We start from the raw sequence: 72,089 nt of genomic DNA, 5'->3' as shown, positions 1-72,089 counted from the left end.
TAATAATGAGAGTGCTAACATTTCAGGCATGTCATTTATTGCAATAAATGCGAGCTTACAAGCCTTAAGGACAATCTTATCTGTGATGAGGTGTTTCCTGATATGTTTAGTATCGTGGTATTACTTTACATCCTGAGTTATTGCGATACAGGGCAGTGTTTTCTAGTGGTGACTTGTTGGAACCATTTTCAATAGTCAAACGACTGCAGCAAGGAGCGATTAGAGGACCTGCTAGACAGCTGCGTTATGTGGGTTGCATGGGTATCAGGTGAAATGCAATCCAGGTCGTTCGGATACTTTTGAGCATGAGTGTACTTCGTTAACAATCCTATTAGGTGCTGGGTTCGCATCCCTGTCACAAGCTTTATATGAATGCATTTTAATTTTAAATATGAGCATACCTTGTTCCTTGTGAATGACACCATATTAAACGTCGTTGGGGTTAGTTTCCAGGACGGTAACTGTTATGACAGGATTCCCAGTTCAGTACAAACATTTTCGTCATTTATTTTCAGGATCCGAATTGATAACTGATACTGGTGCAAACTTCTATACTTCATGTCTCTTTATGCCTAGTGATCCGGTCTCAATAAGGCTCAAACAAAGCTTAGCTTAGTTAGCAATGGTTATAGGTGCTGGGTTTGAATCCAGGTCCAGAACGACGACGTTGGTCATGTCATTTAAAGTTCAAATTTGTGTACACGTAGCTGTTGACGTGTTACGAGAACAATGATATTACTGGTGATTCGCTGTTAATGCTGAGATTTCCTTAGAGTGCTAGTTGCTGTTAATTGCGTTTTTCTACTGGTTCGTCCAATATCCAGTTTCCAGAGCCACCTTCAGCACGTGGATGGAAAACCTTTTAGAGAGCGAAAAACTTTTTTCCAATTGCCGTACAGCTTTGTAGCTCCATATATTGTCTCAAGTATTTAATTTTGACTAAGGATTACTGTACGATATATGTAAAATAATCCGTTTTCTCAGAACTTTTTGAATGTCACTTGTTGTAATTAAGGTTTGTTTATGAGTGTTATGGGGTGTCTCATCGCTAAGAACGTGTTTTCTAATATGTTTTGTATGACAATATTAGTTGACGCTTAGACTGACTGCCATAAAGACCTTTGGTCTCTTAGTAGTCTCTTGCGGTACCCATTGTGTGTAGTCAAACGACTGTATCCCACGGGGTTTTGGTGTTTAGAGGACCTGCAACACAGCTACTTATGTTGGTTGTATTCGGCAGTGACCCACTTTTTTTGCTGTCAAGTGTACATATTTACATATATATTTGCCGATAGGGGTCGTTGCTCTTTATTTGTCGACCTCTCTTTTATTTAATGGAATGGATATGCCGGCTTATCCTATGTATGTTAAAGTTCTACAAGAAATTAAAAGATTATATACATAATATGATAGTTCATTAAATATTTGAATTTAGCATGCTGATAACAATGTTCAGTTTGCTTCGGCCTCGCTGCCGGGTTTCGCGCCTGCGCACTAGTGGTTCAAAATCCGAGGCTGTGGCAGAAGATCTCTATTTTTACGGACCGGGTGTCATTATTACCCGTCGTACTCGCATTTTTAGCGGAGAGAACCCTGGCCAACATCATCCGTCGACGAGGTAAGTACTAGCTCGAACAACTATGGATGACTTATTAACTTATCAAGCGTTGTGAACCACGATACTCAGAATTATTTCATTGGACGTGTATGTTAATGTCACCACACTTGACCGTCCACTTGTTGAAAGACACATATAGCCGACCAAACCATTGTATAAAATTGCTTGTCTTTGTTCTTCACATGGAGTTTGGTTTCCAATGAAAATTCATACAAGTAATGAGTTACAACAATATATACAACATGACAGCTTATACTTATAACTGACATTCCATCCATTGCTTACATTATGAACATAACTTTCTTAAATTTTAAAACGTCATATATTCTTCAAATACCTGGGTTCTGTTACTAAAGTTTGTTTGCTAGTTTTTAACTTATCTTCGTTTATATCACATATACAAATTAATTACATAGCACATTATTATGATACAATACAAGCATATGATACATTTATACTTCATTTTATACAAAGGTTTTTATCACTTATGGGAGCTCATTTCTTCCTTATGTAGAGGAGGAAGAAAAACATCTGAAATAGGACTAAAACATTACGCACTGCTGACCTAACTACGCTTGGCGCCGCCTCCTTTGTTTGGAGTGAGGAAAGGAAATACTCATCTACTGATTCAAGGATTTATGAAGAAATGTTACTCTTACATTCATGGACTAGCTGCTAAGGAACTCTTGCGTCATGGAAATAATGTGTACTGACTAATCATTCACGTAGTATCATGTTTCTTCATGCGCTAGTGCTGTTTGCTTCAATTCATGTGTAGCTTAGTGTGAAATATGAAGAAGTTTTAACCATCGTAAACTTATCTTTCTCGAACACCTGGAAATGTCACCATTTATGCTTTCATGTGCACGAAAAAAATTAATTGGTTTTTGTGAAATCACGTTCTTAAATTTTTATGTGTACTCCGCAACGAATAGGTACTGATAAACGTCACGGAGATATACTGCGTCGATGCATATTGCCATTTCTCATTTGCCTTATGACCTTTGTATAAACATCCTTATAACTACATTGTTTACTCGAGGTGCAGCCCCGTTTCTTCATTTGGTACGTGCTACTCTCAATGTGAATCTTCTTTGGCACCATGACGATGCACTGGTCGCTGAAAGAAATAAAAAAAGCTTAAAACTAACTTAAAACTAAATGCATTATGCAGCTCGGGGGCCACTGATATATTTGGCCATTACATCCATCCGCAGATATTTCCATACTTTGTTTAAGTTCGTAGACATTCATTTATTCTGTTACCCTGTATGATCATCTACTCTGCAAAGAAAATTATTTGATATTTTTTACGGTGTTTTATCGTTTCTTCTTAGTCTACAAGTCTCGTATATGCAGGGTGGTCCATTGATAGTGACCGGGCCAAATATCTCACGAAATAAGCATCAAACGAAAAAAACTACAAAGAACGAAACTCGTCTAGCTTGAAGGGGGAAACCAGATGGCGCTATGGTTGGCCCGCTAGATGGTGCTGCCATAGGTCAAACGGATATCAACTGCGTTTTTTTAAAACAGGAACCCCCATTTTTTATTACATATTCGTGTAGTACGTAAAGAAATATGAATGTTTTAGTTGGACCACTTTTTTCGCTTTGTGATAGATGACGATGTAATAGTCACAAACGTATAAGTACGTGGTATCACGTAACATTACGCCAGTGCGGACGATAATTGGGTCGTGACACATCCCCGCGTTAAAATGGACCGTTTCAAATGACTCTTAGCACTATGGGACTTAACATCTAAGGCCATCAGTTCCCTAGAACTTAGAACTACTTAAACCTAACTAACCTAAGGACATCACATACGTCCATGCCCGAGGCAGGATTAAAACCTGCGACCGTAGCGGCCGCGCGGTTCCAGACTGAAGCGCCTAGAACCGCTCGGCCACATCGGCCGGCAAAATGGACCGTTTACCAATTGCGGAAAAGGTCGATATCGTGTCGATGTATGGCTATTGTGATCAAAATGCCCAACGGGCGTGTGCTATGTATGCTGCTCGGTATCCTGGACGACATGATCCAAGTGTCCGGACCGTTCGCCGGATAGTTACGTTATTTAAGGAAACAGGAAGTGTTCAGACACATGTGAAACGTCAACCACGAACTGCAACAAAGATGACGCCCAAGTAGGTGTTTTAGCTGCTGTCGCGGCTAATCCACACATCAGTAGCAGACAAACTGCGCGGGAATCGGGAATCTCAAAAATGTCGGTGTTGAGAATGCTACATCAACTCGTACCATATTTCTATGCACCAGGAATTGCATGGCGACGACTCTGAATGTTGTGTACAGTTCTGCCACTGGACACAAGAGAAATTACGGGACGATGACAGATTTTTTGTACGCGTTCTATTTAGCGACGAAACGTCATTCACCAACAGCGGTAACGTAAAGCTGTATAATATGCACTATTGGGCAACTGAAAGTCCATGATAGCTGCGACAATTGGAACATCAGCGACCTTGGCGGGTTAATGTATGGTGTGGCATTATGGGAGGAAGGATAATTGGCCCCCATTTTGTCGATGGCAATCTAAATGGTGCAATGTATGCTGATTTCCTACGTAATGTTCTACCGATGTTACTACAAGATGTTTCACTGCATGACAGAATGGCGATGTACTTCCAACGTGATGAATGTCCGGCTCATAGCTGGCTTGCGGTATTGAGTAGCATATTTCACGACAGGTGGATTGGTCATCGAAGCAGCACACCATGGCCCGCACGTTCACCAGATCTGACGTCCCCGGATTTCTTTCTGTGGGGAAAGTTGAAGGATATTTACTATCGTAATCCACCGACAACGCCTGACAACATGCGTCAGCGCATTGTCAATGCATGTGCGAACATTACGGAAGGCAAACTACTCGCTGTTGAAAGGAATGTCGTTACACGTATTGCCAAATGCATTGAGGTTGACGGACATCATTTTGAGCATTTATTGCATTAATGTGGTATTTACAGGTAATCACGCTTTATCAGCATGCGTTCTCAGAAATGATAAGTTCACGAAGGTACATGTATCACATTGGAATAACCGAAATAAAATGTTCAAACGTACCTACGTTCTGTATTTTAATTTAAAAATCCTGCCCGTTACCAACTGTTCGTCTAAAATTGTGAGCCATATGTTTGTGACTATTACAGCGCCATCTATCACAAAGCGAAAAAAGTGGTCCAACTAAAACATTCATATTTCTTTACGTACTACACGAATATGTAATAAAAAATGGGGGTTTCTATTTAAAAAAAAACGAAGTTGATATCCGTTTGACCTATGGCAGCGCCATCTAGCGGGCCAACCATAGCGCCATCTGGTTTCCTCCTTCAAGCTAGACAGGTTTCATTCTTTGTAGTATTTTCGTGTGATGCTTATTTCGTGATATAATTGGCCCGGTCACGATCAGTGGACCACTCTCTCTCTCTCTCTCTCTCTCTCTCTCTCTCTCTCTCTCTCCCTATACATATACACATATATATATATATATATATATATATATATATATATATATATATATGCTAGTGTCATGTTTGATTTTTATAGATTTTAAAGCTAATGAATTGTCTTTCACTTTTAATTCACAAATCGAGTAAATCGTAAGTCAGTGGTGGAGTGAATTTACATCGATTCGTGCATTCTCTATTCTGTTGAGATTTGCGCTATTTGGTTACATGCTTCTCCTACCAAAATTATTTCTCATTTTTGACCATGAATAAAATACTGATTTTTATTGGACATCCTCTTCAGATGCAGGCAGCTACAGTGACACGACATTAGCATAATGCGCAGAAGAAAAGAAAACTTTCGTGGTTTATCACTAAAAAGAACTCTCACACTTCATACTTTCATAAAAATTATTATTCAGGTACCACAATGCCTACTACACACTCCTCACAAGAATATGTCTTCTCCATACGAGAACTGGGAACAGAATCCATCTAAAAAATTGAATGGAGTTGCCATCATTTGTCATTCACCTTCTGACGTAGCAAAATACATACAGGGTGTTTCAAAAAGACCGGTATATTTGAAACGGCAATAAAAACTAAACGAGCAGCGATAGAAATACACCGTTTGTTGCAATATGCTTGGGACAACAGTACATTTTCAGGCAGACAAACTTTCGAAATTACAGTAGTTACAATTTTCAACAACAGATGGCGCTGCGGTCTGGGAAACTCTATAGTACGATATTTTCCACATATCCACCATGCGTAGCAATAATATGGCGTAGTCTCTGAATGAAATTACCCGAAACCTTTGACAACGTGTCTGGCGGAATGGCTTCACATGCAGATGAGATGTACTGCTACAGCTGTTCAATTGTTTCTGGATTCTGGCGGTGCACCTGGTCTTTCAAGTGTCCCCACAGAAAGAAGTCACAGGGGTTCATGTCTGGCGAATAGGGAGGCCAATCCACGCCGCCTCCTGTATGTTTCGGATAGCCCAAAGCAATCACACGATTATCGAAATATTCATTCAGGAAATTAAAGACATCGGCCGTGCGATGTGGCCGGGCACCATCTTGCATAAACCACGAGGTGTTCGCAGTGTCGTCTAAAGCAGTTTGTACCGCCACAAATTCACGAAGAATGTCCAGATAGCGTGATGCAGTAATCGTTTCGGATCTGAAAAATGGGCCAATGATTCCTTTGGAAGAAATGGCGGCCCAGACCAGTACTTTTTGAGGATGCAGGGACGATGGGACTGCAACATGGGGCTTTTTCGGTTCTCCATATGCGCCAGTTCTGTTTATTGACGAAGCCGTCCAGGTAAAAATAAGCTTCGTCAGTAAACCAAATGCTGCCCACATGCATATCGCCGTCATCAATCCTGTGCACTATATCGTTAGCGAATGTCTCTCGTGCAGCAATGGTAGCGGCGCTGAGGGGTTGCCGCGTTTGAATTTTGTACGGATAGAGGTGTAAACTCTGGCGCATGAGACGATACGTGGACGTTGGCGTCATTTGGACCGCAGCTGCAACACGGCGAACGGAAACCCGAGGACGCTGTTGGATCACCTGCTGCACTAGCTGCGCGTTGCCCTCTGTGGTTGCCGTATGCGGTCGCCCTACCTTTCCAGCACGTTCATCCGTCACGTTCCCAGTCTGTTGAAATTTTTCAAACAGATCCTTTATTGTATCGCTTTTCGGTCCTTTGGTTACATTAAACCTCCGTTGAAAACTTCGTCTTGTTGCAACAACACTGTGTTCTAGGCGGTGGAATTCCAACACCAGAAAAATCCTCTGTTCTAAGGAATAAACCATGTTGTCTACAGCACACTTGCTTGTTGTGAACAGCACACGCTTACAGCAGAAAGACGACGTACAGAATGGCGGACCCACAGACTGCGTTGTCTTCTATATCTTTCACATCACTTGCAGCGCCATCTGTTGTTGAAAATTGTAACTACTGTAATTTCGAAAGTTTGTCCGCCTGAAAATGTACTGTTGTCACAAGCATATTGCAACAAACGGTGTATTTCTATCGCTGCTCGTTTAGTTTTTATTGCCGTTTCAAATATACCGGTCATTTTTGAAACACCCTGTATTTGCCAACACTTACAGTGGCTGCACTAGTGTTTATTGTCATTGCTAATAACTTTTATCGTATCGTATCAGGGCTTTTCCTTATGTATAAAGTTTCATTGTATTCACCATATCCCACAAACTATCAGTCGCAAGAGAGGGTCCTTCTGTTGTTGTTTGATACATTTTCTTGTGCTGTAACACGTCCAAGCAATGCATGACTACAGCTTTGTACAACGCCATACATTTTGTATCTTCCACCTCGACTTCGAGATCTGTGTTAGATGTTAAACTGACATAAACACATCTTGGTCCACCGGGTCTTGCTGAAAGCTGGACATCCCATGGTGTAAGTTCTGTTGCTGCTGCTCTCTCACCACACAGGATGGTTGAAATAAAAGACAGAGGCGGTGTTTCTTATTCACAAAAATATGCAGAAGATATCACAATATTTGGAACCTGGAAGAATTTTGTGGCATTGTGGAGCATTTCCAAACAGCTATCTGAAGATGACTCGTGACCTTTACATGTAAACCCATCTTCCACAGTGATGTGGCAGCAGATGTCTTCGTGTTCTGACTGATTCCTCATATTACAGTCATGTACATGATCACTGTCGCAGTGTTAGCTAGCCATCCCTGGACACTATTGCTCCCACCAAGACTCTCTCTCCATCTCAAACAAGTGATGTCAGTCGTTCACTACTGGTAATCAACAGCATATCGGTGGAAGAAGGGGATGGAAAAGACACCATTGATGTACCGCAATAAGAACCACAGTTGATAGAGCTATCGATTTTAGCAGTTTTACCAGCCTCTCCGTAATATATATATATTTCCCAGTTTGGGTTTTAGTTATTTGGTTGATGTGTGGCCTACAGCCAGTATCAATATCTCTTAAATTAATGTTCTTATTTTGCCCTTAAGGCATGAGATTGTTATTCTTTTATATGGGGCCTTCAGTCGAATTTTACATGAGATGTTTTAAGATAAGGCCTTCTGCCTTTTAAACTGAAACTCTTCTTCTAGGCCTTAAGCCGTTAAACATATTTTATTGATATGTGGCCTTCAGCCAAGTATTAATATCTCTTAAATTGATGTTCTTGTCTTGCCATTAAGGCATGAAATTGTTATTCTTTATAGGAGCCTTCAGCCGAATTTTATATGAAATGTTTTCAGATATGGTCTTCTGCCTTTTAAAATTGAAACTCTTCTTTCTAGGGATTAAGCCGTTAAATTATTTGATGAAGTGCGGCCTTCAGCCGAGTTTTAATATCTCTTAAATTAATGTTCTTGTCTTGTCCTTAAAGCATAAGATTGTTATGCTCCTGTATGGGGCCGTCAGCCGAATTTTGCATGAAATGTTTTAAGATAAGGTCTTCTGCCTTTTGAGTGAAACTCTTCTTATTGCTTAATATGCGGCCTCCAGCCAAGTTCCATTAAAATTAAATTGCTAAGGCCTTCAGCCTGTTAAGATTGAAGACTTAGAAAATATTTTCGGGTGAAACCTCCGGAAGAACTTTATATGTCAATTTCTTGCTTAGGCCTTGTGTCTTGGATTTTGAGTGTGGCCTACCGCCGATCTAAAGTTAATCAAAGGAGGTAGATTAAAGTTTTGAGTGTTTTGCATCCTTGTTGTAATATTGTGTGTTGATAAATAAAGTTTTTATGTTGAATGCAACTGACAGCAACTCGTTTTGGCCCATTCCACAACCTAATCCGCTCTGTCCTGCTAGCCCGTGCATTTCACATACATGTTTGGCAGAGCTACGACAATATGTTTCCACTTCTACCATGTGGTCAGAAAGCTGTTCTGTCGCGTTAAATCAGCTCACCTTGTTTCTCCACAGGTTCCATTCAGTTCTGACTTGACATGGAACAGTCACATGGACAAAACTGCAGGTAGGGAGGGTAGAGACTGAGGAGTAGTCACAAAATGCAGAGGGACTGACTGAAACCGCATTGGAGCTTTGCTGTAAGGGGTCCTTAGCAGACAGGTTCAAAAACGGTGACACGATCGGAGACATAAGGGTGGCTGTAATAATTGAAAGATGTCTCCATAAGATTCAATGCAAGCATGTGGTTGAATGGACAGATTTGATTCCAAATCACAGACAGTGTTTCTACCAGAGAGTGTAACACTATCAGTGACTCTTGTGTGTGCCTGTAGAAAAATGTATGTTGCCTGTGGTAGAATCCTTCTTTGGTCAGCTTTAAATGTCGGTTCTCAATAGGGTTCCTTGAAAAGAACATCGTCTTCCCTCTGGGGATTCCGTTTGAGCTACCTGGTGAGTGTAATCCAACTGCTGAAAAAAAATTACTCGCATAGCAAAGTGACTCATGTTCAATTTAAGTAATTAGCCTATCAATTTGATATCAACAACGTGCCCTCTGGCAGGTGGAAGCGATGGCTAAGGCGCCACCAATATGATTCTTGACCTGGAGTGGTAATCAGGCGCTTTTTTCCCGTTGCGGTGGTATCTTTCAAAGAAATTTCAATCTCCCACACACACAGGGAGAGACGACCATCGTAGTGAAAAGCGATGTGTAGTATAAACCTGATTTTTACAGCTTCTCTGTGCTGTTACCTTACGAGACTTCATAAGTGGCGAGCACTTGGGCACTTTAAGTGGGATTCGAAACTAAAGAGGCATCCGATGACAGAGGTAGATCTTAGTACGCATTCACGAGCAAAAAATCAGTTTAATACTCTAGACCTGTGATGCATGATGTAACAGATATTAAGCTGATTAGAACAGATTTTTTCTTTTTTTTTCTTTTTCTTTTTGCCTGATGCGAGAATACTTAGAGGAAATGTAGCCTATACCATACTGTTATAGATTTGCTTAACAAGCAACGACACCTAAGCGATATGAAAAAGCGAGTATGCCCCAATATCTTTTGTCTTCGAAAGTAACTTTTATAAGAGGGAGAGATCTACATTTCGTGTGAGAAATTCGAGGTGCGTGATTTACAACAACGTTGACTCTGATTGGGTTCAAAATGTTCAAATGGGTGTGAAATCTTATGGGACTTAATTGCTAAGGTCATCAGTCCCTTAGCTTACACACTACTTAACCTAAATTATCCTAAGGACAAACACACACACCCATGCCCGAGGGAGGACTCGAACCTCCGCCGGGACCAGCCGCACAATCCATGACTGCAGCGGCTCGACCGCTCGGCTAATCCCGCGAGGCTCTGATTGGGTAAAGTGGATTTTTTAAACTGGGCGAGAGGGAAGGGGTCTTTATCAGAGTGTAATTGGTTGGAACTATTATACAAATGAAAGCTGTAGCTGCTTGTATCACAGTGCACTGCGGCAGGCTGCAGCAGTGGTCGCGCGGAGTTGGCAATTGGAAGTAACGGATTAGCTCAGCTGGCCGACAGGTGGTTAGGTACAAAGAATGGGGTGACCTCTCTGATCTTGTCCATGGTAACGAGGGCGTATGGAGTGACCAGTGTGCTGGGTGAATGGCAGCAGTAGCGGACATATTGGTAAAATCCGATTTCCTACCGCAAAATTCATCCCCAGATGCCCTTTGTGGCTACGTCGGTGGTTGGAGCCTGTAGTGTGCGTGTGGACCTCAGGGCATGAGCGCGTGGGATGTGCAAATATTTCAGCAATCTCCGACATGTATCCATGATAACTACTGCTACGGGCTGGACCATGGTTTAGTGCTTCTTAATACATCGCAGAGGTATTTGTTGTTTTCTGTACCTTATCACTCAGCCGGGTCAACGGCCTTGCCGCAGTGGATACACCGCTTCCCGTGAGATCACCGAAGTTAAGCGCTGTCGGGCGTGGTCGGCACTTTGATGGGTGACCATCCAGGCCGCCATGCGCTGTTGTCATTTTTAGGGGTGCACTCAGCCTCGTGATGCCAATTGGGGAGCTACTCGACCGATCAGTAGCGGCTTCGGTCAAGAATACCATTATAACGACCGGGAGAGCGGTGTGCTGACCCCACGCCCCTCCTATCCGCATCCTCCACTGAGGATGACACGGCTGTCGGGTGGTCCCGGTAGGCCACTCGTGGCCTGAAGACGGAGTGCTTTTTCTTTTATCACCCAATGGACCTTTTGTCCTTCCTTCTTCGTCGTGGTGTAACTGAGAGAACCAGTCAGCTTAGGAATTTTGTAGTATCTTTAAAACTGAAGTACAATTAGTTGACCTGTAATGGTCGGATAATCCATGGCGTCCAGTCATGACGTCAGATAATAAAATGCTTGGATTATTTAACGAAATCTGTCATCAAAAACATAACACTCTTCTTTAAGCACTCAAACTACTGTGCAGTGTCGATCTCTTTTTATTTCAAGTAGTTTTAAACGGTGTGTGCTTGTTTGAAAGAAATTGTTTAAACGCTTTTATTAACGATTTAATTAGTATTTCCTGTAGTACATCTTCTGAAGCAACAGTTATGACATCTTCAAGATATATGTGTGTTTGACAATATCCAGCGTATTGCCTAACACCAGATTTAAAAACTCCTGAAGCAGTTCATGAAGTGTACCACAAGAGAGAACGCCAGGAAGGCTGGGGCAGATTAGAGTCCACGGCAGAACGAAGAACTGCAATTGTTAAATATTCAATTTTAGTTCCTAAGGCATTTGCAAAGCAAACTACAGCTCTCTTTCTCTTTGTATGCAAAGATCTTCTTTTTACGTGTGTTTCGAGTCAGCCCGCTACTAGCTGTGACGTGGACAATTTGTATGCGTATGAAATAGCTATCGTGTTCGCGTTATATTCCCTACGTCACGGTCATGTGACCAGAAATTAACTGTTTATAAACTTCAACAGTATTTCTGGAGCGATTCCGTGTCAGGCATTTGCTTTGAAAGGATGGCGTCTCTCGTGTGCGCTGGTATCTGACAGGTCGGTTCATGTATACAGGCCACTTGAGATGGCGGGGGGACTCCGGCAGGAAGCGTGCTTTTGTTCCCGGGTATTGCTACCGGCAGCAGCGGGCACAGGTTCCGGCGGTTACAAGTCCCCCGCAGCACAAGCCCCTAGTGAGATGCTGTTTCCACGGGCCTGCACGGTAAAGCAGCTGACAGCTGTTGCTGGCCCTGGGCTGCGCGAGCAGTGCAGCGTGTAAGGGTGGCGAGACGCGAGAAAGATTTTCAGGTATGTTTAAGCGTTTGGGAGAGTGTAATTATGTGTTTCCTAACGTGACTGGAATGAAAAAAAGTGCCGGAATTGTTTTACTATTCCACACACTGCAATCGATTTCATTAAAAATTCTTTAAATAAACTGTATTCCATACATAGCCTTGTATCTCGTAATGGCCGTATATTCAACTAAATACCTAGGAATTGCAATTACGAACAACTTAAATTGGAGGGAAAGCATAGAAAATGTTCTGGGGAAGGCTAACCAAAGACTGCGTTTTATTGGCAGGACATAGATCTACTAAGGAGACTGCCTACACTAAGCTCTTCCGTCCTCTTTTAGAGTACTGCTGCGCGGTGTGGGATTTTTACCAAATAGAACTGACGACGTACATGGCAAAAGTTCAAAGAAGGGCAGCACGTTTTGTATTATCGCGAAATAGGGGAAAGAGTGTCACTGAAATGATACAGGATTTGGGCTGGACATCATTAAAACAAAGGCGATTTTCGTTGCGGCTGAATCTTCTCACGAAATTGAAATCACCAACTTTCTCCTCCGAATGCGAAAATATTTCGTTGACACCAACCTACTCAGGGAGAAACGATCACCTTGATAAAATAAGGGAACTCAGAGCTCGTACGGAAAGATATAAGTGTTCGTTCTTTACGCGCGCTCTACGAGATTGGAATAATAGAGAACTGTGTAGGTGGTTCGAAGAACCCTCTGCCAGGCATTGAAATGTGATTTGCAGAGTATCGATGCAGATGTAGATGTAGGACATTCGCCATCGAGGACAACATATTGGGTTCTATTCGTTACGCCCCAGGACAGTACCCAAAGCGGATGTTAAATATTCGCTCAAATTTTACCACGGCAGCTACCGGAAGCCGAACCGCCTGTGTCAATGAGCAGCTAGAGGGAAATGCTGAGCGTGTTATGGTAAAGTCGGAAGCTACGGCAGCACACAGGAACGACCTAGCGCCAAAGTCCGCAAGTGAAACATAATGACATCATGGAAGCCAAGAGATATAGTCGTATTAGTGACAAAGCAAAGTATTTTAAGGAAGGCTAGGTACAACGCAAAAATAAGTATTCAGATGCCGAACCAGCAGAAAAGAGCCCCTGAAAGGTGAAGTGGGCAGAGTCTGAAGTCAGTAGGAGAACTGACAGCCAGAGAAAACTAGGACACATAATGTCATAGCCGTATCCACAGCTGCAGAGCGCACTGGAAGCATCAAATTAATATCCCGCCCTTCTTGATAGACGGTCTTCCGCTGCTGACGAGCCCGCTACTCTGTCAGCCCGGATGTGACGCGACGCTTTGGAAGACAGTCCTGTATAACTGCTAATAAATGTTTCGCTGTCAATGGTGTTTTTTTTTTTTTTGGCGCTCCTGAGCGTGGATAACATCGCGCCCGGCTCTCTCCTGACGACTGTGGGAGTCTGGGAACAGACTCCTACATCTCCTCCACACCCCATCAGCGTTGCCTCGGAAGCTGGCAGTGCATCTGGCGGCAGCAGCGTCTTCCAGCCAGACTCGTGGTTCCACAGACAAGCGAAGGCAATAGGCGCCTCGAAGGTCGACCTCCTTAACCTTCCATCTCGCTGGATAGCAGCAACTAACTCAAGGGCTGAGACTACGCACTGGGCAGTCGGCAATCGGCAGTTAGTAATCAGCCATTTATTAAGAAGAGTGGGATATTTATGTTGGCGCTTCCAGTGTGCTCTGTAGCGGTGGTGATGGCTATGGCTCCATGTGTCCTAGTTTTGACTCGCTCTCAGCTCTCCTAGAGACATAATACTTTGGTAACTTCTTCTTTCAGAGGCTACTTTTTCCTGGTTCGGCACCTGAACACTTATTGTTTTCTTGTACTTAGCCTTCCTTACGACATTCTGTTTTATCGCTAATATGACGATATCTTTCGGCTTCCATGATGTCATTATACCTCGCTCGCAGACTTGGGTGCTCGGTCGTTCCATTGTACTCTGATAGCCTCCATGTTTATCGTAATTTGCTCAGCTCTTCCCTCTGTCTACTGGACGTTAACAGAGGCAGTTCGGCTTCCGGTAGCTGCCGAAGTAGATCTTAGAAGCTGGGGCGTAACATATTGCGTAACAAGTCTTCAGGCCACTTACGTACCTTTGAACCTGTTCTATATGCCCTTACCTTCGTTAACACTTTGCAATGAGGCATTGTGCCAAATGCTTTCCGAGAATCTAGAAAGATAGAGTCTGTCTGCTGAACTTCATCCTTAGTTGGCATTATATAACCTGAGAAAAGGGCAAGCTGAGTTTCGCACGAACTTGTATCTCGCGAAAAGACCATGAAGATAAAATTACAGGGATTCGAGCCCTCACGGAGGCCCACCTGGCAACCGTTCTTCCCGCAAATTATTCGCGATTGTAGCAGGAAACGGGGTAACAGTGGTACACAATGTACCCTCCGCCACACAAACTATAAATGTGCTTCAGCCTCTAAAACATCGTTTCCGTGGGAATCACGAGACAAGATTAACTTAATTACAGCACGCACAGAAAAATTTAAGCAATCATTCTCCCACAGATAGATAACCAACACATGTAATACCGTGCTGAGTACTTCACATTGGTTGGCAGAACTGAGGTAAGTGTAGGAAGTTGTCACGAGATATACAGGAACTGGGTTGCTTTTTAATTTTTTTCTTTTTTTTGCTGCGGGTATGATGGTTCAGATCTCTCTCAGATCTCTCACAGTTACGGGAAACAGTGTGCTTGTTGGATATTTCTTGTCAAAATGGAGCATCCATTCGCTTGCCTGTAATCTGATCACTTTTGCAAGTAGATACGTAGTAGTGAGTGTTGATACTGGCGGTGAAAGTAATTTGCACTTCAATGTGCACGGTGATGTTTTGAGAAGAGGAAACTGATTCGGCCAGATTGTATTTTCTCTGTCTTAATCTTTTTTATTTTCTTCACTCTCTGATACACTGGTTATTTCAGGTCTGTATTTTACTTTCTATTAGAAAAGCTCATTGTACTTTGGAAACAGGTTACTGGACACTGGTTCCTGAGGGACTGAATTATTTGTTTTCATTGCTTTTGCTATACAGAGAGTAACACGGATGAAGTGCCATTGTAACCTAAGTATCTTTGTAAGACAGAAAAAAAAGGTGGGAACTACGGCTGTGATCTACAACACGAGTGACTGGGCTTATTTTTTTAATAATTAAGAAAAAGCCTCTCGTGTTGCTAATGAGGACTTTATTAAGTCACCGACCCGTTTAGGCCCTTGTATCAGGCATTTGCGAGTAGATCTGAAAATTGTGCTGTAGAGAAACAACGTCAAATGATCGTTTGACACACTTGGAAAACATATCAACTGGAAAAGGCGGAAACTGGTTGTAGACTTAATGAAGTTGTTATTAGCAACTGGAGCGAGAGTTCACTAACGGAACAAACAGTTGCGGCATCAGCAGCCAGCAAATATGGAGACAATAATAATTATTTTTTAAGCTTTTTTGTTGTTGTGCGACGTAAGCTACCTGGACGGTAAAGGATATTACATTTTAATATTGTCTTAAAATGCTGTTTGAATATTGATCATTGATTGCAGGAGTCAGTTACGTGAAACATTGTGGACACCTTCTGGTAAAGGCAGTGCTAGCTGCTCCTGCTGCTGTGTCCCGCAGTGCGTGCACCTTATCAAGATAAATGCGTTATCGCGACTCCCTACTGGCAGCTCTCTGCATCGTGTTGCGCAACGGACGTTGTAGTCTCTGCTGTAAACAGCGACGCTCTTACGCCCGTATATAAACCTGTTTGTGGTGAGGCGCGCTCAGTACAAGTTGCCACCTGACGAGGGTAAGTACGTACATTAAAAAAGAGTATTGGAATCGTTTGTAGGAAAATTCTCAAAGTGTTTAGGGGTCTTATCGTGATTGGGGGTCGTATACGACACCACTGGAACGAAGTTTTCTTTATATGTGTATTGCATAAAATAGCAAATGTATGTAGCTGTTGTTGTAGTCTTCAGTCCGAGATCTGGTTTGATGCCGCCCTCCACGCTAGCACATCCTATAGATGCTTCTTCATCTCTACATAACACTGCAGCATGTTCCCATCGGAAGTCATGAATGCTGAAGTAATATAGGATCAAAGCTCATGCACTATAGCTGCTCAACGTGGAGCATAAAATTTAACGATCCCTCAAAGAAGTGAGAGAGAAAGAGAGGGGGGGGGGTCAGAGAGAGAGAGAAAGAAAGACTGACATTTTAAATAGAGAGACCTAAAGGGTGATCTCATGACAGCTAACACATCGACCAGATCGATTAGAAAACTGGATAGAGATCGACATAAACATCATTTGCACCCTTTTTATTGCTCATGAAAACCACACATTGCATGTTGTACCATCATACAGCGAGACCTTCAGAGGTGGTGGTCCAGACTGTTATACACTCTGGTACCTTTAATACCCAGTAGCACGTCCTCTTGCATTGATGCATGCCTGCAATCGTCGTGGCATACTATCCACAAGTCCATCAAGGCACTGTTGGTCCAGATTGTCCTACTCTTCTTCGGCCATTCGGCGTAGATCCCTCAGAGTGGTTAGTAGGTCACGTCGTCCATAACGTCCTTTTCAATCTATACCAGGCATGTTCGATAGGGTTCATGTCTGGAGAACATACTGGCCACTCTAGTCGAGCGATGTCGTTATCCTTAAGGAAGACATTCGCAAGATGTGCACGATGAGGGCGCGAATTGTCGTCCGTGAAGACGAATACCTCGCCAATATGCTGCCGGTATGGTTGCACTATCGGTCATAGCATGGCATTCTCGTATTGTACAGCCGTTACGGCGCCTTCCATGACGACCAGCACGTACGTCGGCCCCCCGAAATGCCACTCCAAAACATCAGGGAACCTCCACGTTGCTGCACTCGCTGGACAATGTGTCTAAGGCGTTCAGTCTGACCAGGTTCCCTCCAAATACGTCTCCGACGATTGTCTGGTCGAAGGCATATGTGACACTCAACGGTGAAGAGAACGTGATGCCAATCCTGAGCGGTCCATTCGGCATGTTGGTGGGCCCATACGTACCGCGCTGCATGGTGTAGTGGTTGCAATGATGGACTTCTCCATGGACGTCGGGAGTGAAGTTGCGCATCATGCACCCTATTGCACACAGTTTGAGTCGTAACAAGACGTCCTGTGGCTGCACGAAAAGCATTATTCAACATGGTGGCGTTGCTGTTAGGGTTCCTCCGAGCCATAATCCGTAGGTAGCGGTCATCCACTGCAATAGTAGCCCTTGGGCGGCCTGAGAGAGGCATGTCATCGACAGTTCCTGTCTTTCTGTATCTCCTCCATGTCCGAACAACATCGCTTCGGATCACTGCGAGACGCCTGGACACTTCCCATGGTGTGAGCCCTTCCTGGCACAAAGTAACAATGCGGACGCGATCGAACAGCGGTATCGACCGTCTAGGCATGGTTGAAGTACAGACAACACAAGCCGTGTACCTCCTTCCTGGTAGAATGACTGGAACATCGGCTGTCGAACCCCCTCCGTCTAATAGCCGCTGCTCATGCATGGTTGTTTACATCTTTGTGCGGGTTTAGTGACATCTCTGAACAGTCAGAGGGACTGTATCTGTGATACTATATCCACAGTCAACGTCTATTTTCAGGAGTTCTTGGAACCGTGGTGATGCAAAATTGTTTATCGTGTGTATTTCATATATATTTATTCTGTTTCACACATATTTGTACATATATTTCACCTACGTCTTTGTCGAATTTTACCCTGCATTTTCTGTTTCATGCAGCTCAATATTTATGACGTCCTATCTCCTGAACTACGTTTCGCAGAATTACATTGCTGGTACATTCAGTGGTACATGTGAACATTGCCTGTTAAATTTTTTGCAAAAACAGAATTAGTAGATAAGAGTAAGAAATTAAAACGTTATGCTTTACGCGGCACTTCTACCGCATGAGCAGCAAAAATTTAGTAAGTGATAAACTATTTTAATTTCGTCATTTGTGAGAGCTGTCAGTGAGAAAAGGTTTCATAAAGGTTTGAAATTAGGTGTAAAATTTGTTGCAAGACATTAAGTGCGCTAATTCTCAAATACTGGATGAATAAATTATGGATATTTGCGGGTCGTGGGCTACAATGCTTTTTCATCCCATTCCAACCCCCTTGATAGGTAGATGAATCTTACGCTCCCCCCCTCCCCCCCCCCCCCCAGCGATTCTTTTCAGACAGTAAGTGATCTGTGTACCAAGTTTGAAGTTTGGTGTTTGGTTTAAATTGGCCAGTGGAACACACATACACACAAACATACGTAAATTTTTATAACACGTATAGAAAAAAAACCGGAGTCGTATTTCTTGCAACCATATCGCGATTTATTTTTCATTGTTTCATTGTCGTCCGATGCAAAACCTCAGCAAGCAAAACAACAAACGTAAAACATATTCTTTACACTTTTCCCTGCGTTCGTTCACTTTTCATAACAAGAGTAGCACCATAGTAGCAGCTAAAAACAAAAAAGCAGCATGTGATTACCTGGGACGGATAAATGTTGTGAATCTGTTGCTTAACTGAATCCACACTGTATCTCTTCAGGAATTCCTTTCATACGTTCCCAGACCCCTGTCCATTTCAGTGCTTTCCAACCGTTTCCCTCTTCTTAATCACCTTCTTCTTGTTCCTCTCCCTCTCCCCGTTCTAGTCCGCCTTTGCTCTTCCACTTTTCTTTCGCTTTTTTCGCCTGTCACATAACTGGTCCCCTATGGGTTACCCCACTAGTAACGGGCAACACTTGATTTTCGGCCGGAACTCGCCGGTACGGCGTTCCGTCACCTCACAGGAAATTTCTTTTGAACTCACTGGAACAAATCGGCAATGGAGTTTTCAAAGAGTACACGTGTATTAAATCGCAGCGTAACTGTACTTTTCCGCTCCCCAAGCTCGAATGAACGTGACAGTGGCTGACCACCATGGTAGGATGGGCGCAGGCGTGGGGCGAGGTACGGTATCTACGTGTATGTGAGTGTGTGTGTGTGTGTGTGTGTGTTTGTGTGTGTACACTATACCCAAGATACGAGGGTTATTTGGAATGTAAGGTCCGACCGTTCGCAAAATTGAAACCACAGGAAAAATCCGATGAAACTTCGCACAGATGTGTTGGGCAGTGTCTCTAGCTTGTCCGTCGATCGCTTCTTGTCGTTCTTTTCGGTTCTGAGCGCACAGTGAACACAAAAAGATGCCTAGAAGATAGCATCTCCCGCCAAGTATGACTGTCTGAGAGAGAAGCCTGATTTCATGCATCCCACATAGTGCAAGGTCACACATTGTCTTCTTCATGACAAATCTCGGCCGCACACTGCAAGGGCACAGAGGACGCTGTTGCAGCGTTTTCGAGGGGAACTGTTTGATCACCCATCATACAGCCTGGACTTAGGTCCCTCTGATATTCATCTCTGCTCACATGAACCGCTACTGCGAAGATAACATTTTGGCACAGACAACATGCCGCAGACCAGCGCAGAGAATTGGTACAAAGCACAGGCTATGACGAGAGTATTGGAAAATTGGGACAATGCTACGACAAATGTCTCACTCCGAGCGTAGTCTATGTAGAAAAGTTGCTGGATCATGTAGCTAACTGTTGGAAATAAAACATTTCTGATTTTCACTGTGGTTTCCATTTCGCGACCGATCGGACCTTACTTTCCGAATAGCCGTCGTATGTTGAGACTCGTTCCGAAGTTGTAATCGGTACATACCGCATTTTGTTTACGACTGTTAGTAGCCTCAAGGTTGTGATTTTTAGGGCTGGGGGAGGGAGGGGGTATTTGTATGGCTGCGGTGGTGTGAGGGTGGGGGTGGGGGTGGGGAGGAACAGTTGTATAGTTGAATAGGTGGGTCTGGGAACCTAAAATTTTAGAAATTAAACACTATGAACAGGCAACCTATTACACTGTCCAGTCACATTAATGTGATCGTCTGTCAAAAACCTAAATAATCCCTTCTGCAATGCTGACTGCTGCGAAAGGTGCAGGAATAGAACCAGTGAGGTTCTGGAAGAAACCGACAGGGACGTGGAGTCATGCCGACTCCAGGGTGTAGTCAGCTGCGCTAGGTTTGTCTGTAGAGGATCCATGTCGCGAACAGCTCGGTCGAGGTGGTCCCACAGATTCTCAGTTGGGTTTAAATCCGCGGAGTTTTGTGGCGAGGGGAATACGGAGTAAAATCTGGTTGCACCACACCGCAGTACTCCATAAAAACCATGTCCCCTTGTTTCCACTGCTTGCGTTGCTCATTTGTCTCGGGGTCATAGAAAAACAGCACTCGCTCATGATGATCAGGCAGGTAAAGAAATCTGGGGTGGTGCGCACAGCTGCAACACTCTCGCTGGTGTGCGATTTCTGGATGGGTGTGAGGAGTCGCGAAACGATGGTGCGGGAGGCGACGTTAGTCATGTTCACCATCTACATCTACATCTACATGGATACTCTGCAAATCACATTCAAGTGCCTGGCAGAGGGTTCATCGCACCACCTCCACAATTCGCTATTATTCCAATCTCGTATAGCGCGCGGAAACACCTAATCTTTCCGTACTAGCTCTGATTTCCCTTATTTTATCGTGGTGATCGTTCCTCCCAATGTAGGTCGATGTCAACAAAATATGTTCGCATTCAGAGGAGAAGGTTGGTGATTGGAATTCGTGAGAAGATTTCGTCGCGACGAAAACGCCTTTCTTTTAATGATTTCCAGCCCAAATCCTGTATCATTTCTGTGACATTCTCTCCCATAGTTCGCGATAATACAAAACGTGCTGCCTTTCTTTGAACTTTTTCGATGTACTTCGTCAGCCCTACCTGATAAGCATCCCACACTGTGCATCAGTATTCTAAAAGAGGACGGACAAGCGTAGTGTAGGCAGTCTCCTTAGTAGGTCTGTTACATTTTCTAAGTGTCCTGCCAATAAAACGCAGTCTGTGGTTAACCTTCCCCACAACATTTTCTATGTGTTCCTTCCAATTTAAGTTGTTCGTAATTGTAATACCTAGGTATTTAGTTGAACTTACAGCTTTTAGATTGGACTGATTTATCGTGTAACCGAATTTTAACGAATTCCTTTTAGCTCTCATGTGGATGACCTCACACTTTTCGTTATTTAGGATCATTGCCACTTTTCGCACCATTCAGATATCTCTTCTAAATCGTTTTGCAGTTTGTTTTGATCTTCTGATGACTTTATTAGTCGATAAACGACAGCGTCATCTGCAAACAACCGAAGACGGCTGCTCAGATTGTCTCCAAAACCGTTTATATAGATAAGGAACAGCAAAGGGCCTATAACACTGCCTTGGGGAACGCCAGAAATCACTTCTGTTTTACTCGATGACTTTCCGTCAGTTACTACGAACTGCGACCTTTCTGACAGGAAATCGCAAATCCAGTGACATAACTGAGACGATATTCCATAAGCACGCAATTTCACTACTAGCAGCTTGTGTGGTACAGTGTCAAAAGCCTTCCGAAAATCCATAAATACGGAATCGATCTGAAATACCTTGTGAACAGCACTCATGCCTCCATGTAGTGGAAAGTGTTGAAAAGTGATCCACGATTGATTTTCAGTTTTTCCACAATCGCTTCGTCTGTGCCACGGCGGTCTTCAACACCAGGACCTTCCACATTTTTTTGAAATTCCTGTTGTAAACCCAACTAAATAACTAGGGATTACAACTATGAATAAATTAAATTGGAACGATCACATAGATAATATAGTGGGAAAAGCAACCCAAAGACAGCGATTTATTGGCAGAACACTTAGAAAACGTAACAGGTTTACTAAAAAGACTGCTGACGCTACGCTTGTCCGTCCTCTTCTGGAGTACGGCTGTGCGGTGTAGAATCCGCATCAGATGGGATTTGCGGACGACATCGAAAAAGTTCAAAGAAGGGCAGCTCGTTTTGTATTATCGCGAAATAGGGGAGAGAGTGTCACAATTATGATTGCCGAATTCGGGTGGCAATCATTAAAACAAGGGCGTTTTTCGCTGCTGTAGGACCTTCCCATGAACTTTCACTCACCAACTTCCTCCTCAGAGTGCGAAAATATTTTGTTCGCAACCACCTACATATGGAGAAACTATCATCATAATAAAATAAGAAAAATCAGAGCACACACGGAAAGATTTATGTCCTCCTTTTTCCTGCACGGTGTTCGAGAATGGAACGGTAGAGAAATAGCTTAAAGGTGGTTCGATCAACGCTGCGTACTGCAGAGTAACCATGTAGATGTAGACATTGTCTGACAGTGCGTTTCTTGTCATTCAGACTTGTTTTGACCACACCGGAACCGTCCACGTCATACGACTGTGCAGTGCTACCATGTGCTTCCATTAACTCAACATGGATTCATGGATTCAAAGACAAACATAAAGTCACAATGAGAAACCCTTTTACTACAATTATTTGATCGCATATACACTGTATTATGTTTACTGGTTTCGGTGTTAACTGTCTTCAGATCCTTTACAACAAATGTAGAATAGAAATTACGATTAACAACTGCAATACAACGTAAAAAACTACAGTTTCGATCTGTTTAGTTCCTAATGCAGGTATGATATGCAAACATACTAATTCTTCCCACTGTTCAGTACAAAATGTACTCTGTCGTAAGTTTATCTGTACAGTATGTACACGTCACAATTTATACGTGCTGCAGATGGAAGGTATTAGCATCTTTATATTAGATTATTTAGTATACCAGACATTATATACTACTCCACCGAAAGCACTGTATCCCTCTAAGTCGTTCCCTCACCCACAGGAGTGTGCTACCGACCTCAGGTGCGAAGGTGGAAAGTATTCGTATCCACAAGAATATTTCCTGCCTCACAGCAAATAATATATGTAAATCTTCTACAAGTTATACTCTCTCACCCAAGTACATAGTAGGTACTTGTTATAATGTGGAGTACTAGTAAGTCTAGTTTTAAGTAAACACAGCTTTACAGTGGTTTTGAGTTTTATCTGTAAGAAATCATGCTTCTTTTCCTCCACAAACCTAATATAAATTGCCTCCCTCTCCCTCCCCCCCCCCCTCCCTCATGCTAAACTAATGTCCCGAATGTCTCTTGTTTTGGTACTTAATCAGTAGAAAGAATATCTTTTTCACGCCAAAAGACCGCAGGCTATAACCTTTTCGGCAGCTGAAGTTGTCTTCACCTTTTTGGAGCAGACTATCGCCTACTACCCACTACTTTGATGTTTTTTTTTTTTTTTTTTTTTAAATTTTGGTCTGAATGGATGACAGACGTCTTATCTTCAATATCACCTGGTTAATTTTCATAACGGCTCAAAAATTACTTAAAATTTCTGTTATGGTTACTTTTTCCATAAGCTCCTAATCGCCAATTGTCTGATACTACAATGTGGGATTTCTGTCTGTTGTTACGGTTCTGAAGCATCTTTCAAGTATAAACGTTCGATGAGACTCACGTCAGGTGATATGGGTGGCCAAACCATTCACTCGAATTGTCCACAATGTTCTTCAGAACCATCGTGAACGATTGTGACCAAGTTGCAATTCCATTCGTTGTTTGGGAACAAGTATTCCATGAATGGCTGCAAATGGACTCAAAGTAGCCGAATATAGTCATTTCCAGTCAATGGTCGGTTCAGATGGACCATAGGATCCAGTCCATTCCATGTAAACACAGCTCACATCTTTATGGAGCCACCACCAGCCTGCACAGTGCCTTGTTGACCACTTGGGTCCATGGCTTCTTGGGATCTGCACCACACTGGAACCCTACCATCAGCTTTTCCCAACTGAAATTGGTACTTATCTGACCAGACCACTGTTTTCCTGCTATCTGGGGTTCAATCGATACGGTCACGATCCCAGGAGAGGCGCTGCAGGCGGTATCGTGCTGCAGTCCGACTCATGTTGGAATTACTTTCCGTCAATGTGAGACGTTCATATCTCTGGGTTTGTTGCTGGATTTTGATACTCATGACGTAGTTTACGTAGGGAAATTCTGTATGCCTATACAAATTTTTGGTATGATGTTCAACTTGGGCAGAAATTTTTTACGTGCTGTCGTTTTAATATAGTGCATCTCTACCCTAAAATATTTATTAAATACGAGAGAAATCAGGTGACATGATTTTTAGGAAGAGAAAGAGTGAGGAAGAATAATTTCTCAACGTATACCAACACCGGGAGAGACTTTTAAGTGGGAAAAGAAACAATTTACTCCATGCTAGTCGTCCGTAAAGCCCTCCCGTTCTGCATGCTCACTCCACGCAGTACGACCTGGCTTCATGAAATATTAAAAATTCCAACTGCGATTGTTTGGAAAGCAGCATTCATATTTAGTACGTGATTTATAATATCACTGCGCTTATTTTTCTTTCTTTCAGGGTAGAAATCGTCCTGAGGAGCTTCAGCAGACATGGCAGACAAAACGGCTTTGGTGCTGCTGGCAGAAGGAGCCGAGGAGATGGAGCTGGTCATCTCAATTGACGTCATGCGACGCGCAGGGGTAACACCTCTGCTGTCCACGTATTTAATCATAAATTACCCTTAGTAATTCTCATTTTGTATCGTCCTGTTTGATAACAATAAGGCGTGGTTCGCACTGAGGTGATACGATATAACACGATACGCTATGCGACAAGATACAGAAGCAACCCGCATCGACGGCGCATATGGAAACTTAGTAGAAGCGACTTAACTGGTCACCACTCGGACAATGGCGATACGACATTCAAACATCTCTCTGTCGAATCGCCACGCACAACACTGAGTGCTGGTCGAGGTACGCGACTTGTGTCGTACGATACGCGAGAGGGCAAATTTCAAGTCATCCGATGTGCATAATTTTTTTTATGAGGGTCAAGCAAAGCTGCATCCGTCTCTGTAGTTAGCTAGGCAGTAAAACATAATTTTAGAGTCAAAAAATTAACCATTATCTTGGGTTTAGAGTGCGTTCTCTGCAGTGGAATTCCTCGTTCGATTTTGAGGAAATTATTTGGTAAAACTATTGATTCTTCCTCATCTTATTGTGTGATACAGCAGCTTTATAATGAACACATTTTCTTTTCACTGTTTCCCATTTTTATTGTGATACTTCGAAATAAAGTAAAAAACAGTGCATATTTTGAAAAGTTTCCAATGGAAAATGTAGTCGCTAAGCAGTTTACATTTGGTGGATTTTCGAGCATATATTGCTGCGTAAGAAAAGTAGCTAACATGTGAAAATTATTTTTAACAATGGAAGAAGAGCCGTGCCTCTTTCTAGTCTCTTGTATATACGTGATACATTTTGACGTGACCGAGTGGGATGGCGGAGTGGTTAGCACACTGGACTCGCATTCGGGAGGACGACGGTTCAATCCCACGTCCGGGCATCCTGATTTAGGTTTTCCGTGATTTCCCTAAATCGCTCCAGGCAAATGGCGGGATGGGTCCTTTGAAAGGGCACGGCCGACTTCCTTCCCCATCCTTCCCTACTCCAATGAGACCGATGACCTCGCAGTTTGATCTCCTCCCCAAGTCAACCAAACCCATTTTGACGTTTGACCGCGACGAGCTACGATTCGCCCCGCTCAATGATATGGTTGCGCCGCGATACAAGCACAGCTGCCTCGTGTTTCTCTTTTTTCGTCTCCTGCCTATACAAGCCGAAGCTGGAAACGAAAAATTTACGGATATGAAAAGAAATCGTGAGTCATCAGCTGATGATGCTGACTGGATATTTTTTTCAGTCTCTGCTCCATGATTTCAGTAATTTTTGTGACAAGCGTAAAGGCAACAGAAAGCTACATCCCTGTTGCTTCCGAATCAGCAGCTGGATGAAACCATTGAGGATTCGTCGGAATTTTCCTTATAATCAAAGTCTTCTGCTATTTCTTCAAAAACGTTATCTATCCCTACGCACAATTCACCACCCACAGCTACACCATTATTATTAATGATCTCTCTTCGAATCCAGCAACGTTTCTTCTGAAAACTACTAACTGAATCATGTACTACTCTGTGAAATTGAATAGTTGAAGGAATACTATCTAGCTTCATCCATCTCTAACCATTACTTACGAGTATACCATATTGAATAAAGTACTATAGAAAGTGTTCTTACAAAAAATAAATTTTTCTTGGCGGTATTTTTGATGTAATTCACACACGTTCACCAATTTAACTTTCTGTAATGAGAAGCTTCTCAGCAAGAGCAATAGCAAGGAGAAAATTCGTGTCCTGCTTTGTCAGAACAGCTGATATTAGTTGCTCCGCAAAGAGGAAACTGACTAGACTCATTCTGTACAATTTCTGGAATTTGTATTCGTGTTGGAAGAACTCGCTAGAAACTACAGCTGAACATGAAACTTCCCGGAAGATTAAAACTGTGTGCCCGACCGAGACTCGAACTCGGGACCTTTGCCTTTCGCGGGCAAGTGCTCTACCATCTGAGCTACCGAAGCACGACTCACGCCCGGTACTCACAGCTTTACTTCTGCCAGTATCTCGTCTCCTACCTTCCAAACTTTACAGACGCTCTCCTGCGAACCTTGCAGAACTAGCACTCCTGAAAGAAAGGATATAGCACGGAACATAATCATAGCTAACACTTGGTTTAAGAATCATGGAAGAAGGTTGTATACGTGGGAGAGGCCTGGAGACACTGTAATGTTTCAAATAGATTATATAATGGTAAGACGGAGATTTAGGAACCAGGATTTAAATTGTAAGACATTTCCAGGGGCAGATGTGGACTCTGACCACAATTTATTGGTTATGAACTGTAGACTAAAACTGAAAAACTGCAAAAAGGTGGGAATTTAAGGAGATTGGACCTGGATAAACTTAATATACCAGAGATTATAGAGAGTTTCAGAGAGAGCATTAGGGAACGATTGACAAGAACGGGGGTAGAGAAATACAGTAGAAGAAGAACGGGTAGCTTTGGGAGATGAAATAGTGAAGGCAGCGGAGGATCTAATAGGAAAAAAAAGAGGGCTAGTAGAAATCCTTGGGTAACAGAATAGGTACTAAACTTAATTGATGAAAGGAGAAAATATAAAAATGCAGTAAATGAAGCAGGCAAAAAGGAATTCAAACGTCTCAAAAATGAGATCGACAGGAAGTGCAAAATGGCTAAGCAGGGGTGGCTAGAGGACAAATGTAGGGATGTAGAGGCATATATCACTAGGGGTAAGATAGATGTTGCCTACAGAAAACTAAAGAGACCTTTGGAGAAAAAATAACCACCTGTATGAATATCAAGTGCTCAGGTGGAAAACCAGTTCTAAGCAAAGAAGGGAGAGCAGAAAGGTGGAAGTAGTATATAGAGGGTCTATACAAGGACGATGTTCTTGAGGGCAATAGTATGGAAATGGCAGAGGAAGTAGATGAAGATATAATGGGAGATACGATACTGCGTGAAGAATTTGACAGAGAACTGAAAGACATAAGTCGAAACAAGACCCCGGGAGTAGACAACATCCCATTAGAACTACTGATAGCCTTGGGAGAGCCAGCCCTTACAAAACTCTACCATCTGGTGAGCAAGATGTATGAGACAGGCAAAATACCCACAGCCTTCAAGAAGAATATAATAATTCCTATCCCAAAGAAAGGAGGTTTTGAAGATGTGAAAATTACCAAACTATCAGTTTAATAAGTCACGGCTGCAAAATACTAACGCGAATTCTTTACAGACGAATGGAAAAACTGGTAGAAGCCGACCTCGGGGAAGACCAGTTTGGATTCCGTAGAAATGTTGGAACGCGTGAGGCAATACTAACCCTACGGCTTATCTTAGAAGCTAGGTTAAGGAAAGGCAAACATAAATTTCTTGCATTTGTAGACTTAGAGAAAGCTTTCGACAATGTTGACTGGAATACTCTCTTTCAAATTCTGAAGGTGGCCGGGGTAAAATACAGGGAGTGAAAGGCTATTTACAATTTGCACAGAAACCAGATGGCAGTTATAGGAGTCGAGGGACATGAAACGGAAGCAGTGGTTGGGAAGGGAGTCAGACAGGGTTGTAGCCTACACCGATGTTATTTAATCTGTATATTGAGCAAGCAGTCAAGGAAACAAAAGAAAAATTCTGATTAGGTATTAAAATCCACAGAGAAGCAATAAAAACCTTGAGGTTCGCCGATGACATTGTAATTTTGTCAGAGACAGCAAAGGACTTGGAAGGGTAGCTGAACAGAATGGACAGTGCCTTGAAAGGAGGATATAACATGGAAGTCAACAAAAGCAAAACTAGGATAACGGAATGTAGGCGAATTAAGTCAGGTGATGCCGAGGGAATTAGATTTGGAAATGAGACACTTAAAGTAGTAAATCAGTTTTGCTATTTGGGGAACAAAATAACAGATCATTTATCGAATTAGAGAGGATATAAAATGTAGACTGGCAATGGCAAGGAAAGCGTTTCTGAAGAAGAGAAATTTGTTAACATCGAGTATTGATTTAAGTGTCAGGATGGCGTTTCTGAAAGTATTTGTATGGAGTGTAGCCGTGTATGGAAGTGAAACATGGACGATAAATAGTTCGGACAAGAAGAGAAAAGAAGCTTTTGAAATGTGGTGCTAGAGAAGAATGCTGAAGATTAGATGGGTAGATCACATAACTAATGACGAGGTATTGAATAGAATCGGGTAGAAGAGGAGTTTGTGGCACAACTTGACAAGAAGAAGGGATCTGCTGGTAGGAGACGCTCTGAGGCATCAAAATGGTTCAAATGGCTCTGAGCACTATGTGACTTAACATCTGAGGTCATCAGTTCCCTAGAACTTATAACTACTGAAACCTAACTAACCTAAGGACATCACACACATCCATGCCCGAGGCAGTATTCGAACCTGCGACCGTAGCGATTGTGCGGTTCCAGACTGAAGCGCCTAGAACCGCTCGGCCACAACGGCCGGCCTCTGAAGCATCAAGGGATAAACAGTTTCGTATTGGAGTAAAGCGTGGAGGGTAAAAATCGTAGAGGGAGACCAAGAGATGTATACACTAAGCAGATTCAGAAGGCTGTAGGTTGAAGTAGTTACTCGGAGACGAAGAAGCTTCCACAGGATAGTGTAGCAGAGAGAGCTGCATCAAACCAGTCTCTGGATTGAAGATTACATCATCAAAAACAACAACAACAACAGCGTAGCAATTCTGCACCCTTCCATTTCTGTGAACAAACTGTATGGTTTGTGCCAAATAAAGCCGACAACTGCCGCTGGAGAGCGTTGAGAGCGCAAAACCACGCCAGCCAGCTGGTGCCGAGTGCCGTCGGCGCTGTGCCTCGTGACGTGGGTTATCCCGTCTGCGTGTACGTCATTTTTAGCCAGCCGCCTCGTCCCGTGTGCCGACGGCTTAAGAGCTGATTTCGTTTACGTGTCCACATTGGTAATCTCAATCTACTGCAAAATTGGTATGATTTATTACACGCGCAAATATTTTTCCTTTACTGAGGAACTACCACCAGAACTGCATTCATTAACTGCGTAAACTCACACAACTAATTAATAATTTTCAGCATCTCCCTGCCACCCTCCCATAGTCGAACAATCCTTTGACAGTTGGTACTGCCCTATTTAGTGTTTGTACAATATCCTCTGTTAAGTCTATTTGGTATGGTTCCCAAACACTTAAGCAGTATTCTACGATAACTCTCACGAGCATTTTATAAGCGATATCCTTCCAAGATTTACTCGTTTTTCCTAGTATCCTACCAACGAACCGAAATTTACCATTGCTCTGCCTGCGAGTGAATCTATCTCATTATTTCATTTCACATCCCCTTAGATTTGTGTTGGTTGACTGACTCTAATTGCGCCGAATTGATACCGTAGCCATAAGATACTATGTTCTAGGGTTCCATGAAGTCTAAAATTTTACATATCTGAACATTTAAAGTAAGACGCAGTCTTTGTGACGTGGTCAAAATCTGCAAATTTATGCAGCTTTCTTCAAACAATACTTCATTATCGATTACTGCGTGATCTGTTGGAAGTGCATGTTAACTGTTAATGTGAGCAAGATCGTTAAAATGTAACATAAACGAGGGGAGTCGCAACACACTTCCCTTGGCGTGTCTGATGTAAGGGTTGTCATGACTAGTAAGATGGTAATTTAGCTGAAAATTCTGTTTAGAGTCAGACAGCGATTTCACCGGGCTCAGGGATCTTACCAGTTTTGTTCACTACAGTTGTTTCTCAATGCCATGGGCGCTGGATGTTATATCACTCATCCTTGAAATAGTGCGACAGTTAAATTTCTGTGGTACTCCTGGATCTTCCTTTGTAAAGCAACATTTTGAAACGGAATTTAGTGCTTTTAATTCGCTGCTCTCGATTTTGGTTCTTGTATCACCCATGACTGTATGCAGACTAACTTTAGTTTCAGTATCTTTACACATGACAAGAATTTCTTTTATTTTGTGAGATTTATTTTTTGATAAATAAAAATGTAAATGTCGTATGACTAGAGCCTTCCATCGGGTAGACCGTTCTCTGGGTGCAAGTCTTTCGATTTGACACCACTTAGGCGACTTGGATTCCTCCATTCACGAACTGTTCTGCAAGTGGTTGGTCAGCTATTTTTAGTAAACCTGAGTCACAGTTCCGAAGTTACTCATACCCAGAGATAAAGATTTTGAGTTCTTAATTGAGAAACAGACTCTTCTTCTGTTCCGGTTAGCTGACCGGAGATATGAGAAGATCCAGTAGAAGATCCTAGCAGAGGGGTCGAAACGACGATTGTGTAAGAAGAAAACCGAAGAGCATCATGACGCGACCTAACAACTCTGAAGATTTTTATCATCTATGACAACAGCCACGAATGCCTGCACATTTACCTACAGTCCTTTCCTCTCTGCACAGAACGCAACACACAACTGTCACAGCATAAAGCGACAGTTCCTCGACAGAATCTAATTCCCACTGTATCATGCATGCACAAAGCACCTGTTGCAGAGATTCAATCACACAGTTCGACTACATGCCCTGTTGTTCAACAGTAGGACCAGTTGGGCAACAGCGGTGCACTTGAGTGGATCAGCTCCACTGAACCACGAGTGTTGATGCAGCGTTACAAGTTTCGAGACCCCACGCACCACTGCCTCATTAAGCTTAAGATAATCACTTTATTTTTGGAATATGGTTTGCGTTTTTTATAGTTTTACTATTTGATCAAAAGTACCCGGACACCTATTAAAGGAAATTAGTATGGGGTGTATCCACCATTCGCCCTTATGAAGGGTTGAACTCTGGTGAGGACACCTTCAGGGAGGTGTCTGAATGTCTGTGGAGGAATGACAGCTCATTCCTGCTCAAGAGCAAGTAGTAATGTTAATCATTGCAATCTGTAGCAGTCGGCGTTCCGCCTCATCCCAAAGGTGTGCCATTAGGCTCAAGGTGGTATTCTGATCAGGACAGTCCATTTCAGAAATGTCGTTGTCCATCCCCATTCCTTCACAGACGCTTCTTTACTACAGGATGCATTGTCATGCTGAAGAGTTGCGGTACTGTACGCAGTAGAAAAACATGCCAGTAATGTAATACCACCTACTCTTACTTCACTGTTGGTCACTACTCACGATGGCAGGTAACGATCTCCACGTATCCGTCAAACCGTTTGTGGGGGTTGAAGGGATCAGACTACAAAGGCCATTGGTCCCTTCCATTAGATTTCCGTACTTTACAGCGTGATTCATTTCTGTAAATCACTCGTTTCCAGCATTCCACTATCCTCTGACGTCGTTCTTGAGATCAGTACAAATATCGCTTAGCACTAACTGCAGAAATGTGTGTGTTATGAGAGGTAGCACGAACATTGCACCACATTCTTTTTGACTCCATCTGAACAATCATTGTGTACTTTGTAAGTCACAAGTGATTCCTTTTGGTGATTTCATCCGGATATTTTACAACCCCATTCCGCAGTCCTCGACGGTCCCTTTCCTACAGCACCTAGGGTCTGCCTGCTCTTGCTTTAGCTGTGGTTGCCCCTTCCAGTTTACACTTCACGATCACGTCACCAGTCGACTTGGGTGGCTTTAGATGGCCTGAAATGTCCCTGATGAATCTGATACTCGGGCGACATCCAATGTTCTAAGCTACTGTGCTCTCCTGGCCAACCGTTTCTGCTGTTAGTGCTTCGCGATTGACAGCCAATAGCACCAGCCTCTTCCTATACTTGCGGATCCGCCTCTTGTCACAGCCAGTGACCAAATGCGGAATATTTAGGTCCGTCCGGATACTTTTGATCAGATACTACACTACTGGGCATTAAAATTGCTACACCACGAATATGACGTGTTACAGACGCGAAATTTAACCGACAGGAAGAAGATGCTGTGATATGCAAATGATTAGCTTTTCAGAGCATTCACACAAGGTTGGCACCAGTGGCGACACCTAAAACGTGCTGACATGAGGAAAGTTTCCAACCGATTTCTCATACACAAACAGCAGTTGACCGGCGTTGCCTGGTGAAACGTTGTTGTGATGCCTCGTGTATGGAGGAGAAATGCGTACCATCACGTTTCCGACTTTTATAAAGGTCGGATCGTAGCTTATCGCGATTGCTGCTCGCGTTGGTCGAGATACAATGACTGTTAGCAGAATATGGAATCGGTGGGTTCAGGAGAGTAATACGGAACGCCGTGCTGGATCCCAACGGCCTCGTATCACTAGCAGTCGAGATGACAGGCATCTTATCCGCATGGCTGTAACGTATCGTGCAGCCACGTCAAGATCCCTGAGTCATCAGATGGGGACGTTTGCAAGACAATAACCATCTGCTCAAACAGTTCGACGACGTTTGCAGCAGCATGGACTATCAGCTCGGAGGCCATGGCTGCGGTTACTCTTGACGCTGCATCACACACAGGAGCGCCTGCGATGGTGTACTCAACGACGAACCTGGGTGCACGAATGGCAAAACGCAATTTTTTCGGATGAATCCAGGTTCTGTTTATAGCAACAAGATGGTCGCATCCGTGTTTGGCGACATCGCGGTGAACGCACATTGGAAGCGTGTATTCGTCATCGCCACACTGGCGTATCACCCGGCGTGATGGTATGGGGTGCCATTGGTTACACGTCTCGGTCACCTCTTGTTCTCATTGACGGCACTTTGAACAGTGGACGTTACATTTTAGATGTGTTACGACCCGTGGCTCTACCCTTGATTGGATCCCTGCGAAACCCTACATTTCAGCAGGATAATGCACGACCGCATGTTACAGGTCCTGTACGGGCCTTTCTGGACACAGAAAGTTTTCGACTGCTGCCCTGGCCAGCACATTCTCCAGATCTCTCACCAATTGAAAACGTCTGGTCAATGGTGGCCGAGCAACTGGCTCGTCACAATACGCCAGTCACTACTCTTGATGAACTGTGGTACCGTGTTGAAGGTGCATGGGCAGTTGTACCTGTACACGCCATCCAAGCTCTGTTTGACTCAATGCCCAGGCGTATTAAGGCCGTTATTACGATCAGAGGTGGTTATTCTGGGTACTGCTTCCTCAGGATCTATGCACCCAAATTGCGTGAAAATGTAATCACATATCAGTTCTAGTATAATATATTTGTCCAATGAATACCCGTTCATCATCTGCATTTGTTCTTGGTGTAGCAATCTTAAAGGTCAGTAGTGTATATGCTATTCAAAGCTGTAAAAGTGTCACGTTGGGCTACGGCGAGACCTCCTCCATACCAGTGGCAATATTAGCCGCAGGTAGATGAGACCTGTTGCCTTGGCCTTGCTGTCTGAGTCGCTGAGTGTGCGCGGCTCTACGTGTTCGCAGATCCGCGTGATGGTGGCTGGCGTGGCCGGCGCCTCCCCCGTGCGCTGCCGGCGAGACACGCAGGTCGTGCCAGACGTCAGCCTGGTGGAGGCCATGACCCACGGCACCTACGACGCCGTCGTGATGCCCGGCGGCATCCCGGGCGCCAAGAACCTGGCTGCGGTGAGTCTCTGCACATCACACTGGGCACGTCTAGCCGACCTACACCAGTCTCTGCAGTAGAACTATCCTTCTCTTTTTCTATCAAGTAACAGTATCACTCTGCTTTTCTTCAACTTCGACTGTTAACATCTCTACTTTGTCGCAGATATTAATGGTAATGGCTGGTTCAAATGGCTGTGAGCACTATGGGACTTAACATCTATGGTCATCAGTCCCCTAGAACTTAGAACTACTTAAACCTAACTAACCTAAGGACATCACACAACACCCAGTCATCACGAGGCAGAGAAAATCCCTGACCCCGCCGGGAATCGAACCCGGGAACCCGGGCGTGGGAAGCGAGAACGCCACCGCACGACCACGAGCTGCGGACAATGGTAATGGAGCACTCTTTGCGTCATCCTTCACTAGGCGCCTTCGGTAATTCCGTGACAATAATCTGCACGAATAACTGTAGTACGCCACACTTTAGATACCACTAACGCCAACTTTGTACTATGTTCCAATCGTAGGAGATACACTGTATGAACAAACCCTAATACGCAGGTGAAAAGCGACGTCGGCCAATGAGGCTCACTCGTGTAATACTACAATTAGTTGTCCTGACAAGATCTTGCCTACACTCAACGATGTAATCTGTTTGACTTCAAATAATCGTATGTACTAATCCTAGGACGCCTAAGGGGGGGGGGGGGGGGTTCGTTGAACCCAAAATTTTTTTATGTCCCTTGCTTTTGCCCAAGTAACTTTCATACCACATATTCCCTTTGAGTTATTGTTTGTTGGGTATTTTATGAAACGTTAGTGTCAATATATTTTATAGAAAATTCCTGCTTTGAAAGAAAAAATAAATAAACTTATTATGGGTCCAACAACCCCCTCCCCCCCCTTAGGCTTCCATGCTATAGAAAATTTCCCTTAGTAGGATTTCGTATTTCTCATCTCTACAACAATGCAAGTTAGTTTCTTGTTGGTTGGTATTATTGATATTCACAACAATCGGTTTACTTTCAGAGGAAGTGATTGTTGATGTCAGTTAGCTATTATTTATCTTGTAAACTTGCAGTGAGTTAGTGCAGTTCCCAACACGTAGGCCTCCTGTAACTGTTGAGTCCTACACAGCAAAAATGAAACCAAGTAAAAACTTACTGATGTTGTCAACAATGTACCAAGATAAAGGCACTGTAGGAGGAGAGAAGAATAAAACCGAGATAAATGCATATTATAATTCCACTAAAGCTGGAATTGATACCATGATCAAATGGCGCGTATGTACACCTGCAAGAGGGGAACAAAGAGATGGTCTCTATCTGTATTTTACTCTCTCATCGACATTTGTGCTATCAATGCAACCACCATATTCATCCAGCAAAATCCAAGATGGAATGAAAAGAAACACAACAAACGGAAACTTTATCTTCTGCGAGCTGGGATGGAACTAGTGAAATTGCAGGTAGAAGAAAGAAGTGCCAATGCAAGAGCGTTATCTAACCAAATTTTTCAATCAGTGGAGACTATTCTACAAAAGAAAATCAAAGAAGTGACAACAGAAGCACGTCAGCCTCTTGCAGGAAGAGGTCGGTGCCACATTTGTGTAGGAAAAGCTAAAACAAAGAAGCAGAAGTACACCAATTATACGTCTTCGGACCAAACAGTATTGCGTTGTTGATCTGAGCGGGGGGGGATCATTGTTGGTTTCCATCGGTACGTGCATATGTTGTGAATCGACTTGCATGGCATGGACGGCACGAATGTCGTCCGTCGGGACGTGGGCTGTGTGCCGAGCACGACATTCATGCATTTCCTCTGCCTTTCTTTTAGTTGGCGCTGATAATACAGCCTCGGTTACGAGCGGTTGGACGCTGATTTCTTTCTCTTTCTCTTGCTTATTTAGAAATTCTCTTAAATGTCGAGCAGTTGCCTCGCGCCGGCGTTCTGCTTCTGTTTCAGGCGACGCAACAGGGACGACTGTCACAGGGCATTGTTGGTCGGATTTAGAACTTGCATCCGAAATTTCGTTTCCACGGCCGCGTCGATGTTTTCTTTTTGAAGATTTATTCGGTGAATGGCTCATCGATCTCCTGCTCGGGGATGGACTGGGGTCTTTACGTGAAACACGCTGTTCTGAGGGGACAGCAGCAGGGCTGCGCCCACTCTCTGAATTTTGCGTGTTGTTCGGAAAAATATCGGATGCAGTATCGTCACTGTTTGGCGGCTCGGGGTGAACGTCAGCCACAACCGTGATGTTGTTAGGAATAGAAAAGCAACTGGAATCACTCAACAGAGGAAAGTCCACTGGACCTGACGGGATACCAATTCGATTCTACACAGAGTACGCGAAAGAACTTGCCCCCCTTCTAACAGCCGTGTACCGCAAGTCTCTAGAGGAACAGAAGGTTCCAAATGATTGGAAAAGAGCACAGATAGTCCCAGTCTTCAAGAAGGGTCGTCGAGCAGATGCGCAAAACTATAGACCTATCTCTCTGACGTCGATCTGTTGTAGAATTTTAGAACATGTCTTTTGCTCGAGTATCATGTCGTTTTTGGAAACTCAGAATCTACTATGTAGGAATCAACATGGATTCCGGAAACAGCGATCGTGTGAAACCCAACTCGCTTTATTTGTTCATGAGACCCAGAAAATATTAGATACAGGCTCCCAGGTAGATGCCATTTTCCTTGACTTCCGGAAGGCGTTCGATACAGTTCCGCACTGTCGCCTGATAAACAAAGTAAGAGCCTACGGAATATCAGACCAGCTGTGTGGCTGGATTGAAGAGTTTTTAGCAAACAGAACACAGCATGTTGTTCTCAATGGAGAGACATCTACAGACGTTAAAGTAACCTCTGGCGTGCCACAGGGGAGTGTTATGGGACCATTGCTTTTCACAATATATATAAATGACCTAGTAGATAGTGTCGGAAGTTCCATGCGGCTTTTCGCGGATGATGCTGTAGTATACAGAGAAGTTGCAGCATTAGAAAATTGTAGCGAAATGCAGGAAGATCTGCAGCGGATAGGCACTTGGTGCAGGGAGTGGCAACTGATCCTTGACATAGACAAATGTAATGTATTGCGAATACATAGAAAGAAGGATCCTTTATTGTATGATTATATGATAGCGGAACAAACACTGGTAGCAGTTACTTCTGTAAAATATCTGGGAGTATGCGTGCGGAACGATTTGAAGTGGAATGATCATATAAAATTAATTGTTGGTAAGGCGGGTACCAGGTTGAGATTCATTGGGAGAGTCCTTAGAAAATGTAGTCCATCAACAAAGGAGGTGGCTTACAAAACACTCGTTCGACCTATACTTGAGGATTGCTCATCAGTGTGGGATCCGTACCAGATCGGGTTGACGGAGGAGATAGAGAAGATCCAAAGAAGAGCGGCGCGTTTCGTCACAGGGTTATTTGGTAACCGTGATAGCGTTACGGAGATGTTTAACAAACTCAAGTGGCAGACCCTGCAAGAGAGGCGCTCTGCATCGCGGTGTAGCTTGCTCGCCAGGTTTCGAGAGGGTGCGTTTCTGGATGAGGTATCGAATATATTGCTTCCCCCTACTTATACCTCCCGAGGAGAACACGAATGTAAAATTAGAGAGATTAGAGCGCGCACAGAGGCTTTCAGACAGTCGTTCTTCCCGCGAACCATACGCGACTGGAACAGGAAAGGGAGATAATGATAGTGGCACGTAAAGTGCCCTCCGCCACACACTGTTGGGTGGCTTGCGGAGTATAAATGTAGATGTAGATGTAGATGTAGATGTTTGTCGCATTATTGCCGAGAGAATTTTCTGGAATGACGGCTTTTTCATCAATTTCTGTTACGTGCATGACAATGTCCGTGTTCGCTGGGGTCGCAGACGATTCGCACGCAGCCTCTGTCACAGGGAGTGACGAGGGCCGAATCGGAGCAACACCCAACGCTACAGACGCATACGAATTTTTCTGCGTTTGTTCGCTATCCCCGCCGAGCGGGAGCTGCACAGGGCGACGTCTGTTCGGACAATTTTGTCGAAAGTGATCAGTTGCATTGCAGTACGAGCACGTCTGTGGCTGTCCATTGTACGATATAAAAGCCCTGTAGCCGCCTATGACTAGAAAGGACGGGATGTGCTGTTTCAGTTCAATAAGAACACTTCTTACTCCATTGTAGACTTGTAAGCGGAAACCACTACCACATTTTTCATTCGTCACTGAAAGCACATTCCCATACGGCATGAGACCACGAGCAATCACTTGCGTTGGTATTTCAAAAGGAAGATTGAAAATACGCACTTGACGAATACCGTAACCCGTGTGGCACACGGTCACGTCGCAAACGCTTCCATCACGATATTTAAACTTGCGTTTTCCACCGTTTTCATTTACGATTTTTTCGCACATTTCCGCATCATTGAATTTCATGAACAGGGTTCCGGTAATAAAGTCCCACTGGACTCCGTACGTTTCGGTATCGGTAAGACCGAGTTCGTCAATAATCCAGTTGTGTGCTTCGTATGCCGTAGGACGTACAGCTTCTTTGTCGAAAATAACGTTCAATGTGTTCGATCTGTTTACGTTTTCCATTTTCAAAACTGTTACTTAAGAACTACGCAAAAAACGCGCGAAAATGAGAAACTCGACAGCGGAGCGCAACGCGGCGATGCCAACAGAGCGGCCGCTAGTATTGTGGACAGTGTCATAAACATGTGTGTAATACACATTTAGAAAAAATTGTGAAGTGTCTCTCTTGTCTTGAAGTTGAGGACTCAGCGTAGTCTGTTGTATATGAACAAATCTGTATTTTGTATTGTAATATGTAAATTTTTTATTCACTCAATCCCATATTTATAACAATTAACATCATTTATAAACCGATGCCTTAGTTAAAATACATAAATCATTTTGAAAGTTGTAAGTTTTCGTCAGTAAACTTATTTAACACCTGTGGGCTGCCGAACTCCCCCCCCCCTCCCCCCTTAGGCATCCAAGTTAGAAAAGAAGGGTTGGGCATCCTAGGGATAACACAACGACGTCACGTAAGATTTTGTGTTTAACTTCTCACGCTATAAATTACACTGCCGCTCGCTACGACATCACTATCTTTGAAAGCATGGACACAATAACACTTTTCGTGGTGTAATGGGGTGAGTGATAGCTATCTGGATAACAATTACAACAACGCATCTGACTATCAGAGTTTACTAGGTTCGAAAGATAAAGTACCACGAAAAGTAGCATCACTCAGCAGAAAAATATTAAGTGCGAGAGTCTACGGGGAGTAGGAATGATGTATTTACTTTACCAATAACACCAACCTATGTTGGAGAATACGTTCACAATGCAATGACATAATTTTATACTATTTATGTCTCGTTGTCAATCAACGATAACCTCTGTAAGTACGGCCTTGCTACAACAACATCCTTGACTCAATTGAAGTTTTTTCATAATGAAATTATTCCGTCGATCTCAACCATTCAGAATTATATGGACTAACTTTTCATTTATAATTAATCACTTTTCCATAACAAGCAAACTTGCTTTCCCTGTCTAAAGATTAATTGTCTTTCTTTTCGTTACAAGTCATTCACTGAAAAATACTATTCCTTTTCTTTAATTTCTCTGAACTTAGCTTCTACCAATATTCCAGTCTTTTGCTTTAATGGCCTTTGGATTTACTTTATTGCGAAAATATATATTCCAGGTATTAGTCTGCTTTCAAATGCGACTTTGATTATTTTTTCTGGTAATAGTTTGGGGATAACAGACAACTCGGGTACTGACCTTTCCAGTTTAAAACTGTTTTTTTATTTCCTGAAATTAAATCAACTACTCGTACAAGTAATCGTTTTTTTACGAGTGCTGGTTCACTATTCAAAGCCCCACTACGCAAAAATGTAACAAAAATAAAAAAAAAAAAATAAAATAAAACAAAAAACCTAAGTGCGACCGCCACTTTTCAGCCATCTGAACTTCAAATAACCACACAAAACTCAATGACTTCAGGCGTTGACTTCCGCGGCCCGCTAGTATCTAAAATTCAAAACACAGCACTCGATGATCTCTTTCAGAAAGAATTAGCGTGTTCTCTTTTGAATGGTTCTTGATTTGTCGTTTACGGCCAAACGGAAAGGCTATCATATTCTCAATAAACTTCAGATTGTTTCTCAGTAAATAACTATTGCGTAGAACAACCGTTCTCTTTAATATAGATTACACCTTCAGTGCATCCAACGGAATTTACTATATTGCGACGCTCACGCCGAAGTCACATAATAAATCCTAACCCAATTATCGCTAAGTCACTACTCCTTAGAGCTTGCGTATGGCTATAGAACCACAAAAATACAATGCAACGCCACTATATCTTAGTGCGTGCTTTAATCCTCAACCACAAGACAACTAATTGACATCGCGTGAAGACGTCTCTTCACATACACCATCTAATGGAAAATCTCACACAAATATTGAAGAAAGGTTCGCCTACCATCGCGTGGCTATAAAGCAGCACGACGCACCATTAATCACAGCTAGGAGGAACTAATCTCACAGTTCAATGAATCGGAGCTTTTCTTATACTTGGTGAGTCTACACTCTACCAAAAATCTGAGAAATAGTCATTTCCTACATAACCCGATAATCTTCTCAAAATACCTCCTAAACGACGTAGAAGTGCCCTGAACACATTTGAGTTCTATCCCCACTGCAGACCAGTTCACGTATCGTACGTGTGAGCCGATCTCATTACAGTCACGATGATCTCTCTAGAGGCTCACTACTCGAACGATACTCGTATACTAATACTGAAATTCTCAAAGGACAAGCCAAGAACCATTTTCTGGGAACAAATATACCATGCTAATTCTTCCTTTAACAATAAGTGTTTCTTCTATGCAGTCGCCGGCAAACGTTCGTAGTGGCCAGTTGCATCGCAGCTATTAACTTTGCCTCACGCCGCGATTCAGCAATCGGCTAGGCGTAGCAAACTCGCTGACTTGACAGGACACAGCTTTTCTAGAGCCTCGTCGGCCAATGTGGCCGAGCGGTTCTAGGCGCTTCAGTCTGGAACCGCGCGACTGCTACGGTCGCAGATTTGAATCGTGCCTCGGGCATGGATGTGGGTGATGTCCTTAGGTTAAAGTAGTTCTAAGTTCTATGGGACTGATGACCTCAGATGTTAAGTCCCATAGTGCCCAGAGCCATTTGAACCATTTTCTAGAGCCTCAAGTGTCACATATCTAAAATATTTTAACACAAAAATTTAAGAAACTATATAAACAACTTTAACTCTTCAGTCCTCTAACACTTAAAAATCGATGATAAGTTGAAGCGATACAAACAAGTGATGCGCTTTCTTCGGGCTGAAGATGGTTTGGAGCGTTACATAAATTTCTTTCATGAATTCACTATACGCAAATATGAGTGAACATCCATAAACTTTGCACTGACACATAGGATTCACAACAATGGAAACTTTCCTTCCAGCCTCCAGAACTACAGATGCTTTGATTACATATGCGACTTACTACCAGGAGTCAATCAAGAAGGGGGGGAGGGGCAGGGAACTAACGCTTCTGACAGCGCAGTGATCTCGTCCCAGAGTCCAGTCACAACCTTTCCATTAAGCCACAAATATTAATCATTGTTATAGCTTGCCCCTTCCTACATACTACTCCTACCTTTTCCTCTCAAACAATTCCTATTCAATTGGCCTTGCCGTCCATTCAGATTTCATTAACCTATTAATTTTCACAAAAGTATTTACGATTATGTGGAACATCCCTATCTTCTCCTTGTTTTGGTTAATCTCCCCTTTCCTCTGTCTGCACAGATTCTGTGCACTGATGATCTTTTACCCCCAGCTGACCCTGAAACTTGGTATTCAAGGGAAGGCAGGATTCGGTTACGATTGTGGACGGGGTCGCAATCAGTTACTATTGGTTGCATTTACAATTACACACAATTTGTTTTAAACCAGTAATTCCAGTCTCAACAATAAATAAAAATACCACACGTTATTAATTAAGGAATAAACAACAGTATAAATAATAGCGTTTTCTGTGAGTTACAATTTAGCAAATCACCATTAAATACAGATACATCAGATAATGTTTTAAAAGCAAGCTACTGTAATCTGGGCAGGAATGGAAATAAATTAAGAATTGTTTAAGAACTCGCTGAAATTTACAACTTACAGGTATTGAAATATTAAAGGCAAGTTGTAGCCTCCCCCTCACTTACCGACCTTAATGACAGTGAAAAATGAAACCGCGTGTACCTAATGGGAGTTTTGGAAAAGCAATCGTCACCGAAGTTAACCTGTCGGTAAAGAGGGAGGAAAGGGTTACATCTAAATGAAAGGAACTGTGCTAATGAAACTGGTGGAAATTAATTTTGAAAAGGGGTAAAGTTAATAAAGAAAGTAAATGTGCAGCCGTTACGTTAACAATTAACTAGCGGTAATTAGGTATTTGAGATTTGGGGGAAATCACGGTCGCCAGTCCTAAGGACAATTACTATAGTAACTGAAAAAGAAAGGTTATTACACATATAATTAGCACTAGAAGCGTGGCAACTGAAGGTTGACACGTGTAGTGTGAAAACTGAAAGTTTGTCAGAAGTAATAAATTTCGCTACACCCTGACTTAATTTAGCAAAAGAATTAATAAAACCGGAAAATCGAAAGTTAATTTAGTGACTGAAGTTAATAGTGAGCTTTCTTTCTGAAGCACATCGAAATTCAGTAAAATACGGTTAGTCTTGGACTACCTCAACAATCATTTCAAAAGCTACTTGAATCTACGCAATTTAGAAAGAAGAGATTTAACTTTGAGCCTGAATTAAATGATTCTGAACAATTAACAATAGTAAAATTTAGTACATACCAAGCTGAGCTGCAGTCACAGGTAAGCTAAAATATGGTAACAAAACTCGCACTCTTAATTTGTGCTTGTGTAATCTGAATATTGTAGCCAGCTAACTGAACTTTGAAATTAAAGCAGTGAAATAGAATTAGTTATATTACTTTAGTGCTGGCGTTTAAATTTCAACGACACTCGGGTTCATTTCGGAAAAGGAAGGGACCCTGCTTGGTAATGCAATTGGGACAATGAGCAACAAAGGTTCATGCTAAGTTGCTGTAACTATAGTTACGAAAATAGTACAGTATGAAAAGCTGAGGTCTGCCATACAGTTCTAAAACTTTACTTGCTTCCAGTCTTCCTTGTTGGTTGATTGAAGGTTTGAAGCCGTCGATCGAGGAGGTGGCGACAGTCACTCATTGTCGGCCGTCGCTGTTGCAGAAGCTGGATGTTGGCGCGCCTTCTTCTCGACACGGTCACCAGACGAAACGGGCTCTTGATGTGCGCTAGTTAATGTTTCCCGTCCGCGACACCATGTCAGAAACTATCATCGCAAGTCGAGCGCAATTACATGCTGCCAAACCCCGAAAGCGCGGCAACTCGCGGGAGCGTCACACAACACACCTGCTCCACTCACTACTCCAGCCACACTCCCTCTCTCAGCCCGCGCTCCACGCGGCAGAGTTAACACTACCAAAGATCCTACACACTTTGATTCTTCACACGACCTATCGACGTAATCGTTCGATAGCAGTTTTCCCTAGGCAAGACCCAGCGTAAAAATACAAATAATATTTACGAAACAAACCAATTATACATCGACATAAATGCATAAATATACAAATAGTAAAACAATTACAATATACAAAGAGACAGAAATGTCATATCTTGAGGTAACAAAGCAAGGAAAAAAATAGTACAATAGATGGAAATAGGAGGATATGCATTTCCGGCGTTACACGTGCCCCACATTTTCTGAGGATGTTCGTGCAACGTAAACAGACTCAGAAAATGTCCCAAAAAAAGAAACAGCGGAAATGCATATGCTCAAAACATAACAAAATTTAGCATTCGTCTAATTAATCGTAAACCAATTTTGAGACGATAATAATTGAGTGGAGACACTCCTAATCTTATTCCACTCTGTCATCTTGCACAAAATAAAACAGGTTGACAACATATCAAAATTCTTAGAAATCATAGAAAATGGTTTAGCTATTCCAAAATCATTAAAATTCGTAACACTGTAAGAAATGGAATACTATTTGCAAAATTAATCAGAGTACATGGTCATAAAAAACAGGTATATCAAAATACGCAAACTAATAATTAATTACATAGAATACACATTTTTATGTAACCTTTTCATAATTAATATTCTCGTCATGTCCAATTAACGCTAAACAAGAAAATAATATACAGGAGATAAAATAAAACATAAATATTGACAGTAGAATTCTTTCAGCTGTCCAGGAAGAAAAACAGTTCCGCCTTCCGCACCCGCAAGTACAAAGAATGCCGACAGCGGCAGGAGAGCCGACAGCGGCACAGAGCCGACAGCGGCTTCTCCCCGCAAGTATTGTTGCGCCCGCCTGTGCGGCACGCTTGATCTCACCTGCCTGTGTGACGGCATTTCCAGAACGTCTGTTTCACTGAATTCTTTCGGTAAAACTCACTCCCGAGTAATCTCAAGGAGTCCCTTAATACTATCACAGTGGATAACTCAACACTGTCCATCATCACACGCATGTACTAGCCTGAAACTTAAAACAGCGTCTAAGTACATCGGCAATGAATAATAAAAACACACATTCATGAAATATTACAGAAAGTTACAAAATCATATTTACATTGCTTAATCTACTGTGACTCAGCTGAAAACTTAAACTAGCAGCTTGGATTTTTCAGATGATTACTAATCAGTTACTCTTAAATCATTTAGTCAAAATTAATTACTTATTAATTACAACTTCTTTAATGACCTCTAGGTCAGGCAAAAGCATCGTAACATGGCACATCCTTAAATCTTACACTCTATATTTACATACTGTACAAATTACCCATTGTGTGGTATTAATCGATCCTAGGTTGGTACAATTTCAAGTCTACAATATTCCGTATACCTAATCGTTTTCCAGAGCTTGGATACTCTAAGCAATAAGCATTTGTGTGAGGTATACCAATGACTTTATATGGTCCATTATAAACAAACTTACATTTAGAGATTTCATTGTCTATCTCGCTCGATTTCTCATGAGCTTTTACAAGTACTAAGTCTCCGATTGCAAACTTAGCAAAACGCGCTTTAGCGTCATGACGACGTATGCGAGCATCGGCTTTTAGCTTCATTACTTCTCGCAAACGATCTTTTTTCACACCAATACTAAAGTCAATCCATGGAGGGAATTTGATTATCTCTTCCAATTCACTTTCTACACTTTTGTCAATGCCGAAATTCCTCACGTTACGGCAGTTCAAATTCATTCCTACGTCAATGTCATCCGGCCAGTTAACAATGTGTATAGGCTGGTATTGCTTATGCACACCGTCTCCTGCCTCGTCAAAACTAACTACTATTGTTTTATCTTGTGACGTACATGTCAAAGTTTTGCTTTCGCAATTAATCACTGCACGGTACTTTAATAACCAATCTAACCCGATAATTACTTCCGTAGTCAAGTCTGGCACGACGACAAACTCTTGTTCAAATCGTGCCCCACATATCTCGAAGTTGACAAAAATCTGTTTTGTTACCGGTTTACTGGCCTTCCCAGTAGCACCGATAATTTTCATTCCTGTTACTGGCATAACTACGATGCCAGGTCTGTCTTTCAGTAACTCAAATATTTTCCCAGATACAGCGCTCAGTTCTGAACCGGTGTCAATCAACACGTTTAGTTGTAGGTCGTACATATTAACAGCCACTGCTATCTGTCTACACTTGTCCTCGACTGTTTCTTTATTTTCCCACAGTAAATCCTCGTCTATATCCAGGCCATTCCAGAAAAAACCATCCGGCTTTGATCCTAAATCCGGCTTATCTGGCGGCTTTTTCAGCCTCTGTTCAAATACAGTTTTAATTTCAACACGTTTGTCCTGAGGCGTAGTCTGTAGCTTCGCCTCCAATACCGAAACCTTTTCCTGTAACTCGTCAACTAGTGAGTGTTGCTTTGCTATCAATTCATTAATCGTCACCTTCGTTGATTCCACTTTGGTCAGATTAATCTCATCCGCCAATCTACCTGGAGAAATGTGCCCAGTAGTATCTGCAATTACTTCCTCTGGATCTGCGCAACCCACACTGCTACCGTCTGACCGTATAACGTCAGCTCTAACCTCATACACGTTGTAATCTATGTGCTTTTCTACCAATCGTGTCCGGCTATCACTAAAATTTTCGCAATCTTTCTCCTTAATACTTTCGCAATGTTTAAACTGGAGGTTTGCGTCGGATGGGTCGGCTACTTCTACCACTATAACTTTCGGTAAAGTCTGCCGGTTAGGGCCAGAACTTTCCGTTACTACCTCAACACCTAACTCCTGCGGGACGAAACACGCCGAATCTTGCTCGTGCTCCCCATTAACATCAACTATTTCTAGTAAAGTCTGCCGGTTAGGGCCAGAACTTTCTATCACTTCACAAACACTATCTTCCAGCGGGACGCGACGCGGCAAATCCTGCCCGCGCTCCCCGTAAACGCTTCCCCCATACAGACCCCTATAATCTCTTAGTTCGTCGTATAAGCGACCGAACTGCCTTAACCAGACCTCATCCCTCTCTGCATCCCCTCGCTCGATGACGGACGTGTTATCCGACATCTGATCTTCTCTCAACACTTGCGAATCATTCTTAAACTCAATCTCCAGTTCCGCTGTGGGTATTACAGCTGCCACTTTATTATCGATTTCCGGAACACTACTTAAATTGTTCTCACTGACAGTGAATGTACTACCTACTGCCGTGTATACAGCTGATCTACTACTTGTGGGCGCACTCCTTTCTCCTAACACTGGCACACTCTCCCGCCGTTGATTATTCCATACGGAATTTTCATAACGGCGACACCTGGGTTTTCTCTTGTTATTGGGCCGCCAAAATTTCTCCACGCCCGCTCGGCCCCTCACCGGCGCGGCTAATGGTTTCCCTGTCTCGTCCCAGCAGATACGCTCCCCGGATGCTGCTGAGGCGGCTGATCACAGCCTCTGGCGTTATTACTATTCTGTGAAGCCCGTATCACGTTAGTATGATACTGGTTTCTGTCATTCCTGTTATTATTTGCATTGTACCGATTGTTATTACGGTCCGAACCATTATTGTTATTGCTGCGGTATGCATTATTCCCATGGTTATCGTTGTTATGGTTGGGGTGGTACCCGTTGTTGTTACCACGGCCTCTACCACTGTCGCGATTATTGCGCCAATTGTCCTCGTCCTCAACTCTTTCCAGGAAATCATTGATTGTCCTGTAATTGCTTCCTACGTAGCGTTTTGTATCATCTGGAAGCTTCTTGTAGAGTTCCCAGACTATTTCGGATTCCGTGCGGCGATCACGCAAATATTCCAACTTGCGGATCCAGCCCTCACAAAACTCCCTCATCGAACCACGCGAATTCGCATCGAAAGGCCTCGATACGACAAATTCGCGCCAGACGCTTTGCTGTTTTTGCTCTGACCAGTATTCAGCCAGAAACAAATTTTTAAACTCGTCAAAAGTCAGGTTGGTAATGTTGAGGTTTAAGCCCCAACGCTTGGCATCACCAGCCAGCACATCAATAGCCGCATTAATTTTTCTCTCATTAGTCCATGATCTGGGTAAAACTCTTTCACAATTTTTAATGAAATCCGTCGCGTGTATACCGCCTTTTTTCAAGGGGTCGAACCGCTCCTCTTTCGTCAACAATTCCGAACTATGTGCACAGATTGGCACATAGCTCTGTTTTTCGTCAAGTTTCTTTTCTAATTCCGACACTCTCGTAATTACTTGGCAAGTGGTTGTCGCAAGCGTTTCCACTTCCCTCTTTTTCTCTTCGCAGGTATTAGCCTGCTCCCTCACTTTAGTGTCTACTTCGGACACTAAAGCCTTTAAAGTTTCCACCTTCTGTTGATCCTCTTTTTTCACTAATTGAATTTGTTCCGTCACCTTATTCTCGATGATCGGAGCAACTGCTTCTCCTACACTTTTCTCGATTCTGCTAATTTCGGAATCAAAACGAGTATTTATGCTCAAAATTTCCGCCTGAACGCCTATCATTTCCTGTTTAAGATTACCGATTTCGGTATTAATTACAACAATATCTTCTTTGATTTTATCAACTTTTGTATTAACAACTCCAACATTGTTGTTAACAGCGTTAATAGCTTTGTTCTGATTGTCTAGCTTCCGTTCAATTTTTTCAGACTGAGCTTCTTGCTTGGCAGCCTGAGCTTCTTGCTTGGCAGCCTGAGCCTCTTGCTTGACAGCCTGAGCTTCTTGCTTGGCAGCCTGAGCTTCTTGCTTGGCAGCCTGATCTTCTTGCTTGGCAGACAGAGCTTTAATTTCTGCCGATTGACTCTTGATTTCGTTAATCAAAACATTCAATAAATCAGTTAAATTCCCGGAAACTACCAGTTTTACTTCCGTAGCGGCTTCCTCTTTAATTGTCCCCCCGTATTCGTCATCAAGGGATTCACATCTGATTTTCACTTCCGATTCCGAAACATTTTCTAAAGTGTGGAATTCCATTTCTGCTCTTTGTTGCGTTTCGGCGGTCGCGTCTTTCATGCTAGCCGCCTGCCCCTGAACAATGGGTACCGCGGTGCGCGTTTCCCACTGTTCGACCGATTGTTCCGTATCCAAGTCTACCAAATTTTGGCAATTGTTGCCTTCACTCATTTTAATAATTTTCAATATTAATGCCAAACCTCAAATATAATTAGGATTACTCCCACTACTTATTCTCGCTGACGTAACGGCCTGTACGTAACCAGTACTTTGTTACGAGATTTGCACAATGCAAAATTCGTGTCCAGAACAACCTCAAATCCGAAGATTGTCCTGTCACAAGATCGCCACGTGTAACCTCCCCCTCACTTACCGACCTTAATGACAGTGAAAAATGAAACCGCGTGTACCTAATGGGAGTTTTGGAAAAGCAATCGTCACCGAAGTTAACCTGTCGGTAAAGAGGGAGGAAAGGGTTACATCTAAATGAAAGGAACTGTGCTAATGAAACTGGTGGAAATTAATTTTGAAAAGGGGTAAAGTTAATAAAGAAAGTAAATGTGCAGCCGTTACGTTAACAATTAACTAGCGGTAATTAGGTATTTGAGATTTGGGGGAAATCACGGTCGCCAGTCCTAAGGACAATTACTATAGTAACTGAAAAAGAAAGGTTATTACACATATAATTAGCACTAGAAGCGTGGCAACTGAAGGTTGACACGTGTAGTGTGAAAACTGAAAGTTTGTCAGAAGTAATAAATTTCGCTACACCCTGACTTAATTTAGCAAAAGAATTAATAAAACCGGAAAATCGAAAGTTAATTTAGTGACTGAAGTTAATAGTGAGCTTTCTTTCTGAAGCACATCGAAATTCAGTAAAATACGGTTAGTCTTGGACTACCTCAACAATCATTTCAAAAGCTACTTGAATCTACGCAATTTAGAAAGAAGAGATTTAACTTTGAGCCTGAATTAAATGATTCTGAACAATTAACAATAGTAAAATTTAGTACATACCAAGCTGAGCTGCAGTCACAGGTAAGCTAAAATATGGTAACAAAACTCGCACTCTTAATTTGTGCTTGTGTAATCTGAATATTGTAGCCAGCTAACTGAACTTTGAAATTAAAGCAGTGAAATAGAATTAGTTATATTACTTTAGTGCTGGCGTTTAAATTTCAACGACACTCGGGTTCATTTCGGAAAAGGAAGGGACCCTGCTTGGTAATGCAATTGGGACAATGAGCAACAAAGGTTCATGCTAAGTTGCTGTAACTATAGTTACGAAAATAGTACAGTATGAAAAGCTGAGGTCTGCCATACAGTTCTAAAACTTTACTTGCTTCCAGTCTTCCTTGTTGGTTGATTGAAGGTTTGAAGCCGTCGATCGAGGAGGTGGCGACAGTCACTCATTGTCGGCCGTCGCTGTTGCAGAAGCTGGATGTTGGCGCGCCTTCTTCTCGACACGGTCACCAGACGAAACGGGCTCTTGATGTGCGCTAGTTAATGTTTCCCGTCCGCGACACCATGTCAGAAACTATCATCGCAAGTCGAGCGCAATTACATGCTGCCAAACCCCGAAAGCGCGGCAACTCACGGGAGCGTCACACAACACACCTGCTCCACTCACTACTCCAGCCACACTCCCTCTCTCAGCCCGCGCTCCACGCGGCAGAGTTAACACTACCAAAGATCCTACACACTTTGATTCTTCACACGACCTATCGACGTAATCGTTCGATAGCAGTTTTCCCTAGGCAAGACCCAGCGTAAAAATACAAATAATATTTACGAAACAAACCAATTATACATCGAAATAAATGCATAAATATACAAATAGTAAAACAATTACAATATACAAAGAGACAGAAATGTCATATCTTGAGGTAACAAAGCAAGGAAAAAAAAATAGTACAATAGATGGAAATAGGAGGATATGCATTTCCGGCGTTACAAAGTCGCCACAAACACAGCAGAAGGCATCAGACGGCAGGAATGGCAGTAAATAAGGTTTTAAGGCTTACTGCTGAAATACAAATACCAAATTAGAATTTTAAGGCAAATGACCAGAATCACGGCTGAAGTCCTTACACGCCAGGAACGGCAATAATATAAAAAATTTAGAAACCTGCTCTAAAACAGCAAATACAATAGCAAAGGTTAATTAAAAAAAAGCAACTGATCACCAAACGGGTAAAATAAGATGTTGGTAAACCTTGTAACACACCCCTTAACATCCACTGAACACTAGATTTATTCGAGAAGGCGACCAGAACTATTAACTATACATATATAACCTTCAATGTAGGCATTACAAGGTATTGTAATAAATAATACAGTAATAAAACACAAGGACCAGTACATAAGTTCCTTAAAGGGTACTGAGACAGATTATACCCGCAGTAGCCGTGGACTGAAGGAGCGTTACACTGAACTACTGGCCATCAGACCTGTCTTACAAAAACCAAGGGGCCACAGGCTGTGCTTTAGAAATCGACCTCTGAGAAGGTCCGCCAACTTTCGCGAGCGATGAGATAGGCAGCCAAGAGTTGCATTCACTTCACAAGATGGTAACTCAGGTTAGTGGCAGTCTAACGAATGACTAATGATAATATGCTGAAGCTACCTGACGTCCTATAAACGAAATGCAACGACGGAACAATACGCCAAAGCTGGAACTGGCGGTCTGCACTACATCCCCAGAATACTGTGCTTAGAGCGCCTGGAACGAGAAAGGAATCACTACCACCAGAGTAGAAAAATCACCAACCGGCCTACAATGAAGAAAGCTGTCAAAACTACACGCCTTACCGGACAGCAGCGGCAAGGCGAGATAACGTACACTGCCGTTACATATACTAACCCCCAGGGCAGGTAACTGGGGCGTTAGCGGCCACGAGGCAGGAAAACTTAAAAAATTGTAACAAGTTGAACGCAGTAAACAGTAATAAGAAGTCGAGGAAAGCTAATCAGATCCTCCTTCCCCAAGCACTCCACTGGCTGCTCTTCGCCTCGGTGACACTACGTGCAGCAACACGAGCCCAAGTCACTGGGGAATCGCGAGACATCACAATGGTGCTTCTATACTTGGATTCAAATGCACTCATCTTAAAGCTTGCTGGATCCGGTTTACGACGAGGTCGTGCACCATCGTGATCACTGCCCTTCCATACGGCAATCCATGCGTGCCGCCAGCGGTCCCGGCGTGTTTTGGCACTGCGCGGACCTGGCTCCTCCTGAGTTCCCAATCGAACTCGCACACTTATACCTCCCGGAAAAACAACGACGTCGCTCCAAAGATAGGGTAACAGTTACTACATACCGATAACCGCCGCTGCTGCCACTAGCGGAGAGGATACCCTTGCGAAACCGAGTGGCGCCAGTCAACATGAGAAGAAGACAAACAACCTCAACCATGCCAACTAAACGATACCGTCTGGCCTCCAAGAGAGGGCGGAAACCTACAAACAGCACCAACGCGAGCTGCAGCACGGCTCAGATGCATTTTCATAACCAGGATGGATCGATCTCATTTTCCTGCTCAACATTAGTAGGCTGAACAATTTTTTGTTCACTGTATTTTGTCCTTCATTCCCTCCACCAGCACCAAAACAACCCTGTACTTGATTATCCTCGATCCCCTTCCTCTTCAACATCCGCTTCCAGTTCTTCCCCATTGTCACTTGGTTCACTATCCTCACTACTACCCCCCACTTTCTCTTAAATATCTTCACTATCATGCACTACACATCTTTTAGAACTCCCGTTTGCTACATCTCCTTTTCCTTCGGAATATTTCTTAAGACTATCCGTTAACCCAGTTGTTGTCAAACTGTAGCCCAAATTAAGTATTCAGGAGGCCTGTGGTCCTCAGCTACATTTTATATGTTTATATTAACTAAAATACACATCCAAAAAATATCATCTAACGTCAGGACCTTCTTAAAAGGGTGTTTTACTGCTCAGTAACGAACAAAAATACGTACAGAGACAATGATATTTTAAGATGTGTTTAATTGTAACTGACGATGGTGAATTCTGCAGCGAGCTGAGTAAAGATGGCTGCTTAACTCAGGTGCAGAGGGCTAAATAGCACTGTGAGAGGAATGTTTTCTCTTTCGTCTTCCAGTGCTGACAAATCATGGGCATGCTTGACGCGTACCAATCAGCTCCTATGTTATAAATTTTGGCATGGAAGTAATGAGCGTTACAGAGACAGTTATTTCAAATGTGGTAGTCTACATATTTGTTGCAATGAATATGAAATTAAATTAAAGTTTTTATAATGCAATGCAATGAGTGAAGAAAATGACATTCAAAACATTTAGTAAACATGTGTAATCATCTCTCAAATTGCGTAACGCATTTAAATGCAAGTATAGTTACTGTTACACTCCTGGAAATGGAAAAAAGAACACATTGACACCGGTGTGTCAGACCCACCATACGTGCTCCAGACACTGCGAGAGGGCTGTACAAGCAATGATCACACGCACGGCACAGCGGACACACCAGGAACCGCGGTGTTGGCCGTCGAATGGCGCTAGCTGCGCAGCATTTGTGCACCGCCGCCGTCAGTGTCAGCCAGTTTGCCGTGGCATACGGAGCTCCATCGCAGTCTTTAACACTGGTAGCATGCCGCGACAGCGTGGATGTGAACCGTATGTGCAGTTGACGGACTTTGCGCGAGGGCGTATAGTGGGCATGCGGGAGGCCGGGTGGACGTACCGCCGAATTGCTCAACACGTGGGGCGTGAGGTCTCCACAGTACATCGATGTTGTCGCCAGTGGTCGGCGGAAGGTGCACGTGCCCGTCGACCTGGGACCGGACCGCAGCGACGCACGGATGCACGCCAAGACCGTAGGATCCTACGCAGTGCCGTAGGGGACCGCACCGCCACTTCCCAGCAAATTAGGGACACTGTTGCTCCTGGGGTATCGGCGAGGACCATTCGCAACCGTCTCCATGAAGCTGGGCTACGATCCCGCACACCGTTAGGCCGTCTTCCGCTCACGCCCCAACATCGTGCAGCCCGCCTCCAGTGGTGTCGCGACAGGCGTGAATGGAGGGACGAATGGAGACGTGTCGTCTTCAGCGATGAGAGTCGCTTCTGCCTTGGTGCCAATGATGGTCGTATGCGTGTTTGGCGCCGTGCAGGTGAGCGCCACAATCAGGACTGCATACGACCGAGGCACACAGGGCCAACACCCGGCATCATGGTGTGGGGAGCGATCTCCTACACTGGCCGTACACCACTGGTGATCGTCGAGGGGACACTGAATAGTGCACGGTACATCCAAACCGTCATCGAACCCATCGTTCTACCATTTCTAGACTGGCAAGGGAACTTGCTGTTCCAACAGGACAATGCACGTCCGCATGTATCCCGTGCCACCCAACGTGCTCTAGAAGGTGTAAGTCAACTACCCTGGCCAGCAAGATCTCCGGATCTGTCCCCCATTGAGCATGTTTGGGACTGGATGAAGCGTCGTCTCACGCGGTCTGCACGTCCAGCACGAACGCTGGTCCAACTGAGGCGCCAGGTGGAAATGGCATGGCAAGCCGTTCCACAGGACTACATCCAGCATCTCTACGATCGTCTCCATGGGAGAATAGCAGCGTGCATTGCTGCGAAAGGTGGATATACACTGTACTAGTGCCGACATTGTGCATGCTCTGTTGCCTGTGTCTATGTGCCTGTGGTTCTGTCAGTGTGATCATGTGATGTATCTGACCCCAGGAATGTGTCAATAAAGTTTCCCCTTCCTGGGACAATGAATTCACGGTGTTCTTATTTCAATTTCCAGGAGTGTATTAATCAATTAATCATCTGCTCACACAGAAAATACAACAAATCTCCATAGGGCAATTAGTGCCGCAATTTTGGGTCGCTGAGGGTGGAAGCAGTCTGAAACGTAACAGTCGACATGAAGTGTTCCGAATGGTGCTGACTTTTAAAAATCGATACTTGGGTGCTGGCGGCCAATGTATAACGCCCTTATTATTTCTAATCTATCGGAGGTTCATAGCATATTAATTTATGTAGGTTACCATTAATAATAAGATCGCCACATGTGGCCCGAGGTGCCATTCCACAACGTCAGTGTTGGCTCATGGGCAAAAAACGTTGACGACCACTGACTTAACCCGTTCATTTTTTCCACACACTTGTTATACATCGTCTCATACGTCTCTACAATGATGCTAAAAACATTAACACCACAGTCAATCTTAATTTAATCTAAGCAAGTCATTACACGCTTATCCTAACTTTTTATGTTACCGTAGAACAATCTGTCATTAAACTGAAAACCTCAGATAACATTGTGGAGCTGGTTTATTTCTTTGTTTTTCGTCTTCACGTTTTGAAGATTGAACCTTCTTCAGACTGCAACTTCTTTATTCGTTACTCCACAGACTTCTGTTACTAATGTCCCAAAATTGACTACAATTGACTTTATTCCCATTATATGCAGTACCTCTATTATTTATGTGAATGGTTTTGCCGTCACCATTTGATTGCTTACACATGTAATCAGGGGATCTGTGGTCACAACCTGCACCATGTAGGCCTCTCACCGTTGTGAGCCGATGTTCCTTCATCACATCTATCATGATATTATATATTTGCACCCCTTCAGGTTCTATCGCCTCTTCGATTTCAACTGTTTGCCTCCCTCAATTTCCTCAAAAAGGTTTCCATTAGAATCACCAACAATGATATACTTTCTTACATCCCATGGGAGTTTTCTATGCATAGTCATTTACAAACTGTCCTCAGGAACTAACGCACTAATATGTTTTACATATATAGATCTTCACAAACATACTTTCATCCTCGTATTATCCCCAGATCTACGTCAAGGTGCGTCTAAGAATTCTTAATACTGCTCGATCTGTGATTATAAGTTTTCTAAGAATTCTTCCAAAATGTTAAATCCTACAACAGCTCTCACATCCCAGCTTTGTGCGTCTGCTGTAAATCCCCGTTTTGTAATTCTGATTTTTTCATTTTCACAATATGCTTGTGGGCTAATTCCTCTGAAATTTTAGAAACATCGATTTTCACTTTTTCTTTCTGTTTAGTTTCAGAAATTTGTAGGTCGGTGGAAGCTCCCAATGATTCGTTTCTTCCACAAACATCTGCTTTAATTCTTGACACTTTGTTGTCCAACTTCTCATTTTTCTAAATTCTGAATATTTTCATTAGTTTTACGTACCACTGGGCCAGCCTGTTTCTGAAGTTTATTTACTGACTGAGGAAGCGCTGTGCAAGGTTCGATTTTATCTGCTTTAAGCTGTTCATCTGCAGCTTTTACTTCCGACAGACGCTGTCCTCTAATGTGTCCAATTATTCGTCAACATTTTTCATACTTTCATTCATTGTACCTATCATGTCAAGTGAAACTTTACTTTACTAAGATTCCTAATTGACGCTTGAAGATTAAATTTTCTCACTTGATATGTTGTTGACGATAGCGTTTCAGACCATTGCACGTCTAGCTTATGGTTCACAGCTAACATTAATTTCATCAGCTCTGTTTTTACATTAGTTTTATGCTCTTGATCCATTACTGTAATTTTCGATTCCTTTTGATGAAAATCTTTACCATCCTGTTCACAAGTATATCTGTAAATGCATTCGCTGAGCAATTTAACTTGTCATAATTCTGTTTTTCAAAACCCACTAGTTTTATGTGATTAGTTATTATTTTGTCTTCGCTACCTAGCTGTTCCGGTTCTGCAATGCTGTTCTGCTGTGCCTACTCCATTCCCGATACGCCAGACACCAGCGTCGCAATGGTTTCTAATTTTCTGACAACCGCCAAATTTTCAATTTTGTCGATGTGTAAATGCATGGGTCAGGACAAAATTAACTATTGTCCGGTTCACTATAGTCAACATTTGTAACACTGCTGTCGGGATTTACTAGTTAAATATCCTTCCTAATTAGGAATAATGACTGTGGGCATATCGGTTCAAATGGTTCAAATGGCTCTGAGCACTATGGGACTCAACATCTTAGGTCATAAGTCCCCTAGAACTTAGAACTACTTAAACCTAACTAACCTAAGGACATCACACACACCCATGCCCGAGGCAGGATTCGAACCTGCGACCGTGGGCATATCGGGTCCTCATCGCCCTGTGACAACGAAAATTTTAAAAGCGAACATAAGAGTACTTTGTGTGAATAATTTTGAAATTGAAATTAAAGGAAAAATTATTTTGTTTACACAATAACTGGAAGGTTGACGTACGTATGGTCAATCATTTACAGTAGTATCTTCTAGCACTGCATTTAAATACTTAATATGAACTACATCATAAAAATACCACTAATTACTGCAATGTTGAAATATAATGTGCAGCTAGTAACACTCTGTCACGTAACTGCAACGGCCTTCAAATATGAAATACTGTCAGGACGAAGTCGTGAAGCTCCGTAAAATAAACTTTAGTTCCAAACAGCGTTACTAAATCAAATTTATACTGTTATTTAAATGAAGTAACTAACATTGTCTTATTATAATGGGTTGAGAAAAAATGATTTAAAAAGGCACCTATGCTGAAATCCATTTTAATTAATGGAAATCTAAATAGCTCAAAAATTTTTGAGAGCTGTACTTTACAAAGTTTACTGGTAGACTTATCTGTGTCAGCGCATTGTTGAAGTGTGTATGATAACTTTAGAGACAGATTTTCTCTCTCTCTCTCTCTCTCTCTCTCTCTCTCTCTCTGTGTGTGTGTATGTGTGTTTTGTAAAGATATTGTGGTTAATAATACATGGAGATAAATATCTCCCTCCGTCATCTCAGTATATTGACATCACAGAACTACTAAGCCTTCTGAGCACACTGACATTTATTGCCAGCAACACACTGCCACTGTTGACTCTTTCAACAACAAATATCTTTGGTACAGCCAGTGCAATTCCATATATTTTATTGTATATTACACATTTAGTTGTTACATGTAATTTAAGTCTTGAAGATAACATATTACAAAAATAATAAAAAATAAAATCGCAACTTTGGACAGAAAAATAGAGGCATTTATACAAATAGATTCCTACGCCACTATCAGCTGGCAGCACTTGTTATGTTTACAATACATTGCCATTTATGCTGAAATACTTCAAAATGAATTACTTGAGAAATTGATGCACAGAAGAGAGAAAATTATACAGAGTAGTCTGCCATGGCAAAACGTCATTTACTATCTATATTTTTGATGGATCTCAAAGAACCCTTACCTGGTGAATAAGAGCGTATTTTCAAAACGAGTGAAAAAAATGAAATGATCGTATGGCATTGTTGGCCGGGAGGACCCATTCGGGTTCGACCGCCAAGTGCACGTCTAATTTCAGTCGACGCCACATTGGGTGACTTGCGTGTCGATGATGAGGATGAAATGATGATGAGGACAACACAATACCCAGTCCACAAGCGCAAAAAATCTCCAAGCCGGCCGGGAATCGAACCCGGACCCCTCTGCATGCGAAGCAAGCACGTTACCACTTTTTTAGCTCCTTTTTTATTCATTCCACAGAAACAGCAACAAAAGTGGCTAGCTTAAAATGAAATGACATAAATAAGATGACAGATAATTTCAGTCATAAATCAGCTAAGCAGGCGGTCGTCAAAACGAGTAATATAAAGCAATTCAGAATCTGTAATCGATCTTCTTGTTCAGTGACATGGCTCCGTACATGTGAGTCCTGCATTGTACTGGTGATGTTTCGATGAAGCGTATTACATTCTGTCTAGGTCTGAGATTTTTGCTTCTATAGCTCTACAGCCTTATGCAGTTCGAACATTCCTAGCTGTACATATTCTTACATTCAAAGAGAGAGAAAGAATGCGGGTTATTTTACCATTATGATTTCTATTTATCTGCTACAAGACAACAAACATCTTAGTCGCTCCAGATATCGGTAACTTAATGGACCATGCATGTAGAGATAAATGTCACTATATAACCCACATACTGTTGCATCGTTAAGTGTATGAGTAAATTTTGTCCCTTTCGAAGAATTATAGTGTGATGGATTTCAGTGCATACAATTTAAAATCGGGCAAACAGTAGTTTCGTAAAGACACAGCTACCAACAGTATGTTTTAGACAGAAAAGCAAATTAGAGTGTCAATATTCTCTTGCCTGTAGCTGTAAGCTTCAGGGAAAGTGTGAGCATCCTTACCTAGAAGTTCTAATACCTTGTGATCGTAAGGTTGTCGATGTTACACGGACCTATTAGTTTCGATAATCGCAGTTGGAACCTTACAACAAGGTAGTTCACTCTTAGCTCTCAGCATTAAGAGAGGTTTCATACTGATTATAGACAGATAAATTATAAATTCGTTTCTTTTTCAGTCTCCTGAAGTTGGATCGCTGTTAAGAGAACAAGAAAGAGCTGGCCGTTTCGTATGCGCTATTTGTGCTGGTAAGTGTTTAAAATAATACTAAATCACATTTTGAAGTATACGCCTATAAATTTCGTTTAGTTGCTCACTTTATTTCATCAAACGCAACGTATCTCGAGAAGTGGTGACAATTTTATTAATAATGTTCGTCTATCAGGAAGAAGATATTCAGTGAAGCTTCAAGCAGTAAGCTTGTGAATCACAATTTGTTCTTGAATTTTTCAGTAAGTTACTGATTATGTGATATTATTCTAATGAATTTTAATTGCTCCAAATGTAAAAGTGGGGTTTAAATTCAGGTTTGTGGATGCATGATTACCAACTGAAAGATCAAAAATAATTTGTCCAAAATATATCTGTGAGATGAGTACATATTATTAATAGAAATACATTTATTTTTTTAACGTAACACAAGGTCAAAAAAAAATTACCATATTGTTTCGAGCGATAGTGGTATTATCGGTGAAGATATTAACTCTGAAAAGAAATAATATTTTTCGTTGCATTTGTTCATGGGGTATGACTTGAATTTAACAGAGATATAATAGTACTCCCTAGCACCGCTGAGTAGTAATATGTATGAACGGCTCTTATTTGCAGCGCCTACAGTTCTCAAGGCACACGGTGTTGGCTACGGCAAGAACATCACATCTTTTCCGCCACTTAAGGATGCCATGGTGGATGGCAACAAGTACAACTACAAGGAAGACAAAGTAGTCGTGGACGGTAGGTTTTTACGTAACTCAGTGGTATGTGTTGTGCTATTGACAGTGCATAGTGGCCGAAGTAAAGGGAAATGATCTTGGTTAGTCCGAGCGAGGTGGCGCTATGGTAAAAATCTGGACTCACATTCAGGAGGACGTCGGTTCAAATCCCAGTATATGTACGCAGGTTTTGTGTGGTTTCCCCCGGTCGCTGAAGGCAGATGACGGGACAGTTCCTCAGAAAAGATTACTACCTCAATCCGAACCTGTGTTCCGTCTTCAGTGGCCTCGTCAAAAAAGGGATGTTGAACCATGATGTTCTTCCTTCCCACTGATGCTTAACACATTAGTTTAAACTAGACTGATTGGCACTATTGAGCCGGCCGCTGTGGCCGAGCGGTTCTATGCGCTTCAGTCCGGAACTGCGCTGCTGCTACGGTCGCAGGTTCGAATCCTGCCTCGGCCATGGATGTGTGTGATGTCCGTAGGTTAGTTAGGTTTAATTAGTTCTAAGTCTAGGGGACTGATGACCTCAGATGTTAAGTTCCATAGTGCTCAGAGCCATTTGAACAATTTATTGGCACACTTGAATTTAAATGTCAGAAGTCTATCCTCATTGCTACTCTAAGCTTAGAACCAATTTGTAATTGAAATGTAAAGTATGAAATGAGGAAGTGCAAGAGAATGTGTAGGAAAGACGTATGCAAAACATCCCTACCAAGAAAAAGGATCAGTTAACGGGACACATGCTTCGCCGTCCAGCAACAATTTATTCTGGCTCTGGAAGGAGCGGTTGAGAGTAACAACAGTAGGGACAGACAAAGATTCAAGTGTGGCGTTGGGAGAAAAATATTAGCACAAGGGAGGAAGAGATAGGGGACAGGAAAATCAAGTCCACCGGCTAGGAACAAGTAAACTAGATGCTACTTGTCACCACGTGAGCTGGCAGAGCACATGCTGTTCGTAACTCGAGTTGATCAGAAGTCTGTCGCAATTTGTACTTCAGCTAACTTCAGTGTACTCTGTTGGGAAATGATCCAGCCATGTTTATTACTAAGTCTTTAAGATACAAACACAGCATCGCCTATTTTGTCTGTACCATCTGTCAACTACTTCCTTTTTTCTGGGCTTAGAAACGGAACTGCCACTGTATTTTGGACTTTATTGGGTGTTTACGCTACGCGAGGAGAGAAGTAATGAAATACATAATATTTTGCCTGTAAAAAGCAAGACAGTGATTGTACGGGCCAAGTGGACAGGCGGTGATGTTGTACACGGAGGTTTGTTCTCGTAGGGATTCTGTAAGAAGCGTAAGGTTCTCTTAACGCCTCTATTATGTCAAATACTCTCCTGCCACTTTACATTCCTTTCTTGTAGCGGCTACGTAAATTCAATTTTTACTTTGTAGTTTCGCCTGAGTACAAAAATATAGACCATATACATCATTTGGACCAGAGGCATGTACTAATGCATTCAGGATCTACTTTTGTACTATGGGCAAAGTTACGTACTCAAACAGTTAACATGGCACAATTTTGTCGCTTGTGTCTGAACAACTGACGGTTCGCAAAGTGATTTTTCTTACGGCCTACAGTTGATTACATTAACTTTTAGCATCCATCAAATCATGCATTAAAACTATTCCTTCCAGTAAATTAGCAACTACATGAAATATGATGTAAAATAAAGTCTTTCCAACACTAATTTAGGTGTTGCGTGAAAAAAGTAGATAAAAATTAAAAAACCAAAGAAATGGTTACTTCACTCTGTCGCAGATGAATATGGGCTGCTGGGAAGAAATCAATCAACAGCAAAAGCAGATCATAATACGGGAGACCAGAAAAAGAAATGGAAATACATACGACGAAACTAAAGGTGTGACGATACCCTCGTCAAGAGATCGAGGTCTTGGAAGATTAGTTTGGTCGATTTGGGGGAGGGGACCAACCAGCGAGGTCATCGATCCCATCGTATTAAGGACGGATGCGAAGGAAATCGGCCGTGCCCTAACAAAGGAACCATCCCGGCATTTGATTGAAGCGATTTTAGGAAAATCACGGAAAACCTTAATCAGGATGGCTGGACGCGGGTTTGAAGTGTCGTCCTCCCGAATGCGAGTCCAGTGTGCTAACCACTGTGCCACCTCGCTCGGTGGCCTTGAGAGATATAGTATTCCAACCAAACTATGAAAGAAATAAACCTTATTTAACGAAGATAAAACTGTTGCACCATCAGACGATATATACTGATCAGCCACAACATTATGACCACCTTAATAGCAGCCGGAATGTCCACCTATGGTACGGATAGGAGTGGCGACGCGTCGTAGCATGGAAGCAATGAGGCCTCGCTAGGTCGCTGAAGGGAGTTGGCACCACATGTGCACACACAAGTCACCTCATTCCCATGAATTCCGGGGAGGGGAGCGATCAGCTCTGGCGCCACGTGTTCTAACGGGTTCATGTCTGGGGAGTTGGAGGGCCAATACATCAACTGGAACTCGCCACTGTGTTCCTCGAACCACTCCATCACACTCCTGGCTTAGTGACGTGGAGCATTATCCTGTTGAAAAATGCCACTGCCGTCGGGAAACATGATCGTCATGAACGGGTGTACGAGTCTGCAACCAATGTACGATACTCCTTGGCCGTCATGTTGCCTTGCACGAGCTCCACTGGACACATGGATGCCCACGTAAACGTTCCCCAGAGTATAATGGATCTGCTGCCAATCTGTGTCCATACCGAACTATAGGATACCGTGATGTTAACATTGGCACATATATAAGTCGTCGGCTGCGAAGGCCCGTCGTTAGGAGTGTTCCGTGCACTGTGTGTTTAGACACACTTGTATTCCGCCAGTATTAAAGTCTAATGTCATTTCCGTCACAGTTCGCCACTTGTCCAGTTTTACCAGTCTGCCCAACCTAGGACATACGACATCTGGTTGTGGTTTTATCTTGGTTTCGCTACGTGTTGAAGACGCTCAGCACAGCCCTGCTCGAATACCCAACAAATCGTGCAGTTTCCGAAATGCTCGTGCCGAGTCTCCGGACCATAACAAAGTGCCCTCGATCAAACTTAGATAGATTGCGCGGTTTCCCAATTGTACACATGGACAGCACACTCACTGATAGTGTATACACCGTGCGTGTGTCTGACTTGCAGTCATTCCTCGCCAGATGACGCCGCTATTGCCTGGACGGGTTTATATCGATAATGGTGGTCATAATTTTCTGGCTGATAAGTGTACAAAGAGAGTAAGGTAAAAACCTGTTGGAAAGTTTTCAAGAATGCTTAAAGAACAGACAAATACAGAACTCTAGCGAACATTTAAAGAAGGATTATAACTGTAGTGATATTCAAATCTCTGTGTTAAAAGGAGGGACATAGTTTTGGTATTAAATAACAGCGAGAATTACCACCATTTCGACTTCTGTTTTGAAAACCATCTAAATCAATCAACAACAGACGAAACCACCAGAATTCTTCACACGGAGTCAAAACCACTGAGTCTTACCCAAATAAGATTGTCAAAGAACGCAAAAATAAATGAGCGTCGAGAGCGAAGGTATAGTAGCTGAAATGAGACAATTAGAGGGTGCAAAGAAACAGAATATTCAACGTCCGATCTGCAATTTATACAAAAGATAAAAAATCTCTGGAGACCGGAAATGCACCGTTATAAATCGATCACATAAGAAGGGAGACTGAAAAGCCCAAACAACTACTATAGGTATTCCTGCTACCCGTTGTTACAAAGTGATTTAAACGTAGTAGAAGAGAAAGTTAATTTGAAAGAGGTTCCAGAAAAAAGGAGGTTCTATGTGGAAAAAACCTTATGTCTCAAGAGAATTCTGGAAACAGGAACAATCAGAGGAAGAAACGCGGTATTTGTGTTTGTTAATTGCGAAAGAGACTTTAATAGTAAAATATGTTGGAATCAATCGCAAATAATGTGTATTACAAATCCAGATCGAGATTTAGTTCACTGTGTGACCATCTTCACTGTTAAAAGACGTTTAAGGAAACAGTTGCAATAAGATTTTTTTTCCAGTTCCCCACAAAGGGGGAGGGCGGACAGTGTATAAAATAGCTCTCCAGCCAAAGGATGCAGAACTATATTTAAAGATGGTTGATTTATACAAAAGGTGATAAATGATTTTGTAAAAAATACATAGTTGGATGATATCGACAATTTTTACATAAACGCAAGTGACAATAAACGAGGATTTTGTAAAGTATACGTAGGTGGAAGATACTCACGATTTTTAAAATTCGTTTGACAATTTTAAATTATAGTTAAAGTACAGTCATCGATGAAAATGAAAGATGCCATGGTGTAATAGGATTATAGGTGACATGAAAAAATTGTCAGGTTGAAGGTGCGATGAGTATGACTATGGGGTCCTGTAGAACCGCATACAGCGACTAGAAGTCAGCAATTTGGATGAAGTGGGAAGAAGAAAATGGGAGGATAGTATGAGATGGAACGTTGTGATTAGTGTTGGAAAGCAAAGTATGTCTCGGAACGAAGTTAATCGTTGGAGAGTAGGAGTTGGTTAAAATTTCGGTGGGAGAGGATGGTTAAGGCATGGAAGCGCATGGAAGGTGGAATAGGGATGTAGTGGTGCAGCAGGCTATCTGGACTAATTATCATTGGGTGGGAAACTGGGTGCTGGAGCTGGATTTTGCGATTGATGTATGGGATCCGAAGGTGTTCTGGGAAGAAGTGTGGGAAATGGATGAGTTGGTACACGATGAGACTTGGGAAAGGTAGGCGGATGTGGAAGGCGAGACGGAGTGCACGTCTTTCCAGGATTTCAAGGGACTGATAGAATTAAGGCGAGGCAGAAATCCAGGTAACGCTGGCTTAGTTTAGGATGGGGTGGATAAGGGGTCTGTAGGTGAGCATAATAATAGAAGGATGTAGACCCGAGGCCTGCTTGTAGTTTTAGTCGGTTTCGGGCTTTGTGTTGGATGATTAGCAGATGTGCATTCCATGTTAGTTTTCTGTAGTAATTTAGACCCAAATATTTAACTGTGTTAGTCAGAGGGATAGGTTGATTGTAGATGGAGAGATGGAAGTCTTGACGACGGAAACGCCGAGTGGTGCAACATGAGATGGTGGCTTGGCTTTTCTGTGTATTCAATTGAAGTTTCCACGTATTACACTACTCGATTAGGAGATTCACGTGTCGTTAGAGGTACAATGACGTAACATGCATGACTTATTACATGTACAGTTGTTTAAAATTTATGCTAGTCAGTGACAAAATACAGATCGCTAACTGTAAGTTAAAATTATAACACTACTTATATCTACGCATAGTCCCAAATGGAGTATTCATATCAAAGGCTGAGTTCACACTGAGGCCGATGTTTACAGTTACAATGCAGTTTGTTTCGGTGTACGTCACATTAATCTACAGCACCCTCTGTTCATGTGTAATATTTTAATAAACGGTATTAACTTTATTTTAAAGTTACTATGTGTCATCATTTTATTTATATTTTAGACTTTATAAAACTTACGTACGTAAAACAAGTAAGGTGGTTGTAACTAAACAAAGTGACTAATGTTTTTCATACATACATACGTTGTGGTAATTATTGTTTAAAATACAAAACATCTTGTTCAAAAGATCTTATTTAGGTACCAAAATTTTTTTATTGAAACACTGTTACCTTGTAAGCACAGTGGAACGAATTGGAACAGGCAATGGAGTGCAAGACACAGCACCAACAGCATTAAGTCAAAAGTACCCGAAATCTTTCTGCTTTATAATGTTCTTTCTCATAATCTTCACATAAAAATGAATTATAATTTACTCAGTTTGGTGTTAAAACAAACAGACTTTCAACTGCATCATGTAATAACGTGGGAAATGCACTATACGAGGTTTGGAACTTTAATATTGGCAACTATTTATTTACAGCTCGTAGAAAATAGATACGTGTTTCAAAGTTTTGCTGACCTTCAATGCTGCTCAGTTTTGGAACACAAACTACGATCAGCTTAGAGACAGAAGTGATGACACTTTCTGCAGGATCTGGCCATCATTTTGCAGGATAATGCTCAAGCACGTAAAGTGCAAGCTGTTACTGATTTGTTTGACTGGGCAATAGACCGCGCCGCTCGAACTGTCAGCACAACTGGCACTGCTAAGAGTATCCTAAGACTTCCACATCGCTGACAAAGGGTTATACACAATGCTGGTGACTACTCTGAAGGTCAGTATAACTTTGAAACGTGTATCTATTTTGTACGAGCAGTAAATAAATAGTTGCTACTATAAAAGTTCCAATCCTCTTATTTGTCCCCAAAAACCACGTACACACATGCGATCTAGAAGAAGTGTAATCGCAAATAGCACCTGATGGTAAGGATCTTCATATGCATCCACTAGGTCCTCACGTATAGGCTATCCTTCTCACATGGATGGAGCATTCTCATGTGTGAGAACAAATCAGGTGCAATATGCCAACTTTCAAGAACGTAAGCAGCTCAATTAGGTTTTTCTGTCGTAATTTTTCGATGTAAGGCGACAAGTTCGCTAAACCTGGCTTCAAGCAGTTTAGCGGCTTGTCACATATGTTTGACATTTGGGACATAGGATGGCAGTCGGGACATACAATTCTACAAGCGCCTGGTTCACTATGAACATTATGGAAGAACTGGAAATTTACACACATACGAATAAATATCCAAACAATTTCCTCAAAGAACAAACTAGTTTGAAAGATAAAAATAATTTAGAAAAGTTTATTGCAATTTTAGAAAAACGAAACGGAAAAAAGCCACGTAAGTGACACAAAAACAGTGGACAATCTTTAACTGCAGTTAATACATGGAGGTAAACATTTTTACCTTCACACATTAACAACAAAATTCTATCTATGATACACAATTACCATCTCTGACCTTCAGAGATATGATTTACTCTGTAAAGATAAAGCGTCGTGGGGGCGAGGAATGTCATTTCATCTGTAAACATGTTATTTTATACAAACTAATTTACATGATTTGTACAACTTGTCAGTAAACAAATTTCCGCTCAAATATGAACGCCACTCCACCTGGACGTAAGTAAAACTGTAATACATAGAAATACCACCAGCATAAGCTACATACAATATTTTGCAGCTAACTGGGAGTCGGTTTATATAAAAACTAGCTGACAGACCGTGTGTTTCCCGGGCATTCATTATGACAATTTCCTATTAGAAACGAAACCTTATATGTACTCCTGCAGTAGATGATCTCAGACAGTTTTTGTACGCCGGGCGCAGCTGCTTGGAGTGATTACAACGCGATGTTGTAAATGGCTCTATGACAACGCCTGTTCAAAGCTCTATAGATGGTTGTTGTTTTCACCTACGGCTGTTTGCGCTTCTCAGTTGAGAACTGTCAAAAGCGCTGAAAGGAGTCAGGGATTTTCCTAAGTTGACTCGACTGTAGGACTGTCTCAGTAGTAATGAATAAACGTTTTAAAACTTCCTACATGATGTGTCATTTTTTCTCGCATATCAGTTTTTATGCTGGCATATCTCTAAAACTATTTGTCGTATAATAATATGTTTGTGTAGGTACGTTCAGCGGCATGTGTGGATACTGACTGCGAAATATATTGCGAGTAAACTTAGTAGTAAAGAAATAATAAATTCAAACGTAATGCGCAATGCGGCAGTTCTTCATGAATCTCTGTGTTTATGACGGCATTCTCCTAAACTATATGTGCTGCCATTACAAAATTTTAAATTTTGTAGGTGCATTTAGCGGTACACACACACACACACACACACACACACACACACACACACACACACACACACACACACACACACATATATATATATATATATATATATATATATATATATATATATATCATATTTTGTTCTCATGACGCTGCAAGCTCGGCAGAGAAGAAATTATTAATCTTCTTGGGGAGAATGCTAAACTAATAGTATATTCGTGATTTGATGTACCATAATGTGATTCCGACAAATGTTACTTAAATATATTGATCTGCAACACATAGGCTTAGCATTGATGTAATTTCGACAAATGAGTTTCACGAAAATGCTTAATTGCTGGAAAACACTAAATGAAGGATTTTAGAGTCCTGTACAAGGTCTATACGGGATAGTTTTTAAGCCTGAACTACGAAAAATCGCTTACAATATGGGACTTTTGGCAGCCCTAGATGTATCACTAAAAACCGAGCAGACTTCTCCACTGCGCAACCTTTGTTTCGTATTCTTTCAAGGCTTCGTTAGGCTATGTTGATGTTACACGAGCTCTTGTTGTCCAATAGGTTTCCAATGTTGAAATATTATGTAATACATTCTAAGACAAAAGAAAGAAAAAAGACACACAGTGAAGGAATTATCCGAAGGAGACGGAACTCGATAGATGTACATGTTCAAACGAATGATTACAATTTCAAAAAAGACTGACTGATTGATGCAAGAGAGAGTTTCACAAGTTGACTAAGTCAGAAACACGTCTGCCCGCCTCTAGCCATTATGCTAGCAGTAATAATAATAATGAGCGGGGCGCTGCGGCCGCCGCTCCACAAGTTCTTTAACGCCACTACGGCGACTTGCGAGTGAATGAGGATGAAAGACACACAACACCCAGTCATCTCGAGGCAGAGAAAATCCCTGACCCTGCCTGGAATCGAACCCGATACCCCGTGCGCGGGAAGCGAGCACGCAACCGCAAGACCACTAGCGGCGGACATGCAAGCAGTAATTCGGCTTGGCATTGATCGATAGAGTTGTTGGATGTCCTCCTGAGGGATATCTTTCCGAATTCTGTACAATTACCGCGTACCACTGTGGTGTAAGGATGCCACGGATGACAACCAAACGGGTCCTGATATGAAAAGAAATGGCACCCCAAACCATCACTCCTGGTTGTCGGGCCGTCTGGCGGGCGACAAATGGTTCAAATTGCTCTGAGCACTATGGGACTCAACATCTGAGGTCATCAGTACCCTATACTTAGAACTACTTAAACCTAACTAACCTAAGGACATCACACACATCCATGGTCGAGGCAGGATTCGAACCTGCGACCGTAGCAGCAGCGCGGTTCCGCATTGAAGCGCTTAGAACCGCTCGGCCACAGCGGCCGGCGGCGGCCGACAGTCATGCTGGTATTCCTCAACTGTCCAGGGCGTCTCCAGACACGTCTTCGTTGCCCACTGGAGCTCAGTTCGAAGCGGGACTCATCACTGACGATAATTCTACTCTCTTTAATGAGATTCCAGGCCCAAGACGAGTCTGGAGATGGGATACCAACTTGACTGCCTCCCGCTATGTGGCCAAACAACCAGAAGTGATGGTGTCATTTTTTTTTCGTAGCAGGACCCTTTTGATTACCATCCGCAGCATCCCTACAGCAGAGCGGAAGACGACAATATTCGACGCCCCGTTTTGTTGCCCTTCATGGCTAGCCATTCTGGGCTTACATTCCAGCAAGGTAATGCCCTCCTGCAGACGACGAGAGTTTCTACTGATTGTCTTCGCGTTTGCCAAAATCTGCCTCGGGCAGTAAAGTCGCCGGATCTTTCCCAAATCGAGAGCGTTTGGCGTATTATGGGCAGGGTCTCCAACCAGCTCGGGATTTTGACGATCAAACGCGGTAATTGCACAGAATTTGGCACCATGTCCCTCAGGAGAATACCCAACAACTTAACCAATCCGTACTAAGCCCAATAACTGCTTGCATGAGGACCATAAATGGATCAACACGTTATTGGCTTGTTAAATTTGAGAAGCTCTTTCTTTTGAATAAATCATTCAGTTTTTCTGAAAAGCTTATAATTTGGTTGTCTGTACATGTACATCACCTCTACTAATTTCCGTCCCATTCGGGTAATTTCTTTGTTGCGGTTCGTTTCTTTGCCCTATAATGTATGTAAGGTATATTAATTGAACCTAATGCTATTGGTGTGCCCACAGGAAAGCTCATTACGAGCCGTGGACCGGGCACGGCGTTCGACTTCGCGCTGCGGATCGTGGAGGAGATGGTGGACAAGGAGACGGCGCTCACCGTGGCCAAGGCGATGCTGCTGGCGTGAGGGGGCCACCCCTCATACGTACTCAGCGCCCACGCCGAAATACGAGGACACACACTTTGTCCACCCTCATGTTTGAAAATATAGTGATACTTCATCGCTTCATATGCATACGAAGTCATCGTAGTTTCGGCGTGGTAGGCAATTTAATGGTAATACAGATAATTGTAGATAACGTTAAGAACGAGCTACCAAATTGAAGAACTGGCTGTAAACAATGATTAAGGACAAGCTGGAATTTCAAGTGCACAAATTGTGATTTATTTATTCCGGTTTGTCATTATTTACAGATATTTCTAATGTAACGTTATGTTCCTTAAATTCCAAAACCTATCCAAAGTTTTATTCTTAAAAATTTTTCAGTGAGTACTTGTTTGCTTGCAAATGTAATCATTTACTTACCATTGTTTACTTACTGGGCGAGTTAGCAAAACGTTACTGTGAAATATCTCAAAAATATAAATTTAAAACGCCAAAAAAGTTTCATTTAATTGCATGTGCATTATAAATTTTTGCAATAACAAAGTATAACAACCTCAAAAACTACTCGTTTGATTCAGCAAAATATAAAATTATTTTTATTGTCACCTTAATACAGCCGTAAATGATGAGAAGAGTGGCCTTCAACATTTCTGTCATCACACTCACGTAAATTCAGGTAGACCGTGGTAAGGGATACAGTTAACATAGTTTACTTGCTTAAATGACACATGCAGTAACTCTCATTCTCGTTGACTGTCACTTACCACTGTTTTACCATATGCCAGCTGCACACCAGACTTACGGAGATGATGTATTCAATAGCAAGAGATGATACAAGAAGTGTCATGAATAGTAATTTTTTATTAATCGTTACACTCTTCGTCATCTGATTTATTACTGTAGAATTTCAGTTGCTTCCTTTATCAGAATACTCGAAAATATCTAAGACGGAAACCATACAATAGTACACACATAAAGAAAAAACAACAGCCGCAGATGGTATCAGATCACTCAAACCATTTATCGCAGCTGCGGACCCTGTAACGCTGCGCGCGGGCGCACGATACTCATTAAAGCCTGTACTATGGTAAGTTGACGGGCTTTACCTTATGAGAAAGGATTTTTGTATCGATATTGACCGCGTGTACCTGAATGGAGGCAAAATGAGACTTACACCCACTCTGTAGTAACAATGATACGTCAAGCAAGTTCGAAATGCAACTGCACGTCAGGACGGACAAGAAACAAGACAGAAGAAGCTACCAATTTGTTAATAATACGGTCGCCAGCCTAATTAGGCATTAACTGAGTTTTTCCCTGTACAAGTTGATGTACGTTCATGCAAAACAACACGTAGTAACACTGCATAATGTGGTAAATTTTAGAACCAGAAAATCTACTGAACTGATAATGTCACTTTCTGTACTGATATGGATAAACCATAAATACATAACACTACACTATAATGTTTACTACAAAACTTCGTACTTTCTATTGATCTGATTAAAATCGGGCATATGTTACCCTAGAAATAGCACTTTCGAATCACCCACACAATGTCAATTTCGATAAAGATAAAACACTGATAAATTTTGGTTTTTATATTGACTTTAACTTTGCTGGTCAAATCAGTTTAGAACACTTCAGAATTCAAATGAATAAAAAAGGGGGGGGGGGGACCCTGAAACTGTTATGATCACTGTATTAAAAAAATTGATTACTGAAATTATCATGCGTTCAAGATTTCCAGTATATGAGTTACTACTCTTTTCATCTTATTTCCTGCTCATTTGAATACCATTATATCTGTCTCGAAATAAGTAAACTTCATTACTAAATCAATATCAAAATTATCTTCCAACTTTGTCAGACCTTTGTTATTCATCAATTGGTTCATTAAAAAAAGAGTTCTTTAAACATCATTCTAACATAGCTAGGTCTGCAGGTAATTATTATTAACACAAACTTTAATTCTTCATTTCGGGACACTGGGATTGCACAACATGTGGAAAGGACCCTATCTAGGTTAGTTGTGAGGATAATTAAATGATA

General features: G+C 42.4%; 1 protein-coding gene across 1 annotated transcript; it reads left to right on the top strand.

Annotated features, from left to right (window-relative positions):
• Window positions 1-16,050: 16,050 nt before the first annotated feature.
• LOC126162224 (Parkinson disease protein 7 homolog) lies at window positions 16,051-70,882 on the top strand. The gene is made up of 6 exons (XM_049918585.1): window positions 16,051-16,125; window positions 24,723-24,844; window positions 34,121-34,282; window positions 59,212-59,281; window positions 59,862-59,987; window positions 69,940-70,882. Exons 2-6 carry the CDS (start codon window positions 24,755-24,757, stop codon window positions 70,056-70,058), a joined length of 567 nt encoding a protein of 188 aa, XP_049774542.1. The 5' UTR covers window positions 16,051-16,125; window positions 24,723-24,754; the 3' UTR covers window positions 70,059-70,882.
• The last annotated feature ends 1,207 nt before the right edge of the window (window positions 70,883-72,089 follow it).

This window comes from Schistocerca cancellata, chromosome 1 (genome assembly GCF_023864275.1).
Source record: "Schistocerca cancellata isolate TAMUIC-IGC-003103 chromosome 1, iqSchCanc2.1, whole genome shotgun sequence".
Classification (NCBI taxonomy): domain Eukaryota; kingdom Metazoa; phylum Arthropoda; class Insecta; order Orthoptera; family Acrididae; genus Schistocerca; species Schistocerca cancellata.
This window is presented reverse-complemented; position numbering and strand designations above follow the sequence as displayed.

What these genes read in the sequence shown, in the direction of transcription:
- LOC126162224 (XM_049918585.1), top strand. Translation starts at nt 24,755, where the DNA reads ATGGCAGACAAAACGGCTTTGGTGCTGCTGGCAGAAGGAGCCGAGGAG. An exon ending in ACGTCATGCGACGCGCAGGG is followed by an intron (nt 24,845 to 34,120) that starts GTAACACCTCTG and finishes ACGTGTTCGCAG; the next exon opens with ATCCGCGTGATGGTGGCTGG. An exon ending in GCGCCAAGAACCTGGCTGCG is followed by an intron (nt 34,283 to 59,211) that starts GTGAGTCTCTGC and finishes TTTCTTTTTCAG; the next exon opens with TCTCCTGAAGTTGGATCGCT.